This window comes from Bombus fervidus, chromosome 1, assembly GCF_041682495.2.
Source record: "Bombus fervidus isolate BK054 chromosome 1, iyBomFerv1, whole genome shotgun sequence".
NCBI lineage: Eukaryota > Metazoa > Arthropoda > Insecta > Hymenoptera > Apidae > Bombus > Bombus fervidus.
The window spans coordinates 6348859-6420947 of record NC_091517.1 but is presented as its reverse complement, the minus strand read 5'-3'; the positions used below and the strand labels follow the sequence as shown (position 1 = coordinate 6420947).

General features: G+C 40.3%; 1 protein-coding gene and 1 pseudogene across 1 annotated transcript; one reads left to right on the top strand and one right to left on the bottom strand.

The window, feature by feature from the left end:
- Positions 1–36793: 36793 nt before the first annotated feature.
- Positions 36794–45785, bottom strand: LOC139985739 (uncharacterized; annotated as a pseudogene).
- A 10493-nt stretch (positions 45786–56278) lies between these two features.
- On the top strand, positions 56279–56914 carry LOC141445963 (uncharacterized). Its single transcript, XM_074112219.1, has 2 exons — positions 56279–56396; positions 56474–56914. The coding sequence occupies exons 1-2, from the start codon at positions 56349–56351 to the stop codon at positions 56894–56896; spliced, it is 471 nt and encodes a 156-aa protein (XP_073968320.1). The 5' UTR covers positions 56279–56348; the 3' UTR covers positions 56897–56914.
- Positions 56915–72089: the final 15175 nt, after the last annotated feature.

Sequence of the window (72089 nt, the reverse complement as noted above, 5' to 3'; positions counted from 1 at the left end):
TTAGCAGACTCCGGGCAGGTCACTGCATACATTCACTATGTCTAATTTTGCTTTTCTATAACTTTTCTTAGCAATATCATCAAAATTATTTGAGTTATCTCTTATCTTTGTCTTTCTGTTTTTTAATATTATAGGTATAAATTCAATTGGATAAAGATTATAAATATTTCTGTAGATTTATCGAATGATCCTGCAAATATGTATTTGTATGATTGAAATTAAAATTTAAATTTAAATTTAAATTAAGATTATATGTCGAAATATGGGATCATAGCTGTCGTAGAATACTAGCATGTATGTACTAATTTTACTTTTACATACTAATTTTAGCAATATTCCGCGTCATAAACAAAAATAATAAATAAGTTATATAGACAAAGAAATGGTTGAACTGCAGTTTCGAATTACATATTCAAGTTTCCCCGTCAGCACACAATTTAAAACATCTACGGACAATTTCACATTTCCTTCTACCCATTGTCCTTTTTAAAGGTTCCTAAAGGATTCCAAGATTAAGAAATGAATAATTTCACATTGCAACTGCACACGTTCGCAGACATTGTGATGCTAAAGCCGTGGCACTTGGCCATATAAAGATTGAAGAAACTTGTGAAACAGACGCTTGGTTCCCGCGACGTGGTGCAGACAAGCAAGTCGCCAAGTCTCTTTAATCCATTTAATCCGTGTATCGCTCAAATCCGTTTTATTACTAAGATATGAACACGTAAAACAAAGAATTTAATATTAGTTTTCCTCCCTTCCTTTTTTTATGAACTCTTGTCTCTCATTATTTCGTTATACATATATTAATTTTTAAACTTATATAATATTCATGAATTGAATATAAGACCAGAATATAATTCGTGTAGAAAATTTTCAACTTATTGAAAATTAATATTATTATAATATTAACCTTAATTCCCCATCTAATTATGATATGCAGAATCAGAATAAAACCGATATTGGAATGAACATAATTATAAGTTATAACCGTGACCGGTATACTGAAATAGAACTGATATAGAATTAAAATATAAGCGTAATAGATATAGAACCGATATAGAATTGATATAGAACTAATATCAGAACCTATATTAGATCAGAATCGTTATTCCAATAACAGTTATAACATTTTATCGGTTCTTATCAGTTCTTGACTGTTTTAGTCAAAACCGATATATAACAATTTGAAACAGTTGTTTTTGGAAACATTTCAATCCCTAAGTCAGAGAAAAGAAACCAAATAGAAAGAAGAAAAGGACAGAAATGATAATTTTTCCTCGAACTTGTCTGTGTTTAAGAGAAAAGTGCAGGAAAAGAAAAGGAAAGGGACAAGGATGAAAATTACTGTTTTGTCTCCGGACGACAAAACCAGTAGCCTTTCGATTGCATTTTAACTAAAAACTGTGATGCACATCTGGTTGCGATCATAGAGATTTCCACAAAATTCGTATGATCACTCAGATTATCGTTAGACTGCAAAACGCATAATGTGACAACGATAAAATAGATATTTCAATCAATGCTGCATATCATTTGCAGAAGGAAATTATTCTTTAGCTTGACAAATATACCGCGATACAATAAGGGATAATGCAAGATAGCTACCTCTAGAAGAAATACCAGATCGATATGATTTTTAAAAATTGGATAACCAATTTCAACATCTAGAATTTATACTGTATCATCAGAAACATTGGAGAACAGAATAACCTCGTACTAATAATATAATACTAAGCAAAATGAACTCGTGTACTGGAATAAAGAAAAGCGAATTATGACTTATACCCGTATATGATATACCGGTTAGTAGATTTACGCGGCATTGCCTGCCGGGTCGGAGTCGCTCATAATACACTGCGATGAATAATCCACGAGGAAGACCCACGATCATACAAAAATCAATGTGTTCGACTACTTCGACCAAATGACTGTATATTATTTATCGAAACTTCTTTCATTGAATGTTAAACAAATTGCGAAGAAATTCACTATTTCTGCAAAGTGTAATATTTGCGAGACGAATGTAATTTTTCCAATATGAGTATTCTGAGTCGGCAACACGCCAGGATATTAGGCAGGAATTATTGGGAATCATAGTATAAGTCCTACTTATTTACCTATATCGTTAATTGGTGTACACAAATGTGCGATCACTCCAATTTCGCATTTTTAACGAGCTACAATTACTTATACATCGGCAAAAACGTTCTGTTACCTATTTTATGCATAACAATGCTTCGCCGTATCATTATCTATCTATTTGTCAATTTTTAAACGAACTGCACAGTTGTGTTCCACACATTTAACCTCTTCGGTCGTCAGATTTAACACTACATTTTTTTCTTTGCTAAGCGGCGATAGAAATTGTTTATAGATCAGTTGCTGAATTCAAATCGATATAACAATTAAAATATTGAACTGTGCAAACATTTCATTGTCTTCGATCAGGACCAAATATCGTTGAAACATTAAGAAAAAATATTCAAATGAGCCTAGAAGATCATTTAAGAAACAATGGAGGTGTCACACACTCAAGGAATCATCTGATTAGTAAATAAATAGACCGAACACTCTAAAGGCCACACCCGTTGAAACAATGGATTAACGAGACCCCCTCCAAAGGGACTAGATCCTCGGTAGAGCGACCTTCCTAAACGAGCGTAAATACAGTCTATTGTGATACTTCGAATCTATTCGTTGTAACCGTCACTCAGTTGGATTTTCTATAATAAATTTGATCTTTGCGTATCAAATTCTATTTTCTTCACCCTATTTGTGAAAGAATCATTTCATTCGTGCCGCGGCGCGAGGATATCACCTGCGATTTGTTAATTTCACGATCTTTTGTGCCTCCGACGTGACAAAATTGGCGATCCTGCCACGATCCATTCATCGCATCAAGGGGAAACTTCAAAGGGAAGTCTACGGATTCTACAGCGAAGGACCACGGTCACCTCTTTGATCAAAAGAAGGATCTACGAAGAATCTCGGTAAGCTGGTTTTCGAATATTATCGAAATCCTAAACCCAAAATACGTTCTGAAGATAGTGACTCTTCCGAAAATATCGCGTCTATCAAGATGAATCCAACTGACATGAGTACGGCAAAGCAGAGCGAATTAATTATGACTGTGATTGAACAACTTCAAATTCTTACTCACGAGTTCAGAAACCTTAAAAGTAATACTGATCAAAGTATTAAGAATATAAAAGAATTCGTGGAAACTTGTGATAGAAGTCAGGCCAAAGAAATACGAGGCCTTGCAAAGGCTATGGAACTAAGGTACAACATCGAAACTGACCAAGCGCTCACGAGCACGGCTTTAGCAATCGGTGTTGACCAAAGGAGCTCAGAAATTCAAAGTATCGAAGCGAAAACAGTCCCTGTATCATCTGACGATTCAATGGAAGTAGACAATGAAAATTTATTCAGTACAGTTCCCGAGGAAATGGATCCTTTAGCATGTACTGACGATGATACATTTAAAAAATTAAACGATAACGAGCAGAGTGATATCTCTACTCCAAAAATAGGCTTACGGGTTAAACCCGTATCTGAACTTGTTTATGATGGATGGAAACTGGATTCCACTGAATCACCAAGAGTATCCCATAAGCGACGTAATAGTTCCCATGAATCAAATTCTGAAGATATAATTGCAAAACAAACTGATGAAGAAATAATAGGAGGTAAAAGAATAAAATTACGTGCGAAACGAATACCTGATAAGCAATTGCGAAAATCTGTGGAGGAAAATCGCGTTGTAACAATAAGTTCAGAAGACGAGGCTGTAAAATGTAGTCCTGAAAAGTCAGAAGATCAAGAAGTTAAGGATGTCAGCGATGACCAAAGTACTACTCATTCGGTTGCAATTGGAAGGAAAACAAGAGGACGTCCTAGAGGAAAACGAAGGCGCTATAGAGGAAGTGGACGTTCAGCTCGACCAAAACATTCTGAATTTCAGAGTATTCAAACTTCTGAGGTATCATCTGAGATCCATCTTGATGAAACACCAAGCAATAACGATTCTTTAAATATGACACCAATTTCACAGAAAAAACGAAAGAAAGGAAAAATGGTGTTGGGCCTAGAGGTAGGTAGAGATATTGTTCCTGAAACACAAACAGGATTAACTCAAGATGAAACACCTGTAAGGCAGTCTAGAAGAATAGCACAATTAAAAATTAAAGAAGAAGCAGATAGACGAAGGATTGAAGAAGAGACTACAATTATGTCGTACAATGTGTCTAAGCCCAAAATTATACATAGTTTTACATTGGATGCCTCAATCAATAATCCTTCCAGCTGGCAGAAAAACAATGAAAATGTGATATCTGAAGTTGATTTATCAGATTTACAAGAAGATGATTTATCAAATTCTAATATTGATATGATTATTGAATTTACAAAATATAATTTTCAAAGTAAAAATACAGAAAAATCTTTCCATCATAATTACGTGAATATTAATGTACATTCTGAAGATACCATTTCTAGAAGTACTGTACATAATGAAATGCAGAAACAAGACTCAGAACAAAAAATTCAGAAAAAGAGTGATGTAATTGCTGATACTCTGATAACTATCTCAAATAATGTTCAAAATAGCACAGATGTTTCCATTCTAGAAGAATTGAATTCTCATCTCACAGAATATATGAAAGATTCTAATACATTTTGTGATGAATTATGTTCAAATGACGAGGAAATATTATTGAAACAGGCATTTATTTGGAAAAGTTTTGAAATCAAATTATTAAATAATGTAATGGAAGTAATGAAAGAATCTATACAAAAGTTCATATATCAGAAACACGTTGAAATGCTCAAAGTATTTTATAGAGTACAAAAGAAAGCTCTCTTATGTGTTTATCCAGAAATACGAAATGACGATGAAGTAAATGACACTTATTTATATTTTAGAACTTCTGTAGATGAAAATGTATTAGAACTATATAAAGAAATAGAAAATTTCAAAAGTTCCCATCGAAAATGTAGCAAAAATTTTAATGCATATTTTCCATATCCTGTTGAATTAGATTCATATATGCCAAATCTTATGATCTCCAACACAGACAGAGAAGATTATCTCAATGCATTACGATATTTATATTCAAATCCTTATCCTGGGGAACATTTATTGCAAATAGCTAGTTTTGTGACATTCATTGATGAGCCTAAAAAGTACAATTTAATACAAAAATTAAAAAGTTTAAACAACTCTACAGTTAATGAATTGTTAACAGTAATACAAAGTGAATTATCTAAGAAGGAATCAAATAAAAACGAAAGAAAGAAGCGGAAGAAACCAAAGCTTGAAAGCGAAGAGGAAATAGTAATAAAAGAAATAGAGAAAGAAAAGAAATCTAAAAAGAAACGTAGAAAAAGGAAAAGGAAGAAAATGTCTGCTAAATTTAATGAAGCAAATCCATGGCAGAGTTCTTCAGGTTCTAGTAGTGATGATGAAAATGAGAATGATGAAGAAGAGGATGAAGAAGAAGAAATAGAAAGCGAAGGATCTATACTTTTTAAAAGCGATCATGAGTTTTCGCCCGAAAGTGATCTTGAAAAAGATCAAGAATCAGAGCCATTAAGAAGGGCAAGGACTGCGCAAAAGGCTCAAAGTGATGTTGAAGAGGCAGATGATGAGTATGCTTGTCAAAAATGTGGTAAGGCAGATCATCCAGAATGGATACTTTTATGTGATTCTTGTGATAAAGGGTGGCACTGTTCTTGCTTGAGACCTGCTCTCAGTTTAATACCAGAGGGTGATTGGTTCTGTCCTCCATGTCAGCACAACTTACTAGTGATTAAATTAAGAGACAGCTTAAAAATGTACGATCAATTGACGAAAGGACATGAAAATGAAGTTTTAAGAAAGAAGAGACTAGCATTTGTTGGTATAAGTCTAGATAATGTTCTTCACAAAAATGAATCACAACGTCATCAGAAAGGATCAAAAGCCTCTAGCCAAGAATCTGATAATGAATCTTCATCAGCATCATCTTCGACAAGTACAGAAACATCTAGTAGTGAAGAAAGTGAACCTGTATATCAGTTATGTGAAAGACGATCCGCTAACAAATATAAATTTAATGACTATGATGCCATGATCAATGCTGCAATCCAAGACGAAGTAGAAGCAGTTCAGGGAGCTGGAAATCAAGGAAGAGGAAAAGACATTGCAACTATAGTGAATGCGGAAAAAGAAGAAGCGCAGCTGCATTTTAAGAATGAAGTATTAAACATTGAAGAAGCTCCAGAAGGTAAAGATGACATTGACAAAAAATCAGAAAAAGAGAGCGATGAAGAGTATAAGATGGAATGTGAGGATGGTATTGATGAGGAAGAAGAAGAACAACACAAAGGAGCAGTAAAGAAATTCTTGTCGCGTAAGAAACATCGTAAGCTGAATAGTCTCGATATAAGCAGCGAAGATGATCCTGAAAGTGACGAAGATTTTAAAGGTACGAGTTCTGAAGAAGAAGAATATTTTGATGACCATATAACATCTTCTGATGAAAGCACTTTTGCTGACGTAAAACGACGTAGTAGAAAAGGAGATTCGCGGTCTGTACGACGAAGCACTAGAGCCAGAACTACGCGTTACGAAGACTTTATAAATGACGATAGTGAAGAAAGCGATAGACAAAGAAAAAAAAAAAAGAGAAAAAAAAGAGAGAAAAAAAAAAATCTCGGTCTACATGGGATTCAGATAACGAAGATAGCGATAATTCATGGCGACAAAAAAAAAAAAAAAAAAAACAGAATAGAATGCTAATTATTCTATTATTCATTTCTGCAATTAATCAATGAACTGTACAAAACAAAATCAATGATTTGAATAAACGTATTTAAACGTAGACATAAACGTACAAAATTAGAACAAATTATATTAAAGTGAAATAATAGTCGATTCTTGATTGTTGAGGCGGCGAGGTTTCGTTTCTATACAATGTGCGCGAGAAATTGAAATACCAAACCGCACTTATCAAACGCGTGGTAGACGACACCAAAACAGATCAACTCGAAAACCTTGCCAACAATATACACAAGATTGAAAACCACAATGAATGTAAAATAACTAAAATTTATCCGATACCTTCCAAACAAATCTCTGTATTCTCTGTAATTCTGTATAATGGAAACTGACTTGATATTAACCAACTCAGAACAATACATCTTAGCCGATAGTCACTACCTAGACAAATATTGTAAACGAACAGCAATCATCCACATTTCTAAAAGAATTCAACCGAACGCAATAAAATTCACCAGAATGCGGGTCAAAATTAATTAATAATCAACAGACAGTCAAAACTTGCCCAACTGCTGTCTTCAAATTGAAAGGATTGATGTTCGTGCCTTTGCAGACAGGAAACCATTATATTATCATTCCTACCAAAAATGTACAAATGTAAACTTTTCGAATGTCTACACCGATCACTTCCCAAAAATGTATGTATCAGAATACTCTGTCCTACCGCTCGAGTAAACAGGATCGATCAAACATCAACAGCACCAAGGACGGTCACTTACCAAATCATCGCAGATGATGAAAATAGCGGGGTCATCCAAATCAGACGACCCACCAGAACCATACGCTTCCACGGAGTAAAGCGAATCTAAGAAGGGGGGAGTGTCACACACTCAAGGAATCATCTGATTAGTAAATAAATAGACCGAACACTCTAAAGGCCACACCCGTTGAAACAATGGATTAACGAGACCCCCTCCAAAGGGACTAGATCCTCGGTAGAGCGACCTTCCTAAACGAGCGTAAATACAGTCTATTGTGATACTTCGAATCTATCCGTTGTAACCGTCACTCAGTTGGATTTTCTATAATAAATTTGATCTTTGCGTATCAAATTCTATTTTCTTCACCCTATTTGTGAAAGAATCATTTCATTCATGCCGCGGCGCGAGGACATCACCTGCGATTTGTTAATTTCGCGATCTTTTGTGCCTCCGACGTGACAGAGGACATGTTGAAGTAGAGTCACAGGCCTCTTACAGGCGGTTACCGAGAACAATTCACCAAGATAGGAGTATTTTATGGATTCGTGGGAGAAATAAACGAAGGAGATGCAAACACCTATCGTCACAAATGAGGAAAATGTCTCCGAAATGTAAGTAGTATTCCATAAAACTAGTGAAATATAATACAATGTAAAAAATTAAAATTTTAATTTTCAGATTAAGAATAATTTTACGAGATCGACGATAAAGGGTACTTTAAATATGGAGTAGAACTGCATTCTATTCATTGTGTTTTGGACATGTCCTCCGTTGTTGCTTATCCGACTCTTGTCTTGCTGATTCAAAGTGCTCTCACTTGAAAAATTACATTCGTGCCTTATTACGACTTATTATATTTCACGTTCAAAAAATTGTGGATTTCTTTGCAATATGTTTAGCAACTAACGACAAAATTTTCCATAAGTAATTTGTTCGAAGCGCTTGATTACGTGGAACTTAGGATAGTCATAGATTTGCGGCCTTGCGGATTTCAATCTGACAGATAATGTTGCGTAAATCCATTGAAGAATAAGCATGGCCATAGGTGATATCTTGTTCTTTCTTATGCCTCAATTTCGAAGTTGACCTGCTGTCTGATGTTTCGAACATAGTATCATCTTGTCTTGAAGAAACGTCATTTGATATATTGCGATATACGTATTTCATGAGTTCAGAAATATTCGTCCTGTATCAATAACACGCAACATTTGACGTCGACTTTAAGATTCTATAAAAAGAGTCACTCTGTGAATAAACATTCTATACAAAAAGAAATTCTGTAAACAAGTTTTCTATAAATTTTTTTTTTTTTTTATTGACTGTTTAAATTTTTACAATTTGTCCAGAAGGACATTTGGTAAAATATTATAGCTTAAAGAATAAAAATATAGCATGTGGATGGTTACCCCCAGCGGGGTTCCATCTTCCAGGTTGCCTATTGCATCTCTATTGCGAGGTCTGCGGAATGCTTCCTCTTCAGTCTTCTTTCTATTACGGTTTTGTTTGTTTCAACAACCAGTTGGTTTGGATGTGCTGCAAGTCTTTCTTTATACTTTTTTGCGTATCTAGCGATTTCCTCTTTGACTGTTGGAATTTTTAGATCTTTTCGTAGATCTTCATTTCTGACGTACCATGGGGCGTTAACTATTGTCCTTAAAATTTTTGCTTGCTCTATTTGTATTTTACTTATATGACTCATTGCTGCCGTCCCCCATAGTGGGACTCCGTATGTCCAGATTGGTTTGATTATTGTTTTGTATATATTTAGTTTATTCATTATGCTTAATTTAGATTTTCTATTGATTAACCAGTACATCTGCTTCCTTTTTGCACTTATTCTGTTTATTATTGATTTTATATGGTGCTTCCATGTAAGGTGTGTGTCTAAATGTATTCCTAGATATTTGACTTGCTTTGTTTGTGCTATGTGGGCGCCGTTCAGTTGGATATCTGGTGTTTTTCCTTTTCTAAGTGTAAATGTTATGTGGTTGCACTTGCTGGTGTTCGCTTTTATTTGTTTGTTTTGCAGCCATTTTTCTATTTTTGTAATGTGTTCTTGTAGTAGTGCGGCGGCCGTTTCTGGATTTGTATGCCTCACTAGTATGGCCGTATCGTCCGCAAACGTCAGTGTTTTGCTGTTGACAGTTGTTGGTATGTCTGCCGTGTATAGTGTGTATAATATTGGTCCTAAGACGCTTCCTTGCGGTACTCCTGCCTTGATATCCTTAATTTCAGAGTATGCATCGTTTATTTTTACTACAAAGGTTCTGTTGTTTAAGTAAGATTTGAGTAGTTTGTAGATTTGTTCTGGAAATTGCTTTTTGATTGTTTGAAGAAGTTTTTCATGGTTAACTTTGTCGAATGCTTTTTCGATATCCATAAAGAGTGCTGTGCAGTATTGTTTTGTTTCAAGCGACTGTAAGATTTCATTGACGAGTCTATGCATTTGTTCTATTGTGGAGTGTTTATTCCTGAATCCAAATTGATGGTTCGGTATTAGTTTTTCTTTTTCTATTGTTGGTTTTAGGCGGTTATATATTATTTTCTCTAATAATTTGGAAGCTTTCTATAAATAATGGGAATTTAAACGAACATAAAACTTTTATATCTTTTTCAAGAGAGTACAATTATGATCCATAGTTTCCTTTAAGACTTTTGGTCCTTGTGATCATTACTGTATGATCCAACGAAAAGAAATTTGATTTTGAAAATTATCCACAGGGTCAATTTTGAGGGTACTTTTTTAAACAGGTCTGCAGTCCAAATCGAAGGCTGATTGATTGTAGAATCAAACAATGTATTAAAGTTGCATAAATAAGCCGGCGGGCAACAAGCCATGTATCGCAGTCAACGGTACGTATATGCATGTATATATATGTATTAACAATCACCCCTCTTTTAAAAGATTTGACAACGGACATCGGTCCTCACCGAAAGCCTGCGGTTTGGCATTGAGTAAGGTATATATATATATGGGGATTCTGGATCACTTCTGGTTGACTATAACGGAAAGTCTGTTTTCTAGGTGGTCTGGAATTTCTGTAAAAGGAATTTAACAGTTTTGGAAGTTATTTCACGGTAAGTACAGGTTTAGCTTACAGAACCTTCGTCTTTGACACTTTTCTTTCATCCAGAGTTTTGTTAAACGAGTTTAAGCGTTACAGTTTAATCATAGGGTTTAATGTTTGGTACGTTTTGAAGCGGTGATTAGTAATTATTTTATGATAATAATGCATTTACATTATTAATTTATAATTGTTGTCCAGCGATATACTGTTTCATGAAGTTCCTCATCTACGAATAGCACAAGTTTTTTTTACCTTGGATTAGAGATGATGGAGGTGAGAAGGAAAAGAGTATTAATGTAACATAACCTATCCTGTTCCTTTTACATATTTAATTGGGGGAAAAGGGGGAGAGAGAAGTACTCAAATAATTTTATTCAAGAATGTGGCGTATGCTGCATAGCGTTTCAAATCTTTTGCGCTTTATATGTCTTACAAATAATTTTTAATTCGTTTAATGCAACATAAACTAATCCTGTTCCCTTTATATACTTGATTTATATCGTTTTTAAAAAATTAGGAGTAGAAGGAAGATATTTATTTTCTTTCTGTAATTTTTTTATTGAAACAACTTTTCTGTTTCTTAAATTTTATCAACATATCGTTCAAAATAGGACTTTGAAAAAGTTAATAGTTCGCAATCTATTGGGAATCTGTTATCTATTCTTCACAATCTATAATATCATCTATTCTTTGAAAACTCATCGTTCAATATAGCGTTCGCATAATCCTTCGTATTCGCATTTTACACAATTTCAATAAATCTCACGTATTTGTTGTTAGTTATCGGAACGTTTTCGAATAGCCACGGAAACATATGGTTTATACAATATTCTAATTCAAATATCTTATTCATAGTACATTCAGTTGTTGAGAATTGTGGATCTTAATTGTTGAAATAAAAGTAAAGGAACACTGAGGTTATACTTAGAATTCAAATTAAAATAGTTTTAGATTTATTTAATAAACGATTTCCAGAATCTTCGTCGATATACATTTGCACGCGTTTCAGCACTTTCTTTGTCTCACCATCTTCCATACCAGACTGCTAACGGAACAGTTGCATTCATCTGTTTTTCGAAACGCCGCACACACACATACTTCCACACACTCATATTCACATACGTGTGTCACTGCTCACGGCCAATCTAGTCTAGCACACAAAATTATACATATCTCAACATCAGTAATAAATGTAACTGTAGTATCCTTCGACATTTTAATAGGTTTTATTTCATTTTACAACGCATTTACAACCGACATCTATGCATTCATCCTTGATCGACTGCAAATAATTATTGAACATTGTTTTTCGATCACGTTATTTCCTTACACAATTGTTTCGAATAGTTAATTTCACGCAAAAATTTTCTCCAACGTTAATTCTAAGTTCGTCAGAGCATACCTTACACCTAGAATACGCACAGTATTGGATGTTTCTTGCGATGTACGTGGTGACACCGTCATCGTCGTTGGTGGTGATATTAATTGAAATATTCGCATCGATTGGCTGTAGACGTAGCATTCACCAGTCTTCAAAATTTAAAGTTTAGAGAATTAATCATTTTACATCCAAAAACAATCTATTGGGAGGGGGATCAACCATCGCAGTTTTCAAAGATTCGTTTTGCCGCGAACAATCTAGAACGATAAACGGACCACGAAGTAAGAAGTCCGTGATATCCAGTAACGGTCTTCCGTGTCCGTAACAAGAATCGTGAAACTTTGCATATATCATTTTACATACGGCACAATAATCAGTTTCGTCGATCAAAGTCAAGATTCAGATCGTCGTAGGGACACGTTTCAGAAGTTAAGTAAGGTCGAATATTTGTGAGCTTATAATTATCACCAAAGACAGCGCTCTTATGTAAAATGTTCTTTCGAATCGTTTGCATAACAAGTATTATGCATATCGTATCATGTTTTGTAGTTGTTTCTAATAATAGATATTCGTAGAGATCCCAAGATCGGAAGCTCAGTCGGTCAACCTGCCGCCCTGCGTACTGAACGCTTTGTACAATTTACATGCTTCTAACCTCAATCCTCCAGCACCATACTTCGCTCTCTCTCTCTGGATAAACTCAAGTAATTTTTCAACGTGGTCGTTATAGCCGAGATTTCCCGAACGATCGATCTCAACGTCGTCCAATTCGTAACAAATTTAATCGAACATAAATGCGATGTAATTGATATACAGAATTGCATCTTCAGCGTCATCTTTCAGTTTCTCTTTCGATAAGCTTAGTTTTCCCTCGACGCACAGAAAACTCCTATATGGCAGTACATAAAGATCCTACTGTTGTATATGTAGCGGCACTCGACACCAAGTAGTGTCGGACGACGGCAGTCCAGTGGTTAGCGCCTTAGGGTACGAACGTTCGGGACCCGGGTTCAAATTCCGGCACCCGTAGTCCAATTTTTCTTCCACGATATAAAAATGAGAAGAAAAGCAGCAGTACTTCAGCAGTGACATCTACACCAGCAGCAGAACCTATTTCGGCCTCTACAGCCAGCACTATCACTACTAACAGTACACCTCATATAGTTGTTCTTATTTCATCGTTATTCTTCAACGTAGTGTTAGCCTGCGGATGTGTATTTCTAATTTCGTTATACGATAGTCGACGATCGAGGCACTCGTCATACTCAAAATATCATCCATTGTACGTTATCGTTCTTCTGTATCGCTGGATTATAGTTAGTCTGAGACTATAGGAATTGCACATTTCGCAAGTTCAATTTTGTTGCCTTCCTCTTTTTCTTTATCTTGATCGGGGGTCGAAAGATTTACAGGCAATTGATGAAGTGGATATCTACGTTCGTTTACTGTTGGTGTTGTTGTTGTTGTTTCTGTAGACAAGCATACTATTTTTCCTCCTACCAATCGTAAGCGGCCGGTATTCCACGTCGACGTACGTGAATTCGCACCGTTACCTCTTTTCCACAAAAGTCTATCACTTGCGCACTCTGATCCAGAATAGATTCGGGCAATTAAATATCTATTTCTCATATACCGATCGGCAAGTAAATAATTCGTGGTGGATTTTTTGATATATTATATGATGGAGGTATCCCTGTGAAAATTCGGATATCGTGTGGACAAGTTTATCATTATTGTACGAATCGGTGGTTAACGTAGTATTCTATTTGAATCATGTTCACATCTATGATATTTACAGGCTCGTCCGACACGTGTCATCTATTGGGTGATGAAGTACGAACAGTGGAAAATCCCAACAAGAATACCACGTTGATTGATTTCATGAACTTTGTACAAACTGAGAATTTCGCTCTTCATGGTGCTATTATTTTCTCACAAATGATGCAGAACACTGTTTATTATCTTTTCCCTCCGAAGTTTATTTGCTTCTAAATTGCTTCTAATTCGTACGGACAGTCTGAAGCTGCAACCTGAACTAAATAACAAGGTAATGACTGGGCAGGTTGCGGAAAACCTGAAAAAGGCGATGCGTCAGAGGATGGAAACTGTTCCCTTGGCGAAGAGGGAGACCCTGGAAATCAGGAATATCGATCCTATCGCCACAAAGGAAGAATTGGTGGATGACATATTCACTGAACTGAACATAAAGGAAGAGAGATGAATAGAGATGAAGTCCCTAAGGATGACGCCGTGGGGAACCCAACAGGCGATGGTTTGTGCTGTCTGCGAGCACTGTTCCCAGGGACAGACCGACGATCAAAATTAAAACGGGATTGACGATTGCGTCGGCGAGGATTCTCCTCAACATAGTGAGATGTTATAGGTGTTACCTGCTGGAACATAATGCGACCAGGTGTACGATAGTGAGCCCTGGTAGAGAATTGTGCAGAAGATGTGGGGACAGGGACTAAACCATAAACCAGTGCACGAAGAAACCAAGGTGTGCCGTCTGCCTGAAGGAAAATAGGAATAATCTGAGGTACAGTACCGGATCCCTGGCGTGCCCTACAATGAAATAGAGTATGAAGAGGTAATCCTAGCAGAAGATAAAGATTTTAATAATTAACTTGAATAGCTGCAGGCGAATAGCTCCTGCGAAGCGGGAGTAAACATTGTATTCATATCGGAGCCTTATAGGCAGTAGACATACTGGTATAACGACGACAAGGGCGATGCGTCGTTGTGGGTGACGCTTTTCAAAGGGAAACAACTAGACGAGACCACCTTGGTCGCTAGAGATGAAATCGTAGGAGGACAACGTGTTTTGCATTGGGGGTTATTGCTCCCCCGATGTGAATATGGAACAGTTTAACAGCTACGTCCAGGAGTTGGACAATCTGATTCAGGCGACCAAGAGGAGTTACCCAGCAAGGATGATCACGGGAGATTTTAACTCAAAGGCCACCGCATGGGGAGGCCATGTAAATGACCGCAGGGGAACCAGTCTCCTGAACGTGTTCACGAAGAATAGAATCGTCCTCATCAAGATAAACGAAGATCATACATTCTATAAGAACGGAAGGAAAAGTTTTCTCGACATTATTAGTACAAACAAGGAATTGGCTAAGAAGTATGTAGATGGGAAGTTGCTGAAGGTCTGGTCGGCATCGGACCACAGATATGTCCTGCATAATTTTAGGATTAAAAAGACGAAGCGTAACGCCGAGAATTTTAAGTATTTGTAGAGGACTGGTATAGGGTCATAATATAGAATAGCAAGAACTTACTTTTGCAACCCGTCAGATATATTTAAAAGAATTAAATAAATTAATAAATATAAATAATGTCGAGAGACGCTCGTACAGACGTATTCGCTAAGACGCTAAGTGTATAATTGCTCGCTGATAACTCGTAGATATTGATCGATAATTCGTAGATACTCGGTATATATTGATTCGCTTGCGATCGCGTCCCTTTTGCTTATACTGGTCGAGGGAGAGCCAGAAAATTTAAATTCGTCTTTGTTCGACGGTTGCACGTAACGGCGACATTGTTTTGCTCGGAGTTTATTTATTATTACGTTACGTGTATCCTAACGACCTTGATACTCCGAGGCAAAACAACAACATGATTTGAATTGTCCTCTACTCATGTGCAGCTACATATTCGACGAGGGACGCCGATATGGGCAAATTTGTTTTAACTTTTGACGACAATTATGAGAAATCCATCATTGATAATACGACCAGGCGACAAGGAGGCACATGGGAAATGTTTACAGACTATTCTGGAAACGTCGTGTGCCTCCGAACTTAAAAAGGTGTAACCACTAATGGGTCAGAGGAGATGTAACTACTGGTAGAACGATGAAATAAGCAAGTTAAGTACAGTTAAGTTAAGACAACGAAAAGCAGAAGAAAAGCTCAGAGAGCTAGGACTAGGGGCATGAACGATGCGACTCATTTGAGTGAAGTTTACAAAACTAGGAAGAGAAAATTTACGAGGGCAATTAAAGCGAATAAGGAAAGATGCTGGAGAAAGTTCTGTGTAACGCTAGACTCTTGGGACTCTCGGGACTCTTGGGGGAGGCCGTATAGGGCTATCGTGTCTAGGATGGCCCGCAGAGTCCAGACGGATGGCCTCCACTTGGACAGGGTCCGTTCTATAGTTGACGAGCTCTTCCTGACGAGACCAACAGAAAGAAGGCAAGGTATATTGAGGAATCGCACAGGAGAAGAGAATGGAGGTGACTACTACAGGATCTCAGAGGAAGACCTGATAGATGCCTGTAGGAAGATGAACCCGAACAAGGCAGTTGGTGTAGACGGTATACCAGAGACGGCGGTCAAAGCATTGGTGGAGAACAGAGCAGAGAAAGTGCTGGAAGTGTTGAACGCCGTGAATGACACGGGCAAGATTGCTGACTGGTCCAAGAGAAGAAATAGGATTTGTGTATTAGCTGCAGTTGATGTGAAGAACGCGTTCAACACTCTCAGCTGGAATAAGATCTTAGAGGAAGCAGAATCAAGAGGGATGCCGAGAAAATTGGTAATGCTCCTAGAGAATTATCTCGAGGACATAAAGATTATAGTAAGGACGACAAGAGGAACGTTAAGGCGAAATGTGTATGCGCATGTCCCTCAGGTATCGATACTTGGACCGCTGCTCTGGAATCTGGTGTACGACGATCCACTAAAGGAGTTGAAGGCGATTCCGAAAATGAATTCCGTTGCTTTTGCCGACGACTTGGCGGTAATTTTTGACGTGGCCAAGCAGGAAGAGGAAAACAATAAATTAAGTACAGCGTTGGGTGTGATCATGCGGTGGTGTGCTGATAAAGAATTAGAGATTGCACAGGAGAAGACCGAGGTGATACTGCTGACGGGTAAGCGGATCCACAAGGTAATCGAGATAAGTGTGGAGGGGCACCTTCTGACCACGAAGCAGGAGATTAAGATTAGATTAGGTTTAGGGCTCATTTGGAGAAGGTGTGCGGTAAGGCCGATACACTTATGGGAGCTGTTACGTCGACCGACTTTCTACCTGGACCAGGCGTCGCATCGCGAGCGGGATGGCAACCATATGTCTGCATATCCTTATTGCGTACTCTAAAGAATCTCAAGGACCGACCATAAATCTTAGAAAATTCCAACTAAAGTCTCTCAGGTCGAACAAGGATCTTTTCTACGAAAGTATTTTCTAAGATCTCTGGTTTGTGTCCGGAAAACACTTAAAATTAGTTATTTTTCACACGTGCGATGCTTCCCGCCACCAACCTTCTATCGAGGGCGGCTAAGACCCCTCCTAGTCCACCAACAATCGTAATGGCTAATAGAAACAATGTCTATTACCCTCACTTTCCTGGCCAAAAAACTGTCATCAACGAATCCGATGATCCCGTGCGTTAGACACACCCTTTCCTAGCTCTCCTCTGACACAGCATCGTCACTCTCAGAGTAGTCCATTTTCGTCGTCCGAACAGTCAATAAGTCTACCACGGTTCTACCGTCAAATCAATCCGTTTGTAAAGTCCAACTATCTCATCGAGAGATATCGTCAAATCGGGTCATATTTTCAGTAACGCATTAACTGTACTCATCGTCAAATACCTGTGACGCTCATAATATTGTGTGATATATCGTTGAATATATATGTCATATTAACCTGTTAACACAGCGTTGATTTCAATTAACCACCCCTGTTATCCTAATCGAAACACGGGGAACGACTATTTCGCGGCGTCGATTAGCCGAATCGTAGCGAGAATTTACGCCTCTCGCTGACGCGTTTTCCTCGCGACCGCGTCTCTCCGCGAACAGTCGTAACAGGAGCATTGAGATCGTTGCTGCCCAACGTTAACAGTCCCACCGACTCTGCGAAGAAACTCTATCCCTTATGGAGTCTGGGAGTCGGTGGTGCTCTATGCGGCGCCTATATAGGCCAAGACTGTCGAATTAAAAAAGAACAAAAACATTCTTAAGAAGGCGCAATAAGATCATCTACGGCTTACCGCACTGTGTCCCGCGCAGCATTGTGCGTGCTTACGAGTACTTTGACCATTTACTATACAGTCGAGTTCCGGGCCGAGAAGTATCGGATAAAAAAGGAATATCTGCAGTCACGATACGGTACTCGTTCCAGAGAATACCCAGCCTCGGTCTTTTATGAAAGGATCAAGGCTGTGGAAGAGCATATAGAGGATAACTAGAAGGAAGAGTGGCTTCACTATCGCAGCGATAACTTGACGAACGGGTTGGTGGCGGACGTCTGCATATTCAGGAAGAACAGGAGGTACATTAACCATTTTACTATGCAGATCCCGACCGGACACGGTATTTTTAACATGTACTGAAGGACATCCCGCAGGGAGGGCTCACTTATGTGAACCTATGGGGGCTGGCAAACTCACGTTCCCGCAGCCAGGGAGAACTGTCGGGACGAGAGTCCTGTTTACGTGAGTCCTCTATGTACACCGCAGGGAAGGTCGCCGGGAGTGTAATGCGCTTGACCGCGGTTATGCTCTTTCTACGTGGCCTTGGGTAGTAGCGCACCCACGATCCTGATGCCAAGGGTGGGACCGTCGAGATAAATCCCGGGTGCAAAAGTACTTTCAGGCCCCCGCTTACGTTCCATCCGGGTCTGCCGAGTACGGTTAGCAGGTCGCAGAGCCGGCAGTGATATGACCGTACATCAACACGATAGTTCGACCAATGACTTAGAATGGTACCACGGTTGTCGAGTGTGAGCCCGGAGGGAGCAACGACACCTCTGCTCGACCAGTTCGGGTTTGGACTCGTGGTGGCAGTGGTTGATGCCAGGATGCTGGCAAAACGGTCGTTTAAGGGGCGTCGGTGCCCTTCTCCCCCGCCCCCTGGATGGTCCGTTGGCGGGTGAGCAGCGTACCAACTGCTCCGGAACCGTCCTGGAAAGGCGACAGGGCTTAGAAAATGCCCCGTTCGACCTGAGATGAGTGACAGCCCTTGCAGGCCTAACTAATACACTGCGTCCACCGGACAGGACTGCAGCAACACCCGAGGTCCAAGCCGTTCCCGTCCACCGCCAATTCCAAGATGGCAACTGAAGGAAAGGGACAGAGACCTGCTCCACGCGGCGGTCACCGTATCCGCGTGGAGCTGGGATGCGCGGGCAACGCAAGAAGGCGGCATCGACGAGGAAGCGGAAAGCCTGCAAAGGAACATGAGCGCAGCTTGCGACGCCTCGATGCCGCGCTCCATACCAGGCAGCGGAGCACGCAACCGCTGCGCCTACTGGTGGACAGAGGAGATCGCGGAACTCCGAAGAGAATGCGCGCTGGCCCGAAGAAGACTCCACAGGGCTAGGCGCAAGCGAAGACGCGACGAAGAGGAGATCTCCCGCTGCTACGAGGGCTACAGGGAGAAGAGACGCGCTCTCCAGCAGGAAATCCAGAACGCGAAAGCCCGGTCCTGGATGGAACTGGTCGAGTCGGTCGAATCCGACCCGTGGGGGCGGCCCTACCGACTGGTCACGAGGAAGCTGAGACCACCAGCTCCCCCATTGACCGCAAACATGAAACCAGGGTTGCTCGCCAATGTCATCGGAACTTTGTTCCCACGGCGGCGGGACAACAAGGACAACGGCAACACGAGACGGACACCATCCTCCCACCTCAGCGAGACCATGGAGTGGAGCGAAGAGCTACGAGTCGCCCAAGAGGAGCTCTTCGAGGCAACAAAAAGGATGGCATCCCGCGGCGACGTAACACCCGGACTGGACGGAATCCCAGGCCGGGTCTGGGCAGAGTCAATGAAGACCCTGGCTCCCCGCCTACAATGCCTATTCACCAGATGCCCGAGGGAAGGAGTATACCCCCGGGAATGGAGAACGGAGAGGTTGACCCTGTTGAACAAGGAAGGCTCTTTGGTCTCGCCGTCCGTGTACAGGCCAATATGCCCTCTGGACGAGGTGGGCAAACTATTCGAAAGAATAATTGCAGCCCGTCTGGAGGCCCATATGACGGAACGCGCACCTGGATGGCACGACAGCCAATTTGGATTTCGGCGAGGTCATTCGACGGTGGTCGCGGTGAACCGGGTGAGAGAAAAGACGGACGCCATGGTCTCCCGGAAAGGAGTGGCGCTAGCGGTCTCCCTGGACGTCACAAACGCCTTCAATACCATACCCTGGGACGGGATAATGGAGGCGCTGGAGCGTTTCAGGATACCGCCGTACCTAGTACGCCTCATCCGGTCGTACCTCATTGATCGATGGATCGCGTACACCGGTAGGAACGCAGAAGAAAAGAGACCGGTCGAGTGTGGGGTCCCGCAGGGGTCAGTATTGAGACCAATTCTGTGGATCACGGCATATGACTCAGTCCTCCGATGCCCCATGCCACCGGGCACGGACATGGTGTGCTACGCATACGATACCTTGGTCCTCGCCGGGGGTCGCGGGTGGTACGAGACACAGAGGCTCGCGGAGACCGCCGTGGCATGCGCAGTGCGCGCCATCCGGAGACTGGGCCTGAACGTGTCGCCGACCAAGTCAGAGGCACTGGGGTTCCTCGACCATCGCACTAGAGGAGCACCACCTCCTGAACTCTGCGTGGACATTGACGGAGAGGAAGTCCCGGTGAGATCCCAGATGAGGTATATGGGTCTCACCATTGACAGCGGATGGAGGTTCGGTCCACATTTCGATCTGCTGGTCCTGAAAGTAACGGCAGCAGCCAACGTCATGTGCGGTTTACTGCCGAACATCGGAGGTGCGGGAACTGGAGTGCGCCGCTTGTATGAGGGAGTGACTCGATCGCGGGTCCTCTACGGGACTCCCATATGGGCCGGAGATCTACTGGCCAACCGCCGCAGCCTGACCTTGCAGCGGAGACTACACAGGACAACCGCTCTCCGCATAGCGACGGGATATAGAGCGATATCCCATGCGTCGGCATCCGTGCTATCTGCGTCACCTCCGTTCGAACTGCAAGCCCTCGCACTTCAACAGGTGTACGACCACCTGAGGGATCTGGGCTCGGGCGACGGGGGAACGCAGCCCACCAACTGTGACCAGCCGGTCCAAGACGTCCGGAGGGAGGCAAAGCAAAGGACATGGGAAAGGTGGCGCTCCCAATTGCTGGAGGAAGACACCACGCGGCCGCACCGAGCCGTTCGCGCCATCCTTCTCAACTGGGAGGCCTGGAGGGACCGCGAAGGAGTCCCACTCACATTCAGGATGACGCAAGTACTCACCGGTCACAGCATGTTCGGGGAGTACCTGCTAAAAATTCAAAGGGAGGTGACGTCTATCTGTCACCGCTGCCAAGAGGAGGAAGACACGGCACAGCACACACTGGAGCGCTGCCCAGCGTGGGAAGAACCGCGCCGCGTACTACGCCTCACCATCGGCGATAGGCTAGCCCCTGATGCGGTCATAGAGGCCATGACGAGGGGCCAACAGGAGTTAGCCGCCGTCCGCAGCTACTGCGAGCAAGTAATGCTAGCGAAGGCGACATACATTGTCGCCGAGTGCCGCCACATCTTTATTTCCGTCAGCGCCCCCATCGGTTTCGAAGCACGGCTGGTCTCTGATGTGGTTGACGTCACACCTGCGTGCTCCCCGGACCTTAATATTAATGAAAATTGCTGGGCAAAACTTGTTCACGGCGTATACGCGAATGGAAAGCAGTATGAATACGTACAACAATTAAAAAATGCAATTGTAGGCGAATGGGATACGTTAAGTCAAAATTACATCCAGAAACTACATAAATCGATACCAAATCGTACAATAGAATTAATAGAAAATAAAGGGGGATGTACCCATTATTAAATAAGTATATACGTTTGATAAGTAATTATTGTTAGTTACAATTTATATTGATTATTATTTTCTTATTGTACATGTGCTATCATTTCATTCTTAAAATAAAAATTTTTTTTGTTACACACTAAACCTCATAATATTTTTAATTATTTTCAACGAACCGCATATTCTGAGCTTATAATGTTTTGATGTTATACGTTATAGACGAAAAATTTTATACGCGTCATTCAGAAATTAAAGATAGCTTACATGGACTATCTCGTTGACGAGGAGTGTATGTGAAGAAATAAGCAAACCTGCGAGAGCGATGACACGCAACGAGAGTATTTGAACTACAATTGGTTCTGTAACAACGATTTTGTTCATTTTTGCGATTATTTACATATATAATAAAATCATCTGTTTTGGCAAAAGTAGCTTAGGCGAGGCATTGTCACCACGGCATGCCAAATTCTGAGTTCAAATACAGAGGTAAGAGTCCTAATATTTCCTGAGAGCTCCCCATCTAAAATTTTTTTACGAGAGAAATCTCTTTTAAGAAAGGGGTATTACCTATAGCCCAATTCTCGACACAAGAATATCAACCCGCAATATTGTACCGCGTTTGCACATTTTTGACCCAGTTTCGGAATATTGCGCTCAGCGACATTCTGCATAGGTTTGTAAAATTCCACCTCCATAACAATTACAACTAACAAGTCGTTATCTCAATATGCATATCGAAAAAACATATACAAATCATTGCACGATCTCAAAACTTAATATACGTCTGAAAACCCAAATTATTACATTTTGTCTGCGTTACCTTGAACCGCTATATCCGTATCACTTTTCTACGAAATATCGTCGATTCTTTGCGAGGAATCTTCACATCTGCTAACTTACCTCTGCTGGGGAACCGCAACACAATAGTATTTTCAGTATTTTTTAATTTAAAAATGTAATATTTAATCCTTTAACTTCTAAATCTATGGAAAAACAATAAAATTGTCATTTGTAGTTATGAAAAAACAATGTGAAACAATTCCAGGAATTCACTGGGGTCACAGAATTATTCAATGTTGTTAAATTTAATAATTTTATTAGAATTAGTATTCCGTGGGATATTCTTTTTGTTTGGCCATATAATATTTGACCGTTCTACGCTATCAGTCTAGTTTGCAACTTTGTTTCGCTTGCGATCAAATGTTTGCGTATTTTATTATCAAACCAATTAATATCTTGATAGGATTTAAATCCAGTGACCCACGGAATATATTTATGACTTTCGGATAGTACAATAATAGTTTGTTTTAAGTTAGTTTTGAATGTTTAAATACATTATTTTGTTCATTTTATTTGTGAAATACATCCTAATTTTCTACCTCGTAACAACTGATACAACTTCATACTATATTATTGCCTGCATCGTGTTTGACCGAACAAAATTTTTAGGATGCATTTCCTTCCTTTCTTTTCTCCATACTTTTGCATGACTGTAGGACTCCCTAATACTAAACTTACTTTCATCCCACAATACTACATTTTTCTAAAACTTTATGGGCTTAGAAATACATTTTTTTGCGTATTTTAATCGCTTTTTCCTACTTACTACACTCACATATGGCTTTCCTTTGGCTAAATGGCCATGATAGAAATTTCTCTGTAACACTCTTCGTACTGTTTCATTAGAAACATTTTTATTACTGTATAGATATAGGAAGGATTCGGAAATACAAATAATTTACTTTATTCAGCACACAACAGTTATACATATATCTTATACTCTGAAGACCTCGTAAACCTACTCGCACGCACGCTTGTTGTCAACCGAGTCTTTCAGATGCTTCTAAACGACTGCCAATAGTCTTTTATCCAACTAAGGCCTGGACGCCCTCTGACGCTTACACACACATTCACATGTACAGTGTAAATGTATCATCTTCCTACAATTACAAAAGTTGTGAACAAGTGCATTAATCTTTGGTGCACTTCTTCCCGGATCTTGTTCCACGTTTCGAACAATAAATCTTTTTTTAGATGAATTTAACAGTTTCTACCGCCCTTGACCAATTTTGTTCTCTATCTTGCCTTCACCGTCAAATTTTTTAATAATATTTCTGTCCTAAAAAACTGTCTAAAAAAACAGTCGTGTAACTTTTAGTAAGAATATTTCCAATTTCTCTGTATGATCTCCGAAGTTTCCAATAAGAAATGACAAAATTTCTTATTTCTAAAGCTGTTTTTTCTTCTCCCGCCACGATAATATACTTTTGAAATATTTTGAAGAATACGTTACATGTCATTAATTTTGCAACTTGAGTCATTATGAAGTCATTATTTGTCAACAACTATAAACGATAGTTTTATTGCTTTTAGTATAATTTTAGTAGGTCCAATACCAAATATTATATTTTTTAAATAAAGGAAAAGAATATTGAAAATTTCTTTATTATCATTTTATTCTTCCTATTTCTGTTAAATTTTCCTATATGCCAATAATTTTGGTACTCTTTGTATAATACATAGTATTAAAACAATATTTATGAAACATGTCCTGCATTATTGTATAGAAGGAAACATCAACAGTATTAACGATACTGAGGATCGAACATATAAACCATACACATGATTACTTGTTGAAAAAAGGCCAGTCAATGTGCAACAGACGGAATGTAATAAACTCAATAGAACACATCATCACATCTTGACTGCAATATCAACGTGTAGAAAGATTGTACTATATCAAGGAAAATCTCAAAGAAGTAATTGTGAAGTAATATAGAAATGTATTGAAGTTTCTGTAATATTAGTATTTTTCATTTAATTTAACATAATATATATACAAAACTATAATCCTATATAAGTATTGTTATGTAAAGTAACGTGGTTGCTAATGACCTAAATGGTTTCATACAATCCAGGAAACCTAAATAAATTAATAAGTATTTCACAATAAATATTCTTTCACTATTCTGTCGAGTAACAGAACATTGTGCAATGTTATACTCATGATAATCCTGGTCGATCGGGATTATTTTCGCACCTACCTTCATTATTCATCATTTTTATCTTAGTTTTGATTTAACTTTACTCACGCGTTACAGGAGCAATTTATAAAAATACAACACGTGTCGAAGTGTCGGGGGTTTTCCAGATAAACATGTGTTTGAAACTTCTAACTGTTCTACCGGTTCTTTCGCGATATAATTACAGATAACACCCACAAGATATGCAAATTGTAGGGAATGAAAGTTAAAAAGTATTTTTTGCTCTGCTATAAGAAAAAAGACAATAATCGATAAATCAATTCCATTCGATTGTATTCCCTGACAGATTCCCCGGTAGTTGTAATATTAAATTTCGGTTTACGCAATTACAATTATCTTTTCGATACTAATATGAAATAATTAGCAAATCATGTTTCCGAGCAATTTAAGAGAGAATGTCGGCAAACGAATGCTAGATATTTCATTACTTGAACCTAGAGGATGCTTAATTTCTATCATGTACTCTCTGAATGCGAACGAAGACTTTTTGCATTAAGAGTTTTAAATATAAAAATTCTTATATATAAATAGTTTTCATGTGCATAGTGTCAACATCGTTATCATTAACAGATAGACGTTTGTTTCGTTATTAAAGATTCCAAACATTGTGTTTTTTTTTTTTCTTTTCTCAATTGACATCTCTCTCCTCTATTTCAAATAATAAAACTGTCGTAACAACAATTCAACAACTTTCATACCTCTACACGCTGAGTATAGTCTACAGTATAGCGCGGCAAATTCCATCGAATGAAATCGAGTTTGTATTATAATCAGTCTCACTGACACGTTTTCCATCAAGAAACATTCGCTTGTTTTTCTCGTTGCGTCACGAAAATCATAATTTCTCCATGGCAAAATGTGGCAAATATATTTTATTCTCGGTAACAAATATGTATCTCTCTTGTCAAGACAAAATCAATCCTTCGAAACGAACACTGTGGATATCATGATAATATCGAATTTGAAAATTTTCTAATCCGTGAAACTAGTTCATTTCATGGAGCTTCGTCTCTTGCGTTTCAAAGAATGAAACATCGATCGTTTATTTTGATACAATTCGGAAATTTGCCGAAAGTCGAGTCTAATGCCAAAACTAGAGATCGGAAGGTTAAATGAATTTCAATCTTCTTTCCAAAATACCGAGAAAATAAAGTGACTCCTCTGTCCTGATAGGAAGATGTCAAGGTTAAGATGTCAGAAATAGGGTGAAGGCCCTATTTCTCTTCTCTCGGCCTCCGATTTGTAACTCTTCCACGTCTGGGATACAAAAGAGTACACAGGAAGGTCGGATAAATTCTTATGTGGAATTTGAATAACGATCAAGCCCAAGGAAACCTGGAAAGAAACCCGAGTAACGATTTTACAAAAGAATCCAAATATCGCTCGCAATTTTACACACCCTTCTTCCTTTCTTTCTTCTCTTCTCTTCAGTTGACTTCGCTACAACTGTGACAATCGCTGTCGTACAATGTGAGTGATGGTGTTCTAGATAAAAAGGATAGCCTCGAATGTTCGGGTATCGGTGAACTCGACGGGGAGAAACTAGGTTCGGAAATCTCGCTGCTTAAATCTAGTTCATCTATACGCTTGTTTTCTTCTCTTTTAATTTTGGCAGTTAATAATCGTTTTGCAAACGTTCAACTCGCTTTTTACTGAGGTGACTCTTACCTCTACGATTCTTTCTTGCTTTTGGTATCTAATAATGGAATGATCGGGTTTAGTAGATCCTCTCTGTGGATAACTAGTGGGGTTTCGTAAGCCTCGCCCAAAGATGAGCAATGATTGCTAACAGTGGGAAGAGAAGAACGAAAACCCGTAAGTGTTTTCAGTGACTGAAAACGCCGTAATCAACGCAACGTCTATAGTTGGTGTATTTTCGTCCAATCGCGGGGAGACGCGATCGTTTGATGTAGCGCGTCAACGGGAGTCGTAAATTCCCGCTACGATTGCACGAATCGACACCACGAGCAGGGCGATCCCCTTATTTCTTTTAGGATAATAGGGGTGATTAGTTTTTAATATAACTGGAATCCACAGTTATAGAATATATATATATATTTATTTACACTAGCCTACAATAATTATTGCGTCGACAGAAATTGTTTGACTTCGTTGTGTCGGAAAGCACAGTAATTGATTAATCCGAAAATGGATCGATTTGATGGATAGAACGCCGAGAGATTGATTTTGATACGTATCGATGTTCGATGAATTCGCGATTTTATCCGTTAGCGGTTAAGACGTGTGCGGTAAGATTTTGGAAGAAAGACTGACTGCCCTAGGATAAATTTCTTGTCCTCTCGGGGAGACAACCCCCTCCGCGCTCCCAACACGCCACCGTTCGCGCCGATGATCACGTATGCCGACTTCTTTGTGTAATTAAAGAACGGATCGAGTCGACGTTTCTGGAACTCGCGGCCGGGCGGCAACCGTGAGCTCGTCGATACATTGTATATCCCGTCAGGGAGATGAAACAATTTGTGTATGACGCTAGAGGACCGCGAGAGACGGTTAGAAACACGATCCATATCAAGCTTCGCGACGTAACAGTTGGGTCGATCACTAGTTAATACAGCGAACGGTCGTTATAGGTTAAATGTCTTGAGTATCTTCCGTATTAATTGCATTTTGATAAATTCGATCTTCAATTGTGACTATTGAAGAATAATTTTATTTCGATGTCGAATATCGTACAACGCCGAATTTAACAGAGAAGATGTACAAAATTTGAAATTCTCACCTTAGTTATATGTGCGAAGACAGTAGGTCCTTGATGTACAATTTGTCGTTAGGTCGCACTTCACAAATTGTTTCAACTTTACAATCAGCACAATTATTATTTATGGATTCTTACTTGTCTCGATTGCGATTAAGACTAACTTGTTAGCAATTGATTGGCAACGAATCGACAATGTTAGAGTTATACTCTTGTAGGTGATTTCGATTACGAACTCACGTGTTGGAACTTTTTCGGACTAACTTTTGTAACTGATTTATTAGCGGACTGACAAAACTAATCGCTTGACGGACTGACAATAATTACTGGCTTGACGGATTAACAATAATGACTGGCTTGACGGATTAACAATAATGACTCGCTGACGGACTAACAATAATTACTGGCTGCTCGCTTAAGGTGCTATGTATATTTATATCCTAATCTACCATGGAATAATTGTCACGTGACAATTTGGTCCCATGGAACTCAGAGTGGAGTTGTCCAAGTTTCCCACCTATCGTACGTGATAAAATGTGGATTCCGTAATTTGCTGAAGTTTCGTCTGGGACCTTCGATGCTGATACTAGTGGGAACTTCAGAGATACCTCGTGTATGCATCTTCTTGCTGAGGTTTCGTCTGGGATGTTTCTAGAGCCTTCCATGCTGATGCCAGTGGGAACGCTCGAGATACCGCTGGTATGCTTACGTTTCATATGAAATGTTTCTGGAACCTTCCATGCTGATGCCAGTGGGAACGCTCAAGATACCGCTGGTATGTGTGTCCTTGGTCTTGCTGCGCGTGAAGTGTCGCCTGATTTTTGCGCAGGGTGTTGGTAGGAGGAGTCGTGGTGGGTTGTTTTGGTGTGCGTTCCGGTTTTCTTCAATTATGGGCATGGAGGCGTCTTTGTCTTCGGTATCTACTCCACTTGTAAAGGCATGTAATTTTCTTTCTAAGTTTATTCTTTGCTCGGTCCTTGGTTGGTATTTGTTTTCCTCCATCCATTTCCTTGTGTTTTCTTCTAGCACAAGAGGAAGAAGCAGGCGCAAGCGATGCGGGTGTAAAGGGCCGTAAGCAAGAACGAAGGTAGAAGATTTTCCTGCTGGTTACATCACTAGTCACTATAAATGTGAAATTCGTATATTTTATATGTTCCATAATATGTATACATACGCATTTCTTTATATTCGTTAAATTTCTAATTGTCCGGTTAACAATGTGAATTACATATATATATAGTCCGTAATGTAATTTCCATAATGTACGTATGTAATTCTTCATGTTATTTAGATTGTTAATCAGTCCTAATGATGTAATTTCGTACATAATTCTTTATATTATTTAGATTGTAAGTTAGTCTTAATGGTGCAATTTTCGTGTATTTTATTTCTACGTAATTTCGTAAATAATTCTTTGTATTATTTAGATTGCTAGTTAGTCTTAATGATGCAGTTTCGTATACTTGTAATTTTTTGTGTGTTTACATTTTCATATTATTACGTGTATAATTCTTTATATTACTTAGGTCATAATATATGTAGTTTCATCCATTTATATGTTTGTAAATTAAGTGGAGTATGTATAGAATTCTTTACATTAGTTATATCATTGGCTAGTCTTAGCAATGTTATTTCATATAATTGTTGTGTATTCGTATATGCTATTTAGATATAATTTCGTATGTTTTACTTTTATATAATGTAATTTATTTTGTATTTTGTAGATTTAGTAGGATATGTATAGAATTCTTTACATAATTAGATTGTTAGTTAGTTTTAGTGATATAATTTCTATGTAGTTTCATGTATTTATTTTCTCATGTTTGTTAACTAAGTGAAGCACACATATAATTTTTAAATTGTTAGTTAGTTCTAATGATATAATTTCTACGTAATTTATTTTTCCATATTTGTTAACTAAGTAAAGTATGTATAGAATTCTTTACATAATTAGATTGTTAGCTAGTCTTGGCAATAAAATTTCGTATAATTTTATGTACTTATTTTTCTCATATTTATTAACTAAGTGAAGCACGTATATATTATTTAGATTGTTGGTTAGTTCTAATGATATAATTTCTATGTAATTTATTTTTCCATGTTTGTTAACTAAGTAAAGTATATATAGAATTCTTTACATTAATAAGATTGTTGGCTAGCCTTGGCAATATAATTTCGTATAACTTTATGTACTTATATTTCTCATATTTATTAACTATGTGAAGCACGTATATATTATTTAGATTGTTAGTTAGTTCTAATGATATAATTTCTATGTAATTTATTTTTCCATGTTTGTTAAATATATGTGTATTTATTTAATTTTATATTTCCCCCTTTTTTAATTAATTATATATGTCGGAGATGAAAGGACAACGGGGTCACCCGTTGGAATTGCTTGGAAAAGCCTCAATATCATTCACGAAATAACCCAGACACAGTCATTCGAAACTTGAGACAATGAGCTTGGGCTCGAGGCGACAACCGGTCGCCGAGCGTAGCCGCGGTCACGGGATGAATGTTTCACCTAACAGAAAAGTACCAATATTGTGAGACACACGTTGTATTAACATTCAAACCCTGGGCAAGAGCAATGTCGCAGTTATGTGAGTCTGCCTAGCAACGGTAACAGTTTGTTGGTATCCCAGGCCAACGTTAAACAAAGCCAACGCTACCGTAAGGAAAAGAAAGTTTCCTTTACTCAGTTATTCTTGAGATCTCCTTGGTGAGTGACACATCGTCTAGAGAGCAATATAAAGAGCGTCATTGTGAGCGATACTTTTGTGTGTAGAAATTCTATTCTGAGTTTAATAAAAGTGAGCCCGTGGACCGTGGATTCGCTATATCGAATCTAAGGTCATTGCCATCAGCGTCTAGTTACCATTGTTACTGTTCAAACTTATTTCTTCTGTATTTGTGTTAATAAACGTTATCTTGATTGTAAAACTACAATGAACAACCCAGGCGAAGATTCCTTACACGCCCATAATCAAAACTCAAACAACTCAACTCCGACATATATATATATATTTTTACATTTGTATTTGACAATGTAGTTGCACATAGAATTTATTAAAGAAAAATGTTAACAATGTGTTTTCATGATTTGTTTCTCGCGCCTGATTTCCATTAATCCCTAATATTCCTGTCACCATAACGCGTGTTAGTTGTTCCGATGCGCGCGTGTAAATCTAACATGGCTGCTCATAAATGTCATCAGTAAAGTTATAGTGGCGGGTCTTTAGTTTTGTTTGATATCGAAGTAATTTTCTGTCGCTCGTTTTTTCTTATTCTACCGCAATTAGAACATTTATTTATTAATATTGTTATTGTTATTAGTTTAAAGTGACAATAGTATTGTTCGTGTGAATATACATATATATATATATGTCGGGTTGGGATTAACACTTGGATTTGGGGCGTGTAAAGAATCTGCGCCAGGGTCGCTCATCGTCGGTGTACAATCGATGATATCTTTTATTGTCGCAAATACAAGATAAACTACCGGTGTCGATACTCGAATGATAATGACAATGATCGCGGGGTCGGTATAGCGAATCCACGGCCCACGGGATAACTGATCTACTTTACTTCAAAGTCCAAGTCGAACTCGACTTACTCCTTGTGGTGCAAGGATCGCTTGATTAACTCTTTACTAAGGCGTAGATTATTCACTGATCGTACAAACACAATAGGTATCTAACCAGTGCAACTGTAAGAAAAAGAATGCCTCTCCGTCGCGACGACGCTGCAGAGGAAAACTATTGTGGGATGTGCCTAAGTGCACGAGGTCATAGGATTCGTCAGAGAAAACCTCCGCTCGGACGGTGAGGGAAATAGACGTTGCTGTTAATTGGTTAATCTCCATGTTGGTGGTTAGAAAAGGATGCTAGCCGCTCTCGAGAGAGAGTTCCTAGCGGGAAACGTCGCACTTAAGGAAAGCAGACCTCACGTATCCTGCCGCAACAGGCGATAGACACACGGGCTGATATAACAAAGACTGTTTGCCAATCTAAAGGACTTTAGTTATGCGTCGGCATCTGGCGACCATCTCACCCAAAGAATGGGGTCTGTGCGTGGCTGCTGGAATGTCTCATTGTCAAGTGCCGGTACGGCCAATTCTTTAAAGGAAAGCTATGTAACTTCGTATCTCTGTTAGGTGGAACGTTCATCCCGTGACCGTGGCTACACTCGGCGACCGGTCGTCGCCTCGATCCCAAGCTCATTGTCTCAAGTTTCGAATGACTGTGTCTGGGTTATTTCGTGAATGCTATTGATTGCTTTTCCAAGCAATTCCAACGGGTGGCCCCGTTGTCCTTTCATCTCCGACACGGCCATCCTGACTGTCACACGTCCTCGGGTGCATCTAGAATATTGGGTTTTCCCCATGTTAGACTCGATATCATTGATATTATTTACAATTTAACTAAGTATTAAAATAGGTCAAGGGTCCGGTTTGACAACAAAAATTTTGGTCAGATGTTTGATAAAGAGAAAGTTAAAGAGAGCGGAAGTTCGGAACGTTATGATTGATATTCGAAGTACTAGTTGCGTTCTGTGAATTATCTGTCCGAGCGTAAGGGCATGATGGACCATTCTCGATCTCGTACCTCAACGGCTCTCACTTCTCTGGATCAGTCTCGCTCGGGCAACCGAGGCGAACAGATGTGCGTAGGCAAACGTGTGCTCCAGTCAAGTGATTCAGAGAAGTGCTACGAATAGTGATAGTGACAAACAATGCAACAGCAGATATCAACGATCAAGATTGCAACCAATGGAGAAAAATATTACATAAAAGGGTCATCAGATTTACCAGGCTTACAGCAACAACAGCAAAATAATAACAACCAAAATGATATGGAAATAGAAGAAATGGAAGAGCAGCGGAGACAGGAGGAGTGCAGACACGACAACAAAATAAGTTACCAGGACGAAAACTGGAAGCTAGCAAAGACTAGCAAAAAACGTAAAATAATTCCAGACACAAATGCTGCAGGAAACCCAGATACAGGAAAGCAGCGATGGCTGCAAGAATTACCTTTAAGAAACTCCTTCAGCTCACTAACGGAAGAAATAGACAATGACCCGACAAGCAAAACCACAACTAAAACACCTTACATATCAAAACCACCACCAATATTTGTTGAGGCCCAAATAATAGACCCGCTTATTGATCGACTAAACAATGTAGTCGGGAAGGATAACTACACAATAAAACAAACAAAATTAGAACAAGTAAAAATTCAAACAAACACCCCAGAAGTTTATAGGAAAGTGATAAATGAACTAAAGGAAAAAAATGCTATATACCACACGTACCAACTCAAAACAGAAAGGAGCTATAAAATAGTTATAAGAGGTTTACATCCAAAAACTAACACAAAAAAATTAAGTGAAGAATTAGGAAAAATTGGCCATGAAACAAGAGCAATAAACAATATGACAAGATACGATACGAAGCAACCATTGCCACTATTCTTAATAGAACTGGAACCCAGAACCAATAACAAGGAAATCTATGAAATCAAAAAAATACTAAATACAATTGTAACAGTGGAACCACCACGCTACAAAAAAGATATACCACAATGCATGCGGTGTCAACAATACGGACACACAAAAAATTATTGCAACAGAAGCCCGGCATGTGTTAAATGTGCAAAAAATCACCTAACAATACACTGCCCATACACAGGAAAAATAGAACAAGTTAAATGCTATAATTGTAACGGAAACCACCCAGCCAGCTACAAAGGATGTGAAATAAGGAAACAAATACAACGTAAACTGTTTCCTCCACTTCGCAACAGATCACACAATGACCATCAACCACAACAAAGTATAACGGATAACGAAACAACATTGAAAGCACAACAGGAACTAAACGCTATAAGCAGAAACATAGATCCCCAAGGTAAACGAAGCTACGCACAAGTAACTAAAAACATTAGCAAACCAACGCTTGCAATCAATCAGAATGAAAACAATAACATCGAAGACGTTACAGACATCAAAGAAATGCTCAAACAATCCATTAAAGGTATGGAAATGTTAGGAAAAATGGTAAGTGATCTAAACACAATACTAAGACAACAAGCACAACAAACAACAATCATGTTACAACTACTCACTAACTTGCTAAGTAAAAAATAGAGATGGACATTTTGAAAATAGCAGTCTGGAACTCCAATGGCTTGCAACAGCGAGCCCACGAAACTAAAATATTTTTGTATAAAAATAATATTGATATACTACTTGTCTCAGAAACACATTTCACCCTAAAAAACTACATGAAAATACCGTACTACACCATATACGATACCAAACATCCCTCAGGTAAAGCACATGGAGGAACTGCAATAATAATAAAAAATGACATCAAGCATCACTTACATAGTCAAACAAATCAAGAACACCTACAAGCAACCACTGTCACAATACAAACCAATGACAATTACTTCCAGATGTCAGCAGTATATGCACCTCCGAGACACAAAATGACACTTAAAAAATGGGAAGAGTACTTCCAATCCTTAGGCGACAAATATATAGCGGCAGGAGACTTTAATGCAAAGCACACATTATGGGGTTCGAGAATTAGCACACCGAGAGGTAGAACATTGGAAAAATACATTAGAAGCAGCAACCTCAACGTACTATCTACAGGAAAACCAACGTACTGGCCGACAGACCCCAATAAAATACCTGACCTGTTGGATTTTGCAGTAACAAAAGGGCTAAATGTAAGCAAATTAAAAATAGCAACCAGCCTCGAGCTTAACTCCGACCATACACCAATTATAATAGAATATACAAGCAAACCACTACTTTATAACAAGTCAGAGTCGCTTTGCAATAAAACCACCAACTGGCAAACTTTCAAAGAGCTGATCGAAAACAAAATCAACTGCAATATCCCGTTGAAAACACCTGAACACATTGAGCAGGCAGTAGCAACTTTGACAGAAATAATACAGGAAGCAGCGTGGGCAACCACCACCTATGAAACAAATAGCAGGCAATCAAAAATTATTCCGCAGGACATCCTAGACAAAATCAGGGAAAAAAGAAAAGCGAAAGCAAAATGGCAAAAACAGAGAACACGAGAAAACAAGAAAAACCTAAATAAACTTGCAAAGGAACTAAAGAATAAAATAAGGGAACATCATAATAACGAATTCTCAAAATTCATCGAATCACTATCCGCGCATGAGAATACCGACTACTCCCTATGGAAAGTCACTAACAAAATTAAGAAAACAGTAAAAACAATCCCAGCAATCAGAAAAATGGACAACACATGGGCCAGAACCAACGAAGAACAGGCAGAAGAATTCTCAAAGCACCTACAAAATATATTTTCGCCGTATGAAATTGATAACAGCATCCCTGGATGGCAAACAAATGAAGAAGTGGAAAATGCCAACAACACAACTGATAAACGCTGCACCATACTCAGCACAACAGCGCAAGAAGTTACAAACTTAATTGAGGCAACAAAGACAAGTAAAGCACCAGGATTTGACTTGATCAATGGGAAAATCTTAAAAAACCTTCCCCCAAAGGCAATAAGACTAACAACGATAATATTTAACGCAATTCTAAGAATACAGTACTTTCCTACACTATGGAAAATAGCACAGATAGTGATGTTACCCAAACCAAACAAAAACCCACATTTAACTGCATCCTACAGGCCGATATCATTACTACCTGCGTTTTCCAAATTACTAGAGAAAATAATATATAACCGCTTAAAACCAACAATAGAAAAAGAAAAACTAATACCGAACCATCAATTTGGATTCAGGAATAAACACTCCACAATAGAACAAATGCATAGACTCGTCAATGAAATCTTACAGTCGCTTGAAACAAAACAATACTGCACAGCACTCTTTATGGATATCGAAAAAGCATTCGACAAAGTTAACCATGAAAAACTTCTTCAAACAATCAAAAAGCAATTTCCAGAACAAATCTACAAACTACTCAAATCCTACTTAAACAACAGAACCTTTGTAGTAAAAATAAATGATGCATACTCTGAAATTAAGGACATCAAGGCAGGAGTACCGCAAGGAAGTGTCTTAGGACCAATATTATACACACTATACACGGCAGATATACCAACAACTGTCAACAGTAAAACACTGACGTTTGCGGACGATACGGCCATACTAGTGAGGCATGCAAATCTAGAAACGGCCGCCGCACTACTACAAGAACACACTACAAAAATAGAAAAATGGCTGCAAAACAAACAAATAAAAGTGAACACCAGCAAGTGCAACCACATAACATTTACACTTAGAAAAGGAAAAACACCAGATATTCAACTGAACGGCGCCCACATAGCACAATCAAAGCAAGTCAAATATCTGGGAATAAATTTAGACACACGCCTTACATGGAAGCACCATATAAAATCAATAATAAACAGAATAAGTGCAAAAAGGAAGCAGATGTACTGGTTAATCAATAGAAAATCTAAATTAAGCACAATGAATAAACTAAATATATACAAAACAATAATCAAACCAATCTGGACATACGGAGTCCCATTATGGGGGACGGCAGCAATGAGTCACATAAGCAAAATAGAAATAGAGCAAGCAAAAATCTTAAGGACAATAGTTAACGCTCCATGGTACGTCAGAAATGAAGACCTACGAAAAGATCTAAAAATTCCAACAGTCAAAGAGGAAATCGCTAGATACGCAAAAAAGTACAAAGAAAGACTTGCAGCACACCCAAACCAGCTGGCTGCTGAAACAAATAAAACCAAAATAGAAAGAAGACTGAAGAGGAAGCATCCCGCAGACCTCGAAATAGAGATGCAATAGGAAACCTAGAAGATGGAACCTATGGGGGTAACCATCCACATGCTATATTTTATTTATTTCTATTTATTTTTATTTTTTATTTTTTATTCTTTTATTCTCTAAGCTATAACATTTTACCAAATGTCCTTCTGGACAAATTGTAAAAATTTAATAAAACAAATAAAAAAAAAAAAAAAAAAAACTTCTCTGGATCATAATACCACACTGAGCATTTGTGAAAACTCATCGTATCGCCTCACTGGGCACTCGCAAACTCATCGTATCGCCCTACTGGGCACTCGTGCGAACACTATACCATAGTGCCACGAAAACATTGAACTCATAGTATCGCCCCACTGGGCACTCGCAAACCCATCATATCGCCCTACTGGGCACTCGTGCGAACACTATACCATAGTGCCACGAAAACCATTGAACTCATCGTATCAAGCGCTGTGGTCAAAATGATCCTCCTCTGAGGCCGGGGCACTCGCATCGCCATGGCCACTGCTCTCACCCCCACCGCAAACGTCTAACTCACTAGGAACGCAACTATCAGGCATTTTCTTCAGCCTATCATGGCTGTATTTATACGACCGTTTGCCGTCTAACGTTTTTAAAATGTATCTATCTCCTTCCAAAATTTCTGATATCACAAATGGACCCCTAAATTTCGGATCTAATTTCGTTTGATTCCTTTCCTCATTTTTCTTTAATACAAAATCACCGACATTGAATTTAACTACTTCGGCTTTCGTTTTATCGAATCTTTCTTTATCGTACTTAGCGCTGTTCTCTATACTTTGTACGGCCTGTTGTCTTACGTTGGAGATGTCTACTTCCTTTTCCTCGATATTTTCAGATAGTAATAACCCATAGGGTCTTGCCGTTTTACCAATTAATAGTTCTAACGGACTCGATTTAGTTACACGATTGGTTGTACAATTTAAGGCTAATTGAATCTCTCCGATCGCGTCTTGCCAGGATCGTCCGGTCGTCTCTACTGTCGTAAACATATTTTTCAACGTCCTCATAGTACGCTCTACCTGTCCGTTAGCTCTACTAGCACCGGTGGCTATTAGGTGAAGTTCGATTTGTTTATCCTGACAAAACTCTTGAAATTCCTTACCGGTAAAACATCGCCCTTGGTCCGCTATTACCCGAGAAGGGCTGCCGAATAGGAATAGGGCAGATTTGAGTGCCTTAACGGTGCTGAGTGAATCTATCTTACGGGTATAGTGTAAGTATACAAATTTAGTAAAGGCGTCGATTAAGACAATGACGTATTCTTTCGAATCATTCTTGCCGCTCAATTTTCCCGTTAGATCTACGTGAATCGTATGCTAGGGTATGCTGGTCTTAGGTATAGGATGTAACTCGGCTTGTATTTTGCCTGAATTTTCCTTAGAAATCTGACAAGCATGACAGTTCTCTACGAATTTGCGAACGTATTTCGCCATTCCTTCTAACCAGTAATACTCGTACAGTTTCTCGAGCGTTTTATCCCAACCTAAGTGCATAATCGCCTGGTGTACGTGATTAATGACGGACCACCTAAAGCCTCTTGATACAATGGGCAGGCAGAGGGTCCTGCCCCTCCTTTGTATCTTACGGTAAAGGGTACCGGATCGTAGCTCGTACGTATTCGCGATGCCTTCCGCGAGCTCGTCGTTTTTCAATTTATTGACGATTTCAGAGATTTGGGGATCGCGACGCTGTTCTGCTAGGAGCCAATCCTTTGAAATTTCGGTGAGATTAATCCTCTTTTCCTTGATCTCGCTAGTAGGGGTAGGGTCGCTGTCGACAGGATTACGCGAAAAGAAATCTACATGAGTCATGCGTTTACCTTCTCGGTACATGATGTCAAACGTAAAAGTCTGTAGATAGGTCCACCACCTATAAACCCGGTCGGTCAATTTCACTTTATTGCGGGCTGCCTTCAACGAATTGCAGTCAGTAACAACAAGAAATTCCCGTCCGTACAGATAGTGGCGAAAGTATTTAATGGCGTTTACAACTGCCAGCGTCTCTAATTCATACGAATGATACCTGGATTCCGCGGGACTCGTTCTTTTACTATAGTATTCTATTACCCGGTTTTTGCCGTCAATTTTGTGCATTAAAATTGCCCCATATCCGTCTGAACTAGCGTCCGTATGTAGTTCGATCGGGTAATTCGGGTTGAATATAACACCGGCTCACTCGTCAGGACGGAAATTATTTTTTGTCTTATACTTCCGTGCCTATCTGTCCAAATTAAGTTTTTACTACCGGAAGTAAGCGCATACAGCGGTTTCATTACTTGCGAAAATTTAGGTACGAATTTTCTAAAGTAGGAGGCTAAACCTACGAACTGCCTAAGTTGGGTGACAGTTGTTGGTGCGGATAAGGAAGTCAAAGCTTGTACTTTACCAGGGTTGGGGCGAACCTCACCGTTGTGGATCACGTACCCGAGATAAAGTGCCGATGTCTTTAGGAAAGAACATTTGGAGAAATTAAAGGAGAACCCGGCCTTTACGACGGTATTTAGTACGATGTGCAATCTGTCTAGGGCTTGGTCTACCGATTCGGCAATAATTAGGACGTCGTATAGGTAAACGACGGCGTAAGAGTGTGCGAGGTCGCCCAAGGCATTTAGAATGGCCCTCTGGAAAACGGACGGTGCATTCTTCAATCCGAACGGCATTGTTAGGTACTCGTACTGACCATCGGGGGTGACAAACGCTGTATACTCCGTCGAACTGGGGTGAATGGGGATTTGGTGAAACCCGCTGGCCATGTCCAGGCTAACGAAATACCTCGCCTTTTGCAATCTCGCGATTTGGTCTGCAATAAGAGGTAGGGGATACCGGTCCGCGACCGAATTTTTATTTAGTTCCCGGAAATCCACACACAACCTATCCGAACCGTCCTTCTTCTTTACCAGTAGCATAGGGCTCGCGAACGGCGAGTTACTAGGCCTTACAATTCCCGCCTTAATTAATTCGCTTATTCGCTCGCGTACTATGCTTCGCTCCGCCTCGCTTAATCTATAGGGACTTCTTTGTACGGTGATGTTGGGATCGATCAAACGTATTTTCAACTGTCCCATCTTTACGCGTGTACGCGGGAACCCCGTAATAAACGAACTCCTAAATTTTTTGAGAATAGAAATTAATCGGTCTCCATCTTCGCCGAGCACCTCGGTGTCGATTTTGTTAATATCGATTTCGTTTTCGACGGTTTTATTACAGCTATTGACGGCCTTTTCCCTGTTAATGGTGACACTATTTTAAGAAATGTTTACGTTAAAACCTTGGTTTAGGATCTCGCGGCCTATTATGATGTCGTACGCTAGATAGCTGTCGTCGAGGATATGGAAAGTTATCTCCAACGCAAAATCATTGATGCGCACTACGGACGAAACTTGCGATGTGCAATTAATACGATTGTTTCCCATCCCTCGCATTACCACTACATCGGTCGTTCTTTTGCCGGAAAATTTCGAAGCCATGGATTCTCTAATTAGCGAACATTCGGCTCCAGAATCGAAACAAAATGAAAACGACTCACCCAGATGGCTTAATTTACCCGTCGGAGATTCCACCACGCAGGAGTTAACTTGACGTTCGTTATTGGAGTCGCGGTTTGTTTTCCGCAGTAACGGGCAGTGAGGCGCGATATGGCCCTCTTCGCGGCACTTGAAGCAGGACACCTTGGATGATGCAGCTGGTCGGCTTTTCTCCGGACGTCGTGTAGTCTCTCGTCCCTCGGTCTTCATCCTCGTACGGCACTCCGCTATTTTATGCCCGGGGACGCCGCAATGATGACACTTAATCCGGGGGTCGGACGGCTTCCGTCGTTTTGCTTCGGGGCCTGCCGATGAAGTCCCTGAGGAAGGTGTCAGCCTCTTCTTCGCGTAGTGGAAAGCGTTCATCTCCGTAATAAATTGGTCCCGAGTCTTAACGTCGCTCGTAAGCGCTATTTTCTCGACACGCTCATCGCGTAGACTCAGATGATGAAGAACGGTGGCGTTGACTATTTCAACTACTGTCAGATGGTCCCACCTTGCTCCAAGGAGGGAACAGAGACGTGTGCCATACGCTCCCAGAGATTCGCCCTCCAGCTGAGGTTCGGCTAGCATCTTCATCAACGCTGAGGTTGCCGTCTTTTTCCCGCCAAAACGTACAAGAAAAAGTTCTTGAAACCTTGGCCAAGTGTAGTTTTCGTCGACAGGTATCTGCGTGAGCCACTGCGAGGCAGTACCCTTTAGTGCACGGCTTACGGTGAGAAATAATTCGTCGCCTTGAATGGGCCTTCTCTTCATGAACCGGCTAGCGGTTAAGCACCATGCAGCTGGATCGGCGCCTGCGTTTTCGGGATTGAACTCTGGTAAGGGTACTTCCTTCGGTTCCTCGCTCACCCTTGGTTCTCTCGATTGGTTCACGATGGCTATGAGCTGGTCCAACGTTATAGACAGTGACGATCCCACTTCTGATGTCGAGTTGGGGTTAACACTTGGATTTGGGACGTGTAAAGAATCTGCGCCAGGGTCGCTCATCGTCGGTGTACAATCGATGATATCTTTTATTGTCGCAAATACAAGATAAACTACCGGTGTCGACACTCGAACGATAATGACAATGATCGCGGGGTCGGTATAGCGAATCCACGGCCCACGGGATAACTGATCTACTTTACTTCAAAGTCTAAGTCGAACTCGACTTACTCCTTGTGATGCAAGAATCGCTTGATTAACTCTTTACTAAGACGTAGATTATTCACTGATCGTACAAACACAATAGGTATCTAACTAGTGCAACTGTAAGAAAAAGAATGACTTTCCGTCGCGACGACGCTGCAGAGGAAAACTATAGTGGGATGTGCCTAAGGGCACGAGGTCATAGGATTCGTCAAAGAAAACCTCCGCTCGGAGGGTGAGGGAAATAGACGTTGCTGTTAATTGGTTAATCTCCATGTTGGTGGTTAGAAAAGGATGCTAGCCGCTCTCGAGAGAGAGCTCCTAGCGGGAAACGTCGTACGTGAGGAAAACAGATCTCACGTATCTTGCCGCAATAGGTGACAGGTATACGGGCTGATATAGTAAAGACTGTTTGCCAATCTAAAGGACTTTAGTTAACCAGATCCTAAAATCTGTAACGGTTTCTCAGGCTATCTGAACATAAACTGCGAATGATGCGTCGGCATCTGGCGACCATCTCACCCAAAGAATGGGGTCTGTGTGTGGCCGCTGGAATGTTTGATTGTCAAGTGCCGGTACGGCCAATTCTTTAAAGGAAAGTGTCACGTCCCGCGCTCCGCACGAGCCGTAACGAGAACAAGAAACCACTCTATACACAAATCTAAATAAACATACCAATAACCGATTTGCAATTTGAAACCGTGTTTACAGTATTTGAAGTGAAAGGCAGTTAAAGCCGCTAAAAGCTATAGCTTGCGAAAATTTATCTATGTTTTTATATTTATCTAATTATGTTTTCATAATGATATTGAGACAATTTAAATTGTAAACAAAGTCGTCAGTTGAACAAACGTTGGAGATCTTCCCAAACATTTTCAAAGGAAGGACCCCGACGCTTTACCATCTCCGACAGATATAAATAAATGTAGCGACTCAGAGAAGTCAGTACAATAATTATCCTTCGTCTATCGAATAACAATATTACCGTTCGTCAACCGAATAATTAGCATTCAAAGAGTTAGTTAACATTTTGTCTATCGAAGAGTTATCATTTTGTCAACCGAAGAATTTTATATCTGTCAGTCAGTTGTCAATATCGAAATCGAGCAAGATTTGAATAAATCATTAGATATTGCTAAATTACTTTCAACCAGCTTTAATCCTCTCCCGTGCTAGTATCCCTGCACATAGCAGGTTAGCTGAAAAGTGGAATCGGTTTTGCCAGTAGCACTAAACTCTAGTCGACGCTACCCGTAACGTTTGAAATAAATAAAAATTTGAAATAGTCCTTAGACTATTTCTGGTGGCAGCAACTACCGTATTAATCAGAAATCCAAATAAATAATTCATACACAATAATATCATTTCAATATTTCCCTTCCGACTAAACTCTAAATCAAAAGAAAAAAATTTTTTACAAAATTTCAATCTCAACTTGACTTAAAACAAATAAATACGTAACAAAAGCTATGTAACTTCGTATCTCTGTTAGGTGGAACGTTCATCCCGTGGTCGTGGCTACACTCGGAGAACGGTCGTCGCCTCGAGCCCAAGCTAATTGTCTCAAGTTTCGAATGGCTGTGTTTGAGTTATTTCGTGAATGCTATTGAGGTTTTTCCAAGTAATTCCAACGGGTGGCCCCGTTGTCCTTTCATCTCCGACATATATATATATTTATATTGTGTGTCATTTTAATATGACTAATGTTTTGTAATTCTTCGATAGCGTTATTTATTGTTTTGAGTAGTTTATTTTATAGAGTGTTCGATAATATAAAACACACACACACACACACACACACACATATACATATTTCTTCTGGCAGTGTAGTATTCATACCAAATGAAATGTTAAGTATTTATTTTATATTAACTTCATTTAATAAGTTAGAACACACACGCGCGCACGTATATATGTATATATTTCTGGCAGTGTGATTTTCATTTAGATTCTTTAACGATGTTATGTTGTGTATTTGAGGTTATGTGTCAATTATTTGATTTCATATATACATATATATCTTGTATTGTGACAACATAGTATTGAAGGTTTTATTTCTAAATTATTGTGTGTTTAATGTGTTTTTACATATTTGTGTTTGATGGTAGAATTTCTGTACGCAAATCTTCAAGTCGTTGCTGTGTTAATTATTTTGAACGTTTGGCCTATTGACAGGTTGTTACTTAGTCCCAAGTGTTGCGTTGTGTGTTCTATTTCTTTTGTACATTATTAGTAGTAGTTTAGTTTAGAATATAGATTATTTATATATATATATATTTATATATAGACATGCATGTTTCGTAATGTAGTTCTTATTTTATAACTCTTTACCGGAATGTAGGCTAGTTTTAAGTATGTATCTTAGATTACTGATTTGATTTAATAATGTAGAATGCGCACACATATATATATATATATTTCTGACAATGTAACCTTTATTTCTTTAATAATACAATATTGTATGTTTTATGTATTCGTTAGACTATTAGTTTTTGATTTCATATATACATATATTTCATAAATTGATAATATTGTATTTGTTGCATAGTATTGGAAGTACTGTCTCTAATATTTACTAGGTTATTACATGTTTGGCATATATGTTTATACTTATGTGTAACTCTCCAAGTTGTTGCCGCGTTGATTGATTAAAATATATTTATATATACATATATTCCTGGCGCTTCAATCATTTCCCTTTTTGTAGTTATTCTTATTTCCTGGTTTATTTGTTTGGTTCGTGACTCGTTCAATCCATTAGTTGGTTCTATTTATTTTATTTTATACTGGTTGGGTTTATATTATATTGAACCATAGGTTTTCAAATGGCAAGTCGGTTATTGGTAGGTTTATTTAGAGTTGTGTGTATATGTATTTTGTTTATTGGTTGGATCTATTAGTCGCCCTCATTTTGTTAATCCTTCCTTTCGTTTCGTAGTGCCGTGTGTTCGTTTGTGCAATCAAATCCTTATTCGCGCGTTTTGTATAGAGTAGTTTTCTTGTTCTTGTTAGGGCACGTGCGGAGCGCGGGACGTGACACCCCCACCCTTGGAGTTCAAATTTCCAAAGGAAATTTGACTGATGGTGTCTCTGAGTTCGTTCAAGGCGGATGTAGATGTCGTTGGTTGTTGAGTGACTACCGGTGTTATCGATATCCTTTGAGGTTGTGCTGTTTGATCATCGATATTTCGTCTTCTTTTGAGGTATAGTAGCAGGTGGGTGACTGAGCCGTATATTGCTCCTAATAGGGCGATTCCACATCCGTAAGTTTCACGTAACTGGTATCCGTGTATGGCTATATCTATTATCGTCTTGATTAATTTAAATATTACGAGTATTCCAAATATTGCTGCACTGACAGTTCCAAATTCCATGAAACCAGTCCATAAGCTTGATACGGTATTTTTCGCTATTGTCGTTAATGTGTTTTCGTCCATCATTCCCAGGATGTTTACTGTTCCAGGGACGATTGTTTTTCTTGTCGCTCCTCTGGCCAATGTGTTCAAGACTGCAGTTTTTTCTGCTGCGAACATGACGTGGTCCCGTAGTGCGTCCAGGTCCTTTTGGGTATATATTCCGCTCGTGGCCACTGACGATGGTGCTGAATATCGCCACGTTTGGCGCACGTCCGGGCGGAGTTCCTGTGGTGCGATTGCTTCCATAGGTTTTGGTACGAATTTGTGCCAGAGTCCGTCAATGTTGTATAGCGTAGGTAGTACTGCGCTACATTCTCTATGGTTTCCGTGTTGCGTTAGGATGTGTGTTTTTAGCGTTAGAAATGCGGTGCGATTCCCTTGCCAAACGGGTAACTCCGAGTAGCATTCTGTTGTATGTCGTATCTTTACTTGTACCGGAATGCATTTGACTATATGGACCGCTTCTCCTGCGATCAGAGCCATGTGTCCTGGGGTTTTGGTTATGGTGTATGCAAATTCGTCGGGCAGTAAGATTGCTAAGCTTAAAGCATTCTCTATTAGTTTCTTCTGTGTGGTGCATCTTTGTGTCAGTATATCATGGTATAATGTTGTCATTTGTCGTTTAATATGTTTCTCTACGTAAATGAATTTTGAGTTGACATATGCGAATATATCCAGATTTTCGACTGCTGTCTTGCTTTTGGAGATGAACGTATTTCCTCTTGTTGTTTCTAACAAGAACAATTTGGGGTGTTCAGTGGGTAGTAGGGTATATCCACACAGTGGCTGTTCTCCAGTTTTAGTCAGCGCAAATGTTACTTCCTGCGTTGTTAGTGCGTAAACTGGTTGTGCTGGTTCAATGTTGGTTCTTATTTCCTGGATCTTTGTAGCAATTCCTTCATATAGCACATCGTACTGATCAAATTTGCATGGTGAGGGCGGTTGTGGTTGCCAATAAGTATATCTGTCCTCAGCGTCTAGACAGTTTCCTTCGCTAAAGGTACATATCGTTCCTGATTTCAGTAGAATTTTGTTTGCTTCGATCCGTACTGGCACAACTGCTGATCTTAAACTTATCCTTACTGTGGCTTGTACGACGACCCTTTCCCAGCTCCCGTATGGGTCTACATACTGTGTTCCCTGGCAGCTGCCGTCGTCTGTTAACTTGCCGGCTAGGACAAGCGACCTTGTTTCTGTTGCATTATCTTTTAGGCCTACTATAAGGTTTTGTGGTCCGAATGAAAACGTGCCGTCTTGGTGCATCCTTGCACATTGTTGGGCGGTTGTTTCATGGAGGTATTCGGCGAATCCATTATGCACTGCCGACGTGTGGGGGTGCATGCCACAGTAATATATAATTCGAGTTATTTGCACCTTGCATTGCCTTACGCTGGTAAATTCGAATTCTGAGAGTTGCAGTAGTTAAATATAAATATCTTGGGTTTCTGTTATCGCAGGCTGTATGCTGCAGTCCCCGATGGAGTTTAAAGAGATGGTGGTAACGTTGAGGTGGTTGCCATTGCAGTCGTATTCTACCAGGCCATATGCTATTTTGATGAGGGTAAGTACGATGACCAGGTGATTCATCTTCCTATTAACAATTTATTAAATCGTTTCTTACTCTCGAGTTTATTAGAAATAAGAATAACCTTTTATTATTATTAATATACATAAAAAAAAGAAAATTTTTATATTTATATATATATATTTTTTTTTTTTTTTTTATTAAAACTTTTGTTTTATTTTAGGTTTTACGTATATGTTATCAGTGAAAATAAATATTATGAATGGTACATGGGTTATAATTATATATATATATATGCATGCGTATTGGTAAGTAATATAAATGAGATTTGTTTTATGGTTATAAATATATAAGTATATATTATCAATAGGAATAGATATTACAAATGTAGCTTGTTTTCGAATATATATATATATATATATATATATATATATATATATATATATATATATATATGTGCGTGTAATGGTAAATATGACGGCTTATTTTATGAGTCACTTGCATTATCAATGGAAGTGAGTGTTATAAATATCACCTACTTTACAACATGCGTGTGTATATATTGGTAAACATAAGTAAAAATTATATGTATAGTTATAAATGTTGTTTGTTTACAGGTGGATAGCATAAGTATTTGGTTTTGTGCGTAGCATACAAGTACTTTATAGTTCTACGGTGCGGATTGCTATTCCTTGAACTAAAAAGTATCTTTCAAGGTGAGTCAGATTATTGTAAACGATCATGCATTGTAGGTATGATATAGCGGGTTGTAGGTCCGCTAGGTTTATATCACACATACGACAGTATGTTATTTGTGTTCTTGCAGGTACTCCGCATAGGAAATGAGTGGGCGAGTCGTCACATAGGTCCTGGTCGTCTGGATCTAGGTTGTCGAAACAGTCTTGACAAAGATAATCGTTATCTAAATGGTAGACAGAGCGTATCAACTGAACACAGAGGCAAAATTGAACTTCCTCCGTCACCTCCAGATCGAATGCGAGTACGGGCCCATGTGGGTCCTCTATGTCAGAGTTGATGAATTCGCCACCCGTTCTGTACATACATACAAAACAGTTAATATATATAATATTTTTTTTTTTTTTTTTATTAGTATCTAACATTGCTATTATGATGCTGTATTACATTGTATTGGCTATTATTCGTGTCGAGGTGTGTATGTGTGGGGTGCGCGCGACGAATTTTTCAACATGGTCGCTCGCGTGTATCTTTGGTATGGCGTTGGTTTAATGTCAACGGTAGTGTGTTGTTGAAATACCTAATTAATTGTTAATCATTATGATTTTATTTAGTAGTGTTTTGTAATATTGTTTTGTGTTTCATGATATTGTATGTGTAAATACCGTGTGTTACTTTAATGTAATAGTCGTGACTTGCATTTATATAAGTCTCGTTTAATTTAGTTAATGCTTTGTGTACTGTGTTACCAGTCACTTTCGTGTAGCATAACTTTATTCCTTTGTACCGAGTTCAGTCATGTCTTGTTAACATTTAGTTAGTCTATCTTGATTAATTTCTAACCTATTTCTGTGTTTATTGACCTTTCCTATTTTCCCTATTAATTTATTATTGCTTGAACTTGCTATTTGTTATTATTTTATGTATGATATGAATTAGTTCCCTTATTAGTGATTAAAATTTATTTATTAGATTAACATTGTCTGTGATTCTTCAGATTCTACTCTTTCGATGCTGCGTCACTTACCTGGATCATTCCCACAATATCATCCGATTCTTCGATATGCCTTGGATACTTATTACGGTTGCCTTCAATTGTCTTATATCTGTGGCCATAAAGGTACTGTTTAATTTATTTAATTTAATATGTGTATAATGCATTGTGTGTGTGACCGCTATTGTGCATTACAAAATCCGCTTCTACATGTTAGATATAATAATATAACAATACTATGTAGATTAATACATAATAAAATATCCTTTTACTCCGGTTATATTTATTACTAACTCTCAATTAATCTATGTTAATTATTTTCTAACCACTTTCTATACTTATCAGCTATTTTATTTCTTCTTATTAATCTGCGACATTCATGCATGTACACTTCCTTGTATGGTGATTGATTGTTCACGAGGTAACGTTGAACTAACATGTTTTACATTCAAACAGTAATTGGAGTACTCGTAATAATCTTCTTTTTCTTTTCAGGTTTCCGCTATCTGTGTTATTCGACGAACAGTGTCACGCTTCCGCAGTTTTGTTATAACATTTAGTAATGTTGTATTTTGCATTAAGGCCATTGAAGTTAATTCGTTCGTTTATTTTCAGCTGGCTGTCGTACATGGTGTTCCGTAAACAGGGATCCATAACCTATTTTGCACGTAAACCTTCTTGTATGATGATTACTTGTTCACAAGGTAACTTTCACTTTCACTCTTTTAATTATTTATTGAATCAACACGTTTTATATTCAAACAATAATTGGAGTACACATAATAATTTTTTCTTTTTTTCTTTTTAGGTTTCCGCTATCTGTGTTATTCGACGAACAGTGTCACACCTCCTTTTGATTTAACCACAATATAGTTATAACATTTAGTAACCTTGTATTTTGCACCGAGACAATTGAAACTAATTTATTCACTTATTTTAGGTAGCTGTCATACATTACGTTCCACGAACAAGGATTCATAACCTATATTTGCACATACACTTTCTTGTATGTTGATTACTTGTTCACAAGGTAACATCCATTTTCACTAGTTAATTATTCATTGAGTTAATACGTTTTATACTTAAACGATAATTGAAGCACACATAATAATTTTCCCTTTTTCCTTGTAGGTTTTCGCTATCTGTATTATTCGACGAACAGCACTACAACATACACTACTGCACTACGTTGCCCACTGAAATGACTTTATTCATTGTTTATTTCGATTATGCGCTATTTTTAACTTGTTTAAGTGCACTGTTCGCGGAATCCCTTTTACTTCAATCTTGACGTTTTGGTTCTGCAAGATTTCTAGCATCTTGTGTGGTCCAGTATATTGATCGGAGAGCTTTTCTTTACTAGGTTCTTTTAGTAGATATATCAAATCTCCTATTTTGAGGGTTGATTCGTTGGTCGTAATATTCTTTTGATCTTAGTTTGGATTTTATCAAATTTTCTCTTGCTGTTTGCTGCACGGTGTTGATTTTATCGAACAGGTCTCTGAGATATTCCGCATAAGTTGGTTCCATGTTTTCTTCGATTAGTATTTCGCCAGTGGGTTTTCTGGCCAAGTGTCCAAAGACTAATTCGTGCGGAGAGAATTTCGTTCCTTCGTGTACAGTGGTGTTATAGGAAAACATGGCTAATTCCACCCATTCGTCCCAATTTCTGGAATTTTCAATATATAACTTGAGATATTCAATCAATACGTGGTGAGATCTTTCGATTGAACCGTTACTTTGTGGATGATATGCCGTCGTGGTATATTGTTTGATGCGGAATCTCTTTGCCACTTTCTTCATTAGTGAGGATGTAAAGTTCCTTCCTTGATCAGTGAGAATAGCTCTCGTAAACGACAAATCGTTTTACAAAAGCGTCCGCTATCTCGGCTGAAGAGATTCCTCCTATTGGAATCCAGATTGAGTATTCTGTGAATAAATCTTGAATTGTTAATATGTATTCGTTTCCTCTTGCTGTCTTTGGTAATGGACCGACGATATCCATACTAATTTTGTCGAAAGCCCTGCCCGGTGTATCAGTGAGTACCATTGGTTGCTTTGTTTTTATTCTAGTTAACTTTTTCAATTGGCATTCTTTACATGTTCTTACGTATTCCTGGATCTCCTTCATATTTTCCCAATAATAACATTGTCGTATTCTTTGATACGTTTTCGTTACTCCTTTGTGTCCCGCTACGGATGATTCGTGTTTTTCTCGTATTATGTTGTTCCGTGCTTCCACAGGCGGGGTAATTACTTCCCCAGTGCAAATGGTGATGGTTAAGGTTTTTTCCATAAATATTTCTTTTAATTCTCTGATTGTACATCGCCAGGGTATTTCCTCCAAGTTTCCTTTGCTAATGCTAAAGGAAATTAACTGTTTTTCATTTACTACATCTAGTAGAGATCTTAGCGAGTTTAATAAATTTTCTGGTGTTATTGGAACATTTCTATTTTCCTTTATCGGTAGGGATACGATGTATTTCCCGGAATCGTAATTCAATCTTGCTTTTTCTAACATTAAATCTTCGTAACGAGGCAATTTTCCCGTCTCCTTCATTTCTAATGCTCCTTTATCTATCGGATTCCCATGTACATCTATAAATATTACTTTATGGTCATTTACTCTCGTAATTGAGTCTCGGGTTTCTGAAATTTTTAGTTCCGCAATTATCGTAGGTCTCGTGTCCTTTTCTCGTTGTTGAATTAGTTCTGGATCTTCAGTGGAGGGCTCTTCTTCGCTTGTTGTATCCGTGTTTTCTTTTTCTCGATCGAGCTCGGCTAGTGCTTCGTCAAAATATTTTACGGGTGTTTCTTCTATGGTGAGATGCTTTCGAGTAGAAGGTTTTCCTTGTTTATCGTAATGCGACAATACGCGTGGCTCAGCCTCGAATATCGGAGAGTCCTCGGTCGAGGTATCCAATTGAAATCTTTTTAGATGTGGATATCGATCTGGCGAATCTTCTTCTCGCTTCCTGATTGGTAAGCACCTCTCTGGCGGATTTCGGGATAATGCATCTGCGTTCGCGTTCGCTCTACCTTCTTTATATTGGATATCAAATTCAAAGTCCGACAGTTTCAATTTCCACTTCCAAATTCTCGACGTGGGATCTTTAATGGAATTCATCCATACTAACGGTTTGTGATCAGTTATTATCGTAAACTTTCTACCATACAGGTATGGTCTGAAATGCATCGTACAGTAAACGATTGCCAGACACTCCTTTTCTATGGTAGAGTAGTTTTGTTCGGCGGAATTTAATAGTCTTGAGGCATTGCAATCGGTAAATCCTTTCCGATTGGCCCTTGACTCAGTACACCGCTTATTGCGTATCCTGATGCTTCTGTAGTAAGGTTAAAGGGTTTAGAAAAGTCTGGATATTGTAAAATGGGTTTTGTCATTAGCGCTGTCTTTAAATTATTGAATGCATTTTCTTGATTTTCTGTCCATTTAAAGGGAGTGTCTTTCTTTAATAGTTGTGTCAATGGTTTCGCGACCTTGGAGAAATTGGGTATAAATTTTCTGTAGTATCCTGCTAGTCCCAGAAATTGTTTGATATTTTTCACCCTTTTTGGTTGTGGAAATTTTGATACGGCTTCGATTTTCTTTGGGTCGGGTTTCACGCCATCCTCACTAATTATATGTCTTAAATAATTCACCTCGTGTCGTAAAAATTCGCACTTATCAGGCTGTAATCGTAATTTAGCTTTCCTCAGTCTTTCCATTAACTTATTAAATTTAATTTCGTGTTCTTGGAGAGACCTCGAATAAATCACTATGTCATCCAGATAGACGAATAGTTCTATTCCTTGCAGACCAGACAACACTAAGTTCATCAAACGTTGAAATGTTGCTGGGGCATTTTTTAATTCAAAGGGCATTCTTTTGAATTGAAAATGTCCGTATGGTGTCGAAAATGCAGTTTTGTGGGCATCTTCCTGTGACATACGGATCTGGTGAAAGCCCGATGCTAAGTCAAACGTGGAAAAATATTTTGTACTTCCTAATTGATCCAATATTTCTGTAATGTTGGGTAGTGGGAAAGCATCGCCGATCGTTTTATCGTTCAACTTTCTATAATCGATAACTAATCTCCAGCGTTTATTTCCTTGCGAATCGGGTTTTTTGGGTACAATCCATAACGGGGAGTTATATGGAGATACTGATGGTTCCACTACGTCCGTATCTGTAATTCTTGAATTTGTCGATTTATCTCTTCTCGATGTACTGGTGGATATCGATACTGTTTAGTATTAATTGGTATATTATCCGTTGTAATTATTCTATGTTCCAAAACTTCAGTTGCTTCCAATGTATCTCCTGGAATATGAAACCTATCTTGATTATTACGAATCAACCTTTTAACATTTTCCGTTTCTTCTTTGTTCAAATGTTCGAGTCGTAGTAACTCAATTATTTTATCGTATCTACTTTCTTTCGATTTTAAAACTGTATTACACGCTGTCCTAGGAAGCGGGGATGAGTTTTCAAATTCCTTAATTACCATTGTCGGTGTTGTAAATTCGTAATTTCTTGAAGTAGTATTTATTATTCGTATGTAACCTTTTCCTTTATGATTCCTTACAACTGCATTACCAAAATAAATTCCTTTGATCGGCTCGATTCTGGGAATAAATCCCTCTTTTATCTCTAGATTCGCGATATTAATTGAACACGTTACTGAACTTCGCTTCGGTATAATTATTTTTTCTTTAGTATCGAAGGGTATATAAATATTTCCCCATTTGATATGCTTTTCCTCATAATCTAAACGAGCTTTACAACCTGCAAAAAATTCGGATCCTAGGATTCCGTCTTGATCGATTAGCAATGAATCATCAACTACATGAAAATTAACCGGATGGCCCGCAACCTGTATTACCGTCTGCCCTAGGGAGACCAGGCTCGTTGCCGTAATTCCTCGCACTTCGATTGATTCCTTTTCGTCGATGATGGCTGAATCGGGTAAAGCAGGTTTTTTGATAATATTAATTTCCGATCCAGAGTCTAATAATAAACTCGTCTTAGTTTTTAGATCTGGGGAAACTATTCGTGCAGTTGGAGTCGTTGGGGAATCATTAAATTTTACTGAAATAATTCGGAGAGGTCGTTGTCCGAATCTGAGTCCGACTCTTGGTGATTTTCCTTCGCCGGTTGCTTGTGCTTCACTCTCTCCCTTTTGTCTTGAGATTCCGGATTCTCTGTTTGTGACCTCGTTTGGTTGTGGGATGACTCCCCCACAGTATTTAATGGTTGTTCGTTCGACCTTACGGTCGGCATTGCGTTCGCTCTGTCTCTCGTTATGGGTGGTGGAGTCGATCTCGCGGGGGTGGCTGCCCTTGTTCTGTTTGTTGCCGTCGGCGCCGGTCTCCTGGTTGCCGCCTGTACTCTTGGGCGATTCGGCGTATCGTTCCTTCGTGGCTCGCCCCATTCTCCCGAAGGACGTGTTTGGTTTCCCGATGGTCTCGAAGTATAGGGTACGATTAATCCGGCATCTACTCGGGCTTTAAATTTGTAACAATCTTTCACTAAATACCCGGGCTTTTTACAATAATTACATGTGATATTTTGTCTTGTAGTATTCGAAAAATTCTGCAATGGAGGTACCGATCTTCGATCTTGGCGGTTGTTCCCGGTGTAGTTATTATTAGGAGGGTTAACGTTGTTTCGGTTGTTTCCGGTGTAATTGTTATTAGAAAGACGAGCGTTGCTTCGGTTATTCTCGATGTAATTATTATTAGGGGGACGAACGTTGTTTCGGTTGTTATTACTTGAGGATGTCGGACGTTGGTATCGCATTCTGTCGTTTACTCGTTTTAGTTCCCGCGTTGCCTTTACGGCTTGGCGATACGCGTCTTCTAAGGATTGGTATTCCGATAACTTTACTCGTAGATATACTTCGTTCGGGAGCCCCTTGACGAAAGCCTCCCTCGTGTCCCAATCGATTGTATCTTGAACGTCTTGCGATATGGAACCGTATTGACATCTTTCTCCATCAATTATAGCTAATCTGAGGTTTCTGACGCGGTCTATGTAATCTAGTATATTTTCTCCTGGTCGTTGGAATACCGTTCCCAACTCTCCCCTGTATTCGTTAACGGTTTTTCCTGGGCCGAACATATCTTTTAATTTATTCCCGAAATCGTTTAAGGTCACTACCTCATTGTCCTCTACGGCGAGAAATGCAAGTCCGCGAAGTTTATTCATTAATAATTTTACTAACTGGAGCTCTTGATGCCTAGGAATCATATTTCGCGCTCGCTCGCATGATCTCAAGAATTGGAACACAGACGGTCGGTATCCGTCGAACACTGGTACTGATTCAATCGCGTCCTTTAATTTAATCGGCTGGTAATTATCGGTCAATCTTGTTTCTCGCGGTGTTATCGGTGATGGTACGGGTGTTTCGGTTTCGTTCGTTTGTCTGCTTACGCGCACGTCTTCTTCTAATTTAATTAGTCTTGAGCTTATGTCGGTCAATAGACGGAAATTTTCGTCCCACGCTTTCAATTTTTCCGTCAACGCCAAAAGCGTATCTTCGCCTAGCGAATCCCGGGCGATCGACATTTTCCTACTTATTTTTTTAGTTGATATTCGTAAGAACTTTAATCCTCTCTGGAGCGTATCCCACCGCTGCCACCAAAAAAATTTATTATATATATATATTGTTACGTTCTAAGTGCGGAGGAAGAGGAGACCTTTAGTCGTTATCGTTTGTGTTTGATAATGATAGGTTGGGAATTTGTACTCGAAACTCCGATTGTTCGGTATTTGCTGCCACCAGAAACAGTTTAAGGTCTGTTTCAAATTTTTATTTATTTCAAACGTTACGGGTAGCGTCGACTAGAGTTTAATGCTACTGGTAAACCGATTCCACTTTTCGGCTGACCTGCTATGGGTAGGAGTACTAGCACGGGAGAGGATTAAAGCTGGGTACAATAAATATTTGTCTTCGTTGAACGGATTTTTATTTGAATGTCGAATTTTTCGTTGCTTGATATAAATTTATTTTTACGTTTGCCTTCTTCTTCTCTTTTAATTTCGCTATAATAGTTTGTCGTTAGAACCAAAGCTCAGTTTATTTGCTACGATAGATTCTATTGCCACGATTTTCTTGCCTTTTGAGTTTGATAATCGAGGATGATTCTAACGATCCTCTCTATGTGGAACTTGTGTGATTTCGCAAACCTTGCCCAAAGACGGGCAATATTTTGCCAACAATGGGAGGAGGAATGCGAAGATCGATAGGTGTTTTCGATAATCGAAAACACTGTTTGCACAAGCCAACACAGCGAACGATCCTTCAGTTAAATTTTCAGAAGGAAATTGTTCTACTATTTCTCTCCTTTTTTCTACAATTGCATGCAATGATGGCAAGAATATCGGTTAATAGCAATGCCGGTATTGCTCTGCCGCGGTGATTTGCTCTTAATTTTCGATTGACGCCAACGATATTTAATGGTCCTCTCTGTACGGGACTTGTGTGATTTCGCAAGCCTTGCTCAAAGACGGGCAATATTTTGCCAATAATGGGAGGAGGAATGCGAAGATCAGTGGGTGTTTCAGTAGCTGAAAACACCGTTTGCACAAGCCAACACAGCGAACAACCCCTTTGTTTAAGGTTTAAAATAGTGATTTTCTCTTCAAACCGTTCACGGAAATAAAACGAGATCGGTGATAGGTAGTTCTGGTTCGATTCTCGAGTGCAACGAAATTATCAGAGAAGAAGGAAATTTTCAAAATTAATTTTCTTACCTTGAGGAATAAGTGCTGTCGGGTGCCATTACTTCGCCTGCTCTAATGGTCGTCGGTGTTTTTTATTTTTGGGTTTATTTCTCGAACTCGGATATAGATTATTATCAAACTTTTACTTTATTTATTTGTTTTGATACACGCTTTACAAATTACTAACCGGATTAATACCGCAATTACAATGTGCTTTCTTTTGTCTAAGCGATGAAATGAGGACTTCGAAAATATTTTTTTTCTTAGTCGCGACTCTCTTTTCTTGCCTGAACAACTAAAGACCGCCGAAAACGCAAAATGTTACACAAAATTTCTAAAAGCACGATATAATGAGCACGATATAAAACGTTATAATGAATACGGAATAATGAACATATTAATGAGCACGGAATAATAATCGTTATAAAGAACACGTAATAATGAACGTTATAATGAACGCTGCTCTATGTTGCTACGCTTATTTATAATGCCATCCCCCACGAGGTGGTGGTGGTGGTGGTTGTCCACTGGGGGTACCCTTCCGTGGGAATCGGGATGTTGCAGTTTTGGGCTTCCTGAAATCGTACGTGAGAGAATGTAAGTTCCATATCTCGACTTAGTTCCCATCGGTCCTGTGTTTCTGCTGAGCTAGTGTGTAGAAGACTTGAAGCGTTCCATGCTGGTCTAGTCTTTTCGAGAAACTTCCACGTTTGTACCGTGGGATTCACCTGTGTTTCTTCGGCACGTGCAAGGGCTGGCGGCTGCAGCATCATTATCATTTCGATGTTTGCTCGGGGAACACGCGCGATCCGCTGCTCTCCCACAACAAGGGCCTTCTCTTTCGAGCTAGTTTGCGTAAGTTTGGTTTAGATGGATATTTGCATATTATGGTTGTTTTCGTGATTTTGATCCTTTTCCCTTTTCTTGTTGTTTCTCTAGGCTTCGGTGATCGACGTTTGAACAATGTTTGCGGAGGCATTTCCATCAGGGGTTCCTATCCAGACTTCTCTGGTGCGTATTTTGTCTTGTTTTTAATCCGCTTGATTCGTTCTGTTTCGTTCTATTTAAACTATATTGTGTTGTTTCAGCGCAAGCGAAAGAGGGATTCCGAAGAACCCATGGGCGACTCGAGAAGACCCATCAAACGCATGCGGCGCTGTGATGAACCACAAGTACCAGAGTGGTCGGAGGAACTATTCGACATTGATGCCGAGGCCGTGGATTTCCCGTCGGAGTTGAGTTTTGACAATTTTGTTACTGTCGATGAGAGTTTCTTCGATGCAGAGACCGTCGTATTGGAGTGGGAGCCCCCTCTGGTTGAAGTCGTTGATACCGATCGTTGTGTAAAAGTTCGTTTTGTAAATGAAATTCCCGGAGAGGTTCTGGAGGCACATCTTCGTCACCATGCTTCTGGGAGAAAGGGAATTTCCCCTGTTGTGCGTTATTGGTGTATGCGTGAGTTCAGCGAACTTTGTCCTGGAGCTCCTTGCTTCGATTTTGATTTGGTGTAGCTGCTTCAATTTCGTTGGTTCGTTTGATAATCGTGGGTTCCTTGTTATTATATTTTTTTTTAGATGCATTTTGTTTTCTTTTTTTTTTGTTCAATATATATATATATATATACATTTTAAATGTGATAGTGTAAGGTTATCTTTTTTTTTATGTTTGTTAAATATATGTGTATTTATTTAATTTTATATATCCCCCTTTTTTAATTAATTATATATATATATATTTTTACATTTGTATTTGACAATGTAGTTGCGCATAGAATTTATTAAAGAAAAATGTTAATAATGTGTTTTCATGATTTGTTCCTTCGCCTCATTTCCATTAATCCCTAATATTCCTGTCACCATAACGCGTGTTAGTTGTTCCGATGCGCGCGTGTAAATCTAACATGGCTACTCATAAATGTCATCAGTAAGGTTATAGTGGCGGATCTTTAGTTTTGTTTGATATCAAAGTAATTTTCTGTCGCTCGTTTTTCCTTATTCTACCGCAATTAGAACATTTATTTATTAATATTGTTATTATTATTACTTTAAAGTGACAATAGTATTGTTCGTGTGAATATACATATTTCTTCTGGCAGTGTAGTATTCATACCAAATGAAATGTTAATTATTTATTTTATATTAACTTCATTTAATAAGATAGAACACACACACGCGCACGTATATATGTATATAATTCTGGCAGTGTGATTTTCATTTAGATTCTTTAGCGATGTAATGTTGTGTATTTGAGGTTATGTGTCAATTATTTGATTTCATATATATATATATATGTCGGAGTTGAGTTGTTTAAGCTTGAATTATGGGCGTGTAAAGAATCTTCGCCTGGGTTGTTCATTGTAGTTTCACAATCAAGATAACGTTTATTAACACAAATACAGAAGAAATAAGTTTGAACAGTAACAATGGTAACTAGACGCTGATGGCAATGACCTTAGATTTGATATAGCGAATCCACGGTCCACGGGCTCACTCTTTATTAAACTCAGAATAGAATTTCTATGCACAAAAGTATCGCTCACTATGACGCTCTTTATATTGCTCTCTAGACGATGTGTCACTCACCAAGGAGATCACAAGAACAACTGAGTAATGGAAACTTTCTTCTCCTTACGGTTGCGTTAGCTTTGTTTAACGTTGGCCTGGGATACCAACAAACTGCTGCCGTTGCTAGGCAGACTCACATAACTGCGACATTGCTCTTGCCCAGGGTTTGATTGTTAATACAACGTGTGTCTCATAATATTGGTACTTTTCTGTTAGGTGGAACGTTCATCCCGTGACCGCGGCTACGCTCGGCGACCGGTTGTCGCCTCGAGCCTAAGCTCATTGTCTCAAGTTTCGAATGACTGTGTCTGGGTTATTTCGTGAATGCTATTGAGGCTTTTCCAAGCAATTCCAACGGGTGACCCCGTTGTCCTTTCATCTCCGACATATATATATATATGTCGGAGTAGCGCTGTTTGAGTTTTGAGTATGGGCGTGTAAAGAATGTTCGCCTGGATTGTTCATTGTAGTTTCACAATCAAGATAACGTTTATTAACACAAATACAGAAGAAATAAGTTTGAACAATAACAATGGTAACTAGACGCTGATGGCAATGACCTTAGATTCGATATAGCGAATCCACGGCCCACGGGATAACTGATCTACTTTACTTCTAAGTGGAACTCGACTTACTCCTTGTGATGCAAGGATCGCTTGATTAACTCTTTACTAAGACGTAGAGTATTCACTGATCGTACAAACACAATAGGTATCTAACCAGTGCAACTGTAAGAAAAAGAATGCCTCTCCGTCGCGACGACGCTGCAGAGGAAAACTATGGTGGGATGTGCCTAAGGGCACGAGGTCATAGGATTCGTCAAAGAAAACCTCCGCTCGGAGGGTGAGGGAAATAGACGTTGCTGTTAATTGGTTAATCTCCATGTTGGTGGTTAGAAAAGGATGCTAGCCGCTCTCGAGAGAGAGTTCCTAGCGGGAAACGTCGCACTTAAGGAAAGCAGACCTCACGTATCCTGCCGCAACAGGCGACAGACACACGGGCTGATATAACAAAGACTGTTTGCCAATCTAAAGGACTTCAGTTATGCGTCGGCATCTGGCGACCATCTCACCCAAAGAATGGGGTCTGTGCGTGGCTGCTGGAATGTCTCATTGTCAAGTGCCGGTACGGCCAATTCTTTAAAGGAAAGCTGACTGTCATTTTTCGTCAAAATGGACGAATGACCGCGTTTTGCGCGGTGTTGGACTGGTTTCGACGCCTAATACAGCGTGCACGATATTCTGCGCGTAACATGCAGTAATTTGGGCGTCTAAACTTCGAAATATCGCAAACGGAAAGGAAATTACGGTGATTTTTCGTCAAAATCGACGAATGATTGCGTTTTGAGAGTTGTTGGGTTGGTTTCGACGCCTAATACAGCGGGCGTTATGTACTGAGCGCAACATGCAGCAATTTGGACGTTTAAACGTCGAAATATCGCGTACGGGAAGGAAATTACGGTCATTTTTCGTTAAAATATACGAATGATCGCGTTTTGCGAGATGTTCGGCTTCTATCGACGCTTGATACAGCGTGCACTGTGTTCTGCGCGTAAAATGCAGTAATTTGGGCGTTTAAACGTCGAAATATCTCCAACGGGAAGGAAATTACGATCATTTTTCGTCGAAATCGACGAATGATCGAGTTTTGCGAGTTGTTGGGATTGTCTGTACTCTTGATACCGTGTGCACTGTGTTCTGCGCGTCAAATGCAGTAATTTGGGCGTTTAAACGTCGAAATATCTACAACGGGACGGAAATTTCGGCCATTTTTCGTCGAATTCAACGAATGATCGAGTTTTGCGAGTTGTTGGGCTTCTTCCGACGCTTGATACAGCGTGCACTGTGTTCTGCGCGTAAAATGCAGTAATTTGGGCGTTTAAACGTCGAAATATCTCCAACGGGATGAAAATTACGGTCATTTCTCGACGAAATCGACGAATGATCGATTTTTGCGAGTTGTTGGGCTTCTTTCGACACTTGATACAGCGTGCACTGTGTTCTGCGCGTAAAATGCTGTAATTTGGGCGTTTAAACGTCGAAATATCTCCAACGGGAAGGAAATTACGGTCATTTTTCGCCGAAAGCGACGAATGATCGAGTTTTGCGAGTTGTTGGGCTTGTCTGTAATCTTGATACAGCGTGCACTGTGTTCTGCGCGTAAAATGCAGTAATTTGGGCGTTTAAACGTCGTAATATCTCCAACGGGACGGAAATTACGGTCATTTTTCGACGAAATCGACGAATGATCGATTTTTGCGAGTTGTTGGGCTTCTTTCGACGCTTGATACAGCGTGCACTGTGTTCTGCGCGTAAAATGCAGTAATTTGGGCGTTTAAACGTCGAAATATCTCCAACGGGAAGGAAATTACTGTCATTTTTCGCCGAAATCGATGCATGATCGAGTTTCGCGAGTTGTTGGGCTTCTTCCGACGCTTGATACAGCGTGCACTGTGTTCTGCGCGTAAAATGCAGTAATTCTTTTAAACGTCGAAATATCTCCAACGGGAAGGAAATTACGGTCATTTTTCGTTGAGAACGACGTATGATCGAGTTTTGCGAGTTGTTGGGCTTGTCTGTACTCTTGATACCGCGTGCACTGTGTTCTGCGCGTCAAATGCAGTAATTTGGGCGTTTAAACGTCGAAATATATCCAACGGGCAGGAAATTACGGTCTTTTTTCGTCGAAATCGAAGAATGATCGAGTTTTGCGAGTTGCTGGGCTTGTTTCGAAGCTTGATACAGCGTGCACTGTGTTCTGCGCGTAAAATGCAGTAATTTGGGCGCTTAAACGTCGAAATATCTCCAACGGGACGGAAATTTCGGTCATTTGTCGTCGAATTCGACGAATCATCGAGTTTTGCGTGTTGTTGGGCTTGTCTGTAATCTTGATACAGCGTGCACTGTGTTCTGCGCGTAAAATGCAGTAATTTGGGCGTTTAAACGTCGAAATATCTCCAACGGGAAGGAAATTACGGTCATTTTTCGTCGAAATCGACGCATGATCGAGTTATGCGAGTTGTTGGGCATTTCTCGACGCTTGAGACAGCGCGCACTGTGTTCTGCGCGTAAAATGCAGCAATTTGGGCGTTTAAACGACGAAATATCTCCAACGGGAAGGAAATTACGGTCATTTTTCGTTGAGAGCGACGAATGATCGAGTTTTGCGAGTTGTTGGGCTTGTCTGTACTCTTGATACCGTGTGCACTGTGTTCTGCGCGTAGAATGCAGTAATTTGGGCGTTTAAACGTCGCAATATCTCCAACGGGAAGGAAATTACGGTCATTTTTCGTCGAAATCGACGCATGATCGAGTTATGCGAGTTGTTGGGCATTTCTCGACGCTTGAGACAGCGCGCACTGTGTTCTGCGCGTAAAATGCAGCAATTTGGGCGTTTAAACGACGAAATATCTCCAACGGGAAGGAAATTACGGTCATTTTTCGTTGAGAGCGACGTATGATCGAGTTTTGCGAGTTGTTGGGCTTGTCTGTACTCTTGATACCGCGTGCACTGTGTTCTGCGCGTCAAATGCAGTAATTTGGGCGTTTAAACATCGAAATATCTCCAACGGGAAGGAAATTACGGTCATTTTTCGTCGAAATCGACGAAAGATCGAGTTTTGCGAGTTGTTGGGCTTGTTTCGAAGCTTCATACAGCGTGCACTGTGTTCTGCGCGTAAAATGCAGTAATTTGGGCGCTTAAACGTCGAAATATCTCCAACGGGACGGAAATTACGGTCATTTTTCGTCGAATTCGACGAATGATCGAGTTTTGCGAGTTGTTGGACTTCTTCCGACGCTTGATACAGCGTGCACTGTGTTCTGCGCGTAAAGTCCAGTAATTTGGTCGATTAAACGTCGAAATATCTCCAACGGGAAGGAAATTACGGTCATTTTTCGTCGTACTCGACGAATGATCGAGTTTTGCGAGTTGTTGGGCTTCTTCCGACGCTTGATGCAGCGTGCACTGTGTTCTGCGCGTAAAATGCAGTAATTTGGGCGCTTAAACGTCGAAATATCTCCAACGGGACGGAAATTACGGTCATTTTTCGTCGAAATCGACGAATGATAGAGTTTTGCAAGTTGTTGGGCTTGTTTCGAAGCTTGATACAGCGTGCACTGTGTTCTGCGCGTAAAATGCAGTAATTTGGGCGTTTAAACGTCGAAATACCTCCAACGGGAAGGAAATTACAGTCATTTTTCGACGAATTCGACGAATGATCGAGTTTTGCGAGTTGTTGGGCTTCTTCCGACGCTAGATACAGCGTGCACTGTCTTCTGCGCGTCAAATACAGTAATTTGGGCGTTTAAACGTCGAAATATCTCCAACGGGAAGGAAATTACGGTCATTTTTCGTCGAAATCGACGAATGATCGAGTTTTTCGAGTTGTTGGGCTTCTTCCGACGCTTGATACAGCGTGCACTGTCTTCTGCGCGTCAAATACAGTAATTTGGGCGTTTAAACGTCGAAATATCTCCAACGGGAAGGAAATTACGGTCATGTTTCGTCGAAATCGACGCATGATCGAGTTATTCGAGTTGTTGGGCTTTTCTCGACGCTTGAGGCAGCGCGCACTGTGTTCTGCGCGTAAAATGCAGTAATTTGGGCGCTTAAACGTCGAAATATCTCCAACGGGAAGGAAATTACGGTCATTTTTCGTCGAAATCGATGCATGATCGAGTTTTGCGAGTTGTTGGGCTTGTTTCGAAGCTTGATACAGCGTGCGCTGTGTTCTGCGCGTAAAATGCAGTAATTTGGGCGTTTACACGTCGAAATATCTCCAACGGGAAGGAAATTACGGTCATTTTTCGTTGAGATCGACGTATGATGGAGTTTTGCGAGTTGTTGGGCTTGTCTGTACTCTTGATACCGCGTGCACTGTGTTCTGCGCGTAAAATGCTGTAATTTGGGCGTTTAAACGTCGAAATACCTCCAACGGGAAGGAAATTACGGTCATTTTTCGTCGAAATCGACGCATGATCGAGTTATTCGAGTTGTTGGGCTTTTCTCGACGCTTGAGGCAGCGCGCACTGTGTTCTGCGCGTCAAATGCAGTAATTTGGGCGCTTAAACGTCGAAATATCTCCAACGGGAAGGAAATTACGGTCATTTTTCGTCGAAATCGACGTATGATGGAGTTTTGCGAGTTGTTGGGCTTGTCTGTACTCTTGATACCGCGTGCACTGTGTTCTGCGCGTAAAATGCAGTAATTTGGGCGTTTAAACGTCGAAATATCTCCAACGGGAAGGAAATTACGGTCATTTTTCGTCGATATCGACGAATGATCGAGTTTTGCGAGTTGTTGGGCTTGTTTCGAAGCTTGATACGGCGTGCACTGTGTTCTGCGCGTAAAATGCAGTAATTTGGGCGCTTAAACGTCGAAATATCTCCAACGGGAAGGAAATTACGGTCATTTTTCGTCGAAATCGGCTCATGATCGAGTTTTGCGAGTTGTTGGGCTTGTTTCGAAGCTTGATACAGCGTGCACTGTGTTCTGCGCGTAAAATGCAGTAATTTGGGCGTTTACACGTCGAAATATCTCCAACGGGAAGGAAATTACGGTCATTTTTCGTTGAGATCGACGTATGATGGAGTTTTGCGAGTTGTTGGGCTTGTCTGTACTCTTGATACCGCGTGCACTGTGTTCTGCGCGTAAAATGCAGTAATTTGGGCGTTTAAACGTCGAAATACCTCCAACGGGAAGGAAATTACGGTCATTTTTCGTCGAAATCGACGCATGATCGAGTTATTCGAGTTGTTGGGCTTTTCTCGACGCTTGAGGCAGCGCGCACTGTGTTCTGCGCGTAAAATGCAGTAATTTGGGCGTTTAAACGTCGAAATATCTCCAACGGGAAGGAAATTACGGTCATTTTTCGTCGATATCGACGAATGATCGAGTTTTGCGAGTTGTTGGGCTTGTTTCGAAGCTTGATACGGCGTGCACTGTGTTCTGCGCGTAAAATGCAGTAATTTGGGCGTTTACACGTCGAAATATCTCCAACGGGACGGAAATTACGGTCATTTTTCGTCGAAAACGACGCATGATCGAGTTATTCGAGTTGTTGGGCTTTTCTCGACGCTTGAGGCAGCGCGCACTGTGTTCTGCGCGTAAAATGCAGTAATTTGGGCGTTTAAACGACGAAATATCTCCAACGGGAAGGAAATTACGGTCATTTCTCGACGAAATCGACGAATGATCGATTTTTGCGAGTTGTTGGGCTTCTTTCGACACTTGATACAGCGTGCACTGTGTTCTGCGCGTAAAATGCTGTAATTTGGGCGTTTAAACGTCGAAATATCTCCAACGGGAAGGAAATTACGGTCATTTTTCGCCGAAAGCGACGAATGATCGAGTTTTGCGAGTTGTTGGGCTTGTCTGTAATCTTGATACAGCGTGCACTGTGTTCTGCGCGTAAAATGCAGTAATTTGGGCGTTTAAACGTCGTAATATCTCCAACGGGACGGAAATTACGGTCATTTTTCGACGAAATCGACGAATGATCGATTTTTGCGAGTTGTTGGGCTTCTTTCGACGCTTGATACAGCGTGCACTGTGTTCTGCGCGTAAAATGCAGTAATTTGGGCGTTTAAACGTCGAAATATCTCCAACGGGAAGGAAATTACTGTCATTTTTCGCCGAAATCGATGCATGATCGAGTTTCGCGAGTTGTTGGGCTTCTTCCGACGCTTGATACAGCGTGCACTGTGTTCTGCGCGTAAAATGCAGTAATTCTTTTAAACGTCGAAATATCTCCAACGGGAAGGAAATTACGGTCATTTTTCGTTGAGAACGACGTATGATCGAGTTTTGCGAGTTGTTGGGCTTGTCTGTACTCTTGATACCGCGTGCACTGTGTTCTGCGCGTCAAATGCAGTAATTTGGGCGTTTAAACGTCGAAATATATCCAACGGGCAGGAAATTACGGTCTTTTTTCGTCGAAATCGAAGAATGATCGAGTTTTGCGAGTTGCTGGGCTTGTTTCGAAGCTTGATACAGCGTGCACTGTGTTCTGCGCGTAAAATGCAGTAATTTGGGCGCTTAAACGTCGAAATATCTCCAACGGGACGGAAATTTCGGTCATTTGTCGTCGAATTCGACGAATCATCGAGTTTTGCGTGTTGTTGGGCTTGTCTGTAATCTTGATACAGCGTGCACTGTGTTCTGCGCGTAAAATGCAGTAATTTGGGCGTTTAAACGTCGAAATATCTCCAACGGGAAGGAAATTACGGTCATTTTTCGTCGAAATCGACGCATGATCGAGTTATGCGAGTTGTTGGGCATTTCTCGACGCTTGAGACAGCGCGCACTGTGTTCTGCGCGTAAAATGCAGCAATTTGGGCGTTTAAACGACGAAATATCTCCAACGGGAAGGAAATTACGGTCATTTTTCGTTGAGAGCGACGAATGATCGAGTTTTGCGAGTTGTTGGGCTTGTCTGTACTCTTGATACCGTGTGCACTGTGTTCTGCGCGTAGAATGCAGTAATTTGGGCGTTTAAACGTCGCAATATCTCCAACGGGAAGGAAATTACGGTCATTTTTCGTCGAAATCGACGCATGATCGAGTTATGCGAGTTGTTGGGCATTTCTCGACGCTTGAGACAGCGCGCACTGTGTTCTGCGCGTAAAATGCAGCAATTTGGGCGTTTAAACGACGAAATATCTCCAACGGGAAGGAAATTACGGTCATTTTTCGTTGAGAGCGACGTATGATCGAGTTTTGCGAGTTGTTGGGCTTGTCTGTACTCTTGATACCGCGTGCACTGTGTTCTGCGCGTCAAATGCAGTAATTTGGGCGTTTAAACATCGAAATATCTCCAACGGGAAGGAAATTACGGTCATTTTTCGTCGAAATCGACGAAAGATCGAGTTTTGCGAGTTGTTGGGCTTGTTTCGAAGCTTCATACAGCGTGCACTGTGTTCTGCGCGTAAAATGCAGTAATTTGGGCGCTTAAACGTCGAAATATCTCCAACGGGACGGAAATTACGGTCATTTTTCGTCGAATTCGACGAATGATCGAGTTTTGCGAGTTGTTGGACTTCTTCCGACGCTTGATACAGCGTGCACTGTGTTCTGCGCGTAAAGTCCAGTAATTTGGTCGATTAAACGTCGAAATATCTCCAACGGGAAGGAAATTACGGTCATTTTTCGTCGTACTCGACGAATGATCGAGTTTTGCGAGTTGTTGGGCTTCTTCCGACGCTTGATGCAGCGTGCACTGTGTTCTGCGCGTAAAATGCAGTAATTTGGGCGCTTAAACGTCGAAATATCTCCAACGGGACGGAAATTACGGTCATTTTTCGTCGAAATCGACGAATGATAGAGTTTTGCAAGTTGTTCGGCTTGTTTCGAAGCTTGATACAGCGTGCACTGTGTTCTGCGCGTAAAATGCAGTAATTTGGGCGCTTAAACGTCGCAATATCTCCAACGGGAAGGAAATTACGGCCATTTTTCGTCGAAATCGACGAATGATCGAGTTTTGCGAGTTGTTGGGCTTGTTTCGAAGCTTGATACAGCGTGCACTGTGTTCTGCGCGTAAAATGCAGTAATTTGGGCGCTTAAACGTCGAAATATCTCCAACGGGAAGGAAATTACGGTCATTTTTCGTCGATATCGACGAATGATCGAGTTTTGCGAGTTGTTGGGATTTTCTCGACGCTCGAGACAGCGCACACTGTGTTCTGCGCGTCAAATGCAGTAATTTGGGCGTTTAAACGTCGAAATATCTCCAACGGGACGGAAATTACGGCCATTTTTCGTCGAAATCGACGAATGATCGAGTTTTGCGAGTTGTTGGGCTTGTTTCGAAGATTCATACAGCGTGCACTGTGCTCTGCGCGTAAAATGCAGTAATTTGGGCGCTTAAACGTCGAAATATCTCCGACGGGACGGAAATTACGGTCATTTTTCGCCTAACTGGACGAATGATCGAGTTTTGCGAGTTGTTGGGCTTCTTCCGACGCTAGATACAGCGTGCACTGTCTTCTGCGCGTCAAATACAGTAATTTGGGCGTTTAAACGTCGAAATATCTCCAACGGGAAGGAAATTACGGTCATTTTTCGTCGAAATCGACGAATGATCGAGTTTTTCGAGTTGTTGGGCTTCTTCCGACGCTTGATACAGCGTGCACTGTCTTCTGCGCGTCAAATACAGTAATTTGGGCGTTTAAACGTCGAAATATCTCCAACGGGAAGGAAATTACGGTCATGTTTCGTCGAAATCGACGCATGATCGAGTTATTCGAGTTGTTGGGCTTTTCTCGACGCTTGAGGCAGCGCGCACTGTGTTCTGCGCGTAAAATGCAGTAATTTGGGCGCTTAAACGTCGAAATATCTCCAACGGGAAGGAAATTACGGTCATTTTTCGTCGAAATCGATGCATGATCGAGTTTTGCGAGTTGTTGGGCTTGTTTCGAAGCTTGATACAGCGTGCGCTGTGTTCTGCGCGTAAAATGCAGTAATTTGGGCGTTTACACGTCGAAATATCTCCAACGGGAAGGAAATTACGGTCATTTTTCGTTGAGATCGACGTATGATGGAGTTTTGCGAGTTGTTGGGCTTGTCTGTACTCTTGATACCGCGTGCACTGTGTTCTGCGCGTAAAATGCAGTAATTTGGGCGTTTAAACGTCGAAATACCTCCAACGGGAAGGAAATTACGGTCATTTTTCGTCGAAATCGACGCATGATCGAGTTATTCGAGTTGTTGGGCTTTTCTCGACGCTTGAGGCAGCGCGCACTGTGTTCTGCGCGTCAAATGCAGTAATTTGGGCGCTTAAACGTCGAAATATCTCCAACGGGAAGGAAATTACGGTCATTTTTCGTCGAAATCGACGTATGATGGAGTTTTGCGAGTTGTTGGGCTTGTCTGTACTCTTGATACCGCGTGCACTGTGTTCTGCGCGTAAAATGCAGTAATTTGGGCGTTTAAACGTCGAAATATCTCCAACGGGAAGGAAATTACGGTCATTTTTCGTCGATATCGACGAATGATCGAGTTTTGCGAGTTGTTGGGCTTGTTTCGAAGCTTGATACGGCGTGCACTGTGTTCTGCGCGTAAAATGCAGTAATTTGGGCGCTTAAACGTCGAAATATCTCCAACGGGAAGGAAATTACGGTCATTTTTCGTCGAAATCGGCTCATGATCGAGTTTTGCGAGTTGTTGGGCTTGTTTCGAAGCTTGATACAGCGTGCACTGTGTTCTGCGCGTAAAATGCAGTAATTTGGGCGTTTACACGTCGAAATATCTCCAACGGGAAGGAAATTACGGTCATTTTTCGTTGAGATCGACGTATGATGGAGTTTTGCGAGTTGTTGGGCTTGTCTGTACTCTTGATACCGCGTGCACTGTGTTCTGCGCGTAAAATGCAGTAATTTGGGCGTTTAAACGTCGAAATACCTCCAACGGGAAGGAAATTACGGTCATTTTTCGTCGAAATCGACGCATGATCGAGTTATTCGAGTTGTTGGGCTTTTCTCGACGCTTGAGGCAGCGCGCACTGTGTTCTGCGCGTAAAATGCAGTAATTTGGGCGTTTAAACGTCGAAATATCTCCAACGGGAAGGAAATTACGGTCATTTTTCGTCGATATCGACGAATGATCGAGTTTTGCGAGTTGTTGGGCTTGTTTCGAAGCTTGATACGGCGTGCACTGTGTTCTGCGCGTAAAATGCAGTAATTTGGGCGTTTACACGTCGAAATATCTCCAACGGGACGGAAATTACGGTCATTTTTCGTCGAAAACGACGCATGATCGAGTTATTCGAGTTGTTGGGCTTTTCTCGACGCTTGAGGCAGCGCGCACTGTGTTCTGCGCGTAAAATGCAGTAATTTGGGCGTTTAAACGACGAAATATCTCCAACGGGAAGGAAATTACGGTCATTTTTCGACGAAATCGACGAATGATCGATTTCTGCGAGTTGTTGGGCTTCTTTCGAAGCTTGATACAGCGTGCACTGTGTTTTGCGCGTAAAATGCAGTAATTTGGGCGCTTAAACGTCGAAATATCTCCAACGGGAAGGAAATTACGGTCATTTTTCGTCGAAATCGACGCATGATCGAGTTATTCGAGTTGTTGGGCTTTTCTCGACGCTTGAGGCAGCGCGCACTGTGTTCTGCGCGTAAAATGCAGTAATTTGGGCGCTTAAACGTCGAAATATCTCCAACGGGAAGGAAGTTACGGTCATTTTTCGTCGAAATCGATGCATGATCGAGTTTTGCGAGTTGTTGAGCTTGTCTGTACTCTTGATACCGTGTGCACTGTGTTCTGCGCGTCAAATACAGTAATTTGGGCGTTTAAACGTCGAAATATCTCCAACGGGAAGGAAATTACGGTCATTTTTCGACGAAATCGACGAATGATCGAGTTTTGCGAGTTGTTGGCTTCTTCCGACGCTTGATACAAGGTGCACTGTGTTCTGCGCGTAAAATGCAGTAATTTGGGCGTTTAAACGTCGAAATACCTCCAACGGGAAGGAAATTACAGTCATTTTTCGACGAATTCGACGAATGATCGAGTTTTGCGAGTTGTTGGGCTTCTTTCGACGCTTGATACCGTGTGCACTGTGTTATGCGCGTAAAATGCAGTAATTTGGGCATTTAAACGTCGCAATATCTCCAACGGGAAGGAAATTACGGTCATTTTTCGTCGAAATCGACGCATGATCGAGTTATGCGAGTTGTTGGGCTTTTCTCGACGCTTGAGATATCGCGCACTGTGTTCTGCGCGTAAAATGCAGCAATTTGGGCGTTTAAACGACGAAATATCTCCAACGGGAAGGAAATTACGGTCATTTTTCGTTGAGATCGACGTATGATGGAGTTTTGCGAGTTGTTGGGCTTCTTTCGACACTTGATACAGCGTGCACTGTGTTCTGCGCGTAAAATGCTGTAATTTGGGCGTTTAAACGTCGAAATATCTCCAACGGGAAGGAAATTACGGTCATTTTTCGTTGAGATCGACGTATGATGTAGTTTTGCGAGTTGTTGGAATTCTTTCGACACTTGATACAGCGTGCACTGTGTTCTGCGCGTAAAATGCAGTAATTTGGGTGTTTAAACGTCGAAATATCTCCAACGGGACGGAAATTACGGTCATTTTTCGTTGAGATCGACGTATGATGGAGTTTTGCGAGTTGTTGGGCTTGTCTGTAGTCCTGATACAGCGTGCACTGTGTTCTGCTCCTCAAATGCAGTAATTTGGGTGTTTAAACGTCGAAATATCTCCAACGGGAAGGAAATTACGGTCATTTTTCGACGAAATCGACGAATGATCGAGTTTTGCGTGTTGTTGATCTTCTTCCGACGCTTGATGCAGCGTTCACTGTGTTCTGCGCGTAAAATGCAGCAATTTGGGCGTTTAAACGTCGAAATATCTCCAACGGGACGGAAATTACGGTCATTTTTCGACGAAATCGACGAATGATCGATTTTTGCGAGTTGTTGGGCTTCTTTCGACACTTGATACAGCGTGCACTGTGTTCTGCGCGTAAAATGCTGTAATTTGGTCGTTTAAACGTCGAAATATCTCCAACGGGAAGGAAATTACGGTCCTTTTTCGTCGAAATCGAAGAATGATCGAGTTTTGCGAGTTGTTGGGCTTGTCTGTACTCTTGATACCGTGTGCACTGTGTTCTGCGCGTAAAATGCAGTAATTTGGGCGTTTACACGTCGAAATATCTCCAACGGGAGGGAAATTACGGTCATTTTTCGACGAAATCGACGAATGTTCGAGTTTTGCGAGTTGTTGGGCTACTTCCGACGCTTGATGCAGCGTGCACTGTGTTCTGCGCGTAAAATGCAGTAAATTGGGTGCTTAAACGTCGAAATATCTCCAACGGGAGGGAAATTACGGTCATTTTGCGACGAAATCGACGAATGATCGAGTTTTGCGAGTTGTTGGGCTTGTCTGTACTCTTGATACCGTGTGCACTGTGTTCTGCGCGTAAAATGCAGTAATTTGGCCATTTAAACGTCGCAATATCTCCAACGGGAAGGAAATTACGGTCATTTTTCGTCGAAATCGACGCATGATCGAGTTATGCGAGTTGTTGGGCTTTTCTCGACGCTTGAGATATCGCGCACTGTGTTCTGCGCGTAAAATGCAGCAATTTGGGCGTTTAAACGACGAAATATCTCCAACGGGAAGGAAATTACGGTCATTTTTCGTTGAGATCGACGTATGATGGAGTTTTGCGAGTTGTTGGGCTTCTTTCGACACTTGATACAGCGTGCACTGTGTTCTGCGCGTAAAATGCAGTAATTTGGGTGTTTAAACGTCGAAATATCTCCAACGGGACGGAAATTACGGTCATTTTTCGTTGAGATCGACGTATGATGGAGTTTTGCGAGTTGTTGGGCTTGTCTGTAGTCCTGATACAGCGTGCACTGTGTTCTGCGCGTAAAATGCAGTAATTTGGGCGTTTAAACGACGAAATATCTCCAACGGGAAGGAAATTACGGTCATTTTTCGTCGAAATCGACGCATGATCGAGTTATTCGAGTTGTTGGGCTTTTCTCGACGCTTGAGACAGCGCGCACTGTGTTCTGCGCGTAAAATGCTGTAATTTGGGCGTTTACACGTCGAAATATCTCCAACGGGAAGGAAATTACGGTCATTTTTCGTCGAAATCGACGCATGATCGAGTTATTCGAGTTGTTGGGCTTTTCTCGACGCTTGAGGCAGCGCGCACTGTGTTCTGCGCGTAAAATGCAGTAATTTGGGCGTTTAAACGACGAAATATCTCCAACGGGAAGGAAATTACGGTCATTTTTCGTTGAGATCGACGTATGATCGAGTTATGCGAGTTGTTGGGCTTTTCTCGTCGCTTGAGATATCGCGCACTGTGTTCTGCGCGTAAAATGCAGCAATTTGGGCGTTTAAACGACGAAATATCTCCAACGGGAAGGAAATTACGGTCATTTTTCGTTGAGATCGACGTATGATGGTGTTTTGCGAGTTGTTGGGCTTCTTTCGACACTTGATACAGCGTGCACTGTGTTCTGCGCGTAAAATGCTGTAATTTGGGCGTTTAAACGTCGAAATATCTCCAACGGGAAGGAAATTACGGTCATTTTTCGTTGAGATCGACGTATGATGGAGTTTTGCGAGTTGTTGGGCTTCTTTCGACACTTGATACAGC

Bases quoted from the DNA above. Each gene is read 5' to 3' on its own strand.
- LOC141445963 (XM_074112219.1), top strand. From the start codon at position 56,349: ATGTTTGCGGAGGCATTTCCATCAGGGGTTCCTATCCAGACTTCTCTG. The intron at 56,397-56,473 runs GTGCGTATTTTG...GTGTTGTTTCAG, and splicing joins TTCCTATCCAGACTTCTCTG to CGCAAGCGAAAGAGGGATTC.